The sequence below is a fragment of the Artemia sp. Qi Xiang Cuo genome, chromosome 18 (assembly GCF_049724085.1).
Source record: "Artemia sp. Qi Xiang Cuo chromosome 18, ASM4972408v1, whole genome shotgun sequence".
Taxonomy (NCBI): domain Eukaryota; kingdom Metazoa; phylum Arthropoda; class Branchiopoda; order Anostraca; family Artemiidae; genus Artemia; species Artemia sp. Qi Xiang Cuo.
This window is the reverse complement of record NC_142811.1, coordinates 9,362,238-9,434,326: the sequence shown is the minus strand read 5'-3', so window position 1 is coordinate 9,434,326 and position 72,089 is coordinate 9,362,238. Positions and strand designations below refer to the sequence as shown.

The 72,089-nt window shown below is 34.6% G+C and overlaps 1 protein-coding gene across 3 annotated transcripts; it reads right to left on the bottom strand.

The window, feature by feature from the left end:
- Positions 1-37,132: 37,132 nt before the first annotated feature.
- On the bottom strand, positions 37,133-71,741 carry LOC148941183 (uncharacterized). 3 transcript variants are annotated; one of them, XM_089103953.1, is made up of 4 exons: positions 71,648-71,741; positions 53,950-54,120; positions 48,324-48,482; positions 37,133-38,466 (listed from the first exon to the last, which is right to left on the bottom strand). In XM_089103953.1, the coding sequence occupies exons 3-4, from the start codon at positions 48,355-48,357 to the stop codon at positions 37,940-37,942; spliced, it is 561 nt and encodes a 186-aa protein (XP_088960079.1). In that variant the 5' UTR covers positions 48,358-48,482; positions 53,950-54,120; positions 71,648-71,741; the 3' UTR covers positions 37,133-37,939. The 3 variants fall into 3 exon arrangements, with proteins under 3 accessions (XP_088960079.1, XP_088960080.1, XP_088960082.1); XM_089103954.1 differs by having other exon boundaries at positions 53,950-54,117; positions 71,648-71,721; XM_089103956.1 differs by lacking the exons at positions 48,324-48,482; positions 53,950-54,120; positions 71,648-71,741 and adding an exon at positions 44,606-44,769.
- Between the last annotated feature and the right edge of the window lie 348 nt (positions 71,742-72,089).

Genomic DNA, 72,089 nt, shown 5'->3' with positions numbered 1-72,089 from the left:
GTGGTTTACCTTGTCACAGTTACATTCTCTTGATTTTTCAAAGTTCATTTGAATTTCTTACATTGTAATGCAAGAGTTGGATTATTTCAGTAGTGTTTTGTTGTGCTTTACCTTGTCACATTTACATTCTCTTAATTTTTCAAAGTTCATTTTGAATTTCTTTCCTTGAAATGCGAGAGCTGGAATATTTCAGTAGTGTTTTGTCGTGGTTTACCTTCTCACAGTTACATTCTCTTGATTTTTCAAAGTTCATTTTGAATTTCTTTTATTGAAATGCAAGAATTGGAATATTTCAGTAGTGTTTTGTCGTGGTTTACCATGTCACAGTTATATTCTCTTGATTTTTCAAAGTTCATTTGGGATTTCTTTCCTTGAAATGCAAGAGTTAGAATATTTCAGTTGTGTTTTGTTTTGTTTTTTACTTTAACACATTTACATTCTCTTAATTTTTCAAAGTTCATTTTTAATTTCTATCGTTGAAATGCAAGAGTTGGAGTATTTCAGTAGTGTTTTGTCGTGGTTTACCTTGTCACAGTTACATTTTCTTGATTTTTCAAAGTTCATTTTGAATTTTTTTCGGTGAAATGCAATAGTTGGAATATTTCAGTAGTGTTTTGATATGGTTTACCTTGTCACAGTTACATTCTCTTGATTTTTCAAAGTTCATTTTGAATTTCTTTCATTGAAATGCAAGAGGTGGAATATTTCACTAGTGTTTTGTAATGGTTTACCATGTCACAGTTACATTCTCTTGATTTTTCAAATTTCTTTTTGAATTTCTTTCGTTGAAATGCAAGAGTTAGAATATTTCAGTAGTGTTTTGTTGCGGTTTACCATGTCACAGTTACATTCTCTTAAATTTTCAAAGTTCATTTTGAATTTCTATCATTGAAATGCAAGAGTTGGAATATTTCAGCAATGTTTTGTCGTGATTTACCTTTTCACAGTTACATTCTCTTAATTTTTCAAAGTTCATTTTGAATTTCTTTCGATGAAATGAAAGAGTTGGAATATTTCAAAAGTGTTTTGTCATGGTTTACCTTGTCACACTTACATTCTCTTAATTTTTCAAGTTCATTTTGGTTTTATTTCGGTGAAATGCAAGAGTTGGAATATTTCAGTAGTGTTTTGATGTGGTTTACCTTGTCACAGTTACATTCTCTTGATTTTTCAAAGTTCATTTTGGTTTTATTTCAGGGAAATGCAAGAGTTGGAATATTTCAGTAGTGTTTTGTCGTGGTTTACCTTGTCACAGTTACATTCTCTTAATTTTTCAAAGTTCATTTTGAATTTCTTTCGATGAAATGAAAGAGTTGGAATATTACAATAGTGTTTTGTCATGGTTTACCTTGTCACACTTACATTCTCTTGATTTTTCAAAGTTCATTTTGGTTTTATTTCGGTAAAATGCAAGAATTGGAATATTTCAGTAGTGTTTTGATGTGGTTTACCTTGTCACAATTACATTCTATTTATTTTTAAAAGTTCAGTTTTGTTTTATTTCGGTAAAATGCAAGAGTTGGAATATTTCAGTAGTGTTTTGTTGTGGTTCACCATGTCACACTTACATTCTCTTTATTTTTCAAAGTTCATTTTGGATTTCTTTCGATGAAATGCAAGAGTTGGAATATTTCAATAGTGTTTTGTCGTGGTTTACCTAGTCACAGTTACATTCTCTTAATTTTTCAAAGTTCATTTTCGATTATTTTCGTTGAAATACAAGAGTTGGAATATTTCAGTAGTGTTCTGTTGTGGTTCACCTTATCACTGTTACATTTTCTTGATTTTTCAAAGTTCATTTTGAATTTCTTTCGTTGAAATGTAAGAGTTGGAATATTTCAGTAGTGTTTTGTCATGGATTACCTTGTCACAGTTACATTTTCTTGATTTTTCAAAGTTCATTTTGAAATTCTTTCGTTGAAATGCAATATTTTGAATATTTCAGTAGTTTTTTGTTTTGGTTTACCTTTTAACAGTTACATTCTCTTAATTTTTCAAAGTTAATTTTGGATTTCTTTCATTTAAATGCAAGAGTTGGAATATTTCATTAATGTTTTGTCATGGTTTACCTTGTCACAGTTACATTCTCTTAGTTTTTCAAAGTTCATTTTGAATTTGTTTTCGTTGAAATGCAAGAGTTGGAATATTTCAGTAGTGTTTTGTCGTGGTTTACCTTGTTATAGTTACATTCTCTTGATTTTCCAAAGTTCATTTTGGATTTCTTTCGTTAGAATGCAAGAGTTGGAATATTTCAAAAGTGTTTTGTCATGGTTTACCTTGTCACACTTACATTCTCTTAATTTTTCAAAGTTCATTTTTGTTTTATTTCGGTGAAATGCAAGAGTTGGAACATTTCTGTAGTGTTTTGATGTGGTTTACCTTGTCAGAGTTACATTCTCTTGATTTTTCAAAGTTCATTTTGGTTTTATTTCGATGAAATGCAAGAGTTGGAATATTTCAGTAGTGTTTTGTCGTGGTTTACCTTGTCACAGTTACATTCTCTTAATTTTTCAAAGTTCATTTTGAATTTCTTTCGATGAAATGAAAGAGTTGGAATATTTTAATAGTGTTTTGTCATGGTATACCTTGTCACACTTACATTCTCTTAATTTTTCAAAGTTCATTTTGGTTTTATTTCGGTGAAATGCAAGAGTTGAAATATTTCAGTAGTGTTTTGATGTGGTTTACCTTGTCACAGTTACATTGGATTTCTTTCGATGAAATGCAAGAGTTGGAATATTTCAATAGTGTTTTGTCGTGGTTTACCTAGTCACAGTTACATTCTCTTAATTTTTCAAAGTTCATTTTGGATTTCTTTCGTTGAAATGCAAGAGTTAGAATATTTCAGTTGTTTTGTCATGGTTTACCTTGTCACAGATACATTCTCTTGATTTTTCAAAGTTCATTTCGAATTTCTTTCATTGAAATGCAAGAGTTGGAATATGTCAGTAGTGTTTTGTCATGGTTTACCTTGTCACATTTACATTCTGTTGATTTTTCAAAGTTCATTTGAATTTCTTACATTTTAATGCAAGAGTTGGATTATTTCAGTAGTGTTTTGTTATTGTTTACCTTGTCGCAGTTACATTCTCTTGATTTTTCAAAGTTCATTTCGAATCTCTGTCCTTTAAATGCGAGAGTTGGAATATTTCAATAGTGTTTTGTCGTGTTTTACCCTCTCACAGTTACATTCTCTTGATTTTTCAAAGTTCATTTTGAATTTCTTTTATTGAAATGCAAGAATTGGAATATTTCAGTAGTGTTTTGTCGTGGTTTACCATGTCACAGTTATATTCTCTTGATTTTTCAAAGTTCATTTCGGATTTCTTTCCTTGAAATGCAAGAGTTGGAATATTTCAGTAGTGTTTTGTTTTGGTTTTTACTTTAACACAGTTACATTCTCTTAATTTTTCAAAGTTCATTTTGAAATTCTATCGTTGAAATGCAAGAGTTGGAGTATTTCAGTAGTGTTTTGTTGTGGTTTACCTTGTCAAAGTTACATTTTCTTGATTTTTCAAAGTTCATTTTGAATTTCTTTCGGTGAAATGCAAGAGTTGGAATATTTCAGTAGTGTTTTGACATGGTTTACCTTGTCACAGTTACATTCTCTTGATTTTTCAAAGTTCATTTTGAATTTCTTTCATTGAAATGCAAGAGGTGGAATATTTCACTAGTGTTTTGTAATGGTTTACCATGTCACAGTTACATTCTCTTGATTTTTCAAATTTCTTTTTGAATTTCTTTCGTTGAAATGCAAGAGTTAGAATATTTCAGTAGTGTTTTGTTGCGGTTTACCATGTCACAGTTACATTCTCTTAAATTTTCAAAGTTCATTTTGAATTTCTATCATTGAAATGCAAGAGTTGGAATATTTCATCAGTGTTTTGTCGTGATTTACCTTGTCACAGTTACATTCTCTTAATTTTTCAAAGTTCATTTTGAATTTCTTTCGATGAAATGAAAGAGTTGGAATATTTCAAAAGTGTTTTGTCATGGTTTACCTTGTCACACTTACATTCGCTTAATTTTTCAAGTTCAATTTGGTTTTATTTCAGTGAAATGCAAGAGTTGGAATATTTCAGTAGTGTTTTGATGTGGTTTACCTTGTCACAGTTACATTCTCTTGATTTTTCAAAGTTCATTTTGGTTTTATTTGAGGGAAATGCAAGAGTTGGAATATTTCAGTAGTGTTTTGTCGTGGTTTACCTTGTCACAGTTACATTCTCTTAATTTTTCAAAGTTCATTTTGAATTTCTTTCGATGAAATGAAAGAGTTGGAATATTTCAATAGTGTTTTGTCATGGTTTACCTTGTCAGACTTACATTCTCGTAACTTTTCAAAATTCATTTTGGTTTTATTTTGGTGAAATGCAAGAGTTGGAATATTTCAGTAGTGTTTTGATGTGGTTTACCTTGTCACAATTACATTCTCTTGATTTTTCAAAGTTCATTTTGGTTTTATTTCGGTAAAATGCAAGAGTTGGAATATTTCAGTAGTGTTTTGTTGTGGTTCACCTTGTCACACTTACATTCTCTTTATTTTTCAAAGTTCATTTTGGATTTCTTTCGATGAAATGCAAGAGTTGGAATATTTCAATAGTGTTTTGTCGTGGTTTACCTAGTCACAGTTACATTCTCTTAATTTTTCAAAGTTCATTTTCGATTATTTTCGTTGAAATACAAGAGTTGGAATATTTCAGTAGTGTTCTGTTGTGGTTCACCTTATCACTGTTACAGTTTGTTGATTTTTCAAAGTTCATTTCGAATTTCTTTCGTTGAAATGTAAGAGTTGGAATATTTCAGTAGTGTTTTGTAATGGATTACCTTGTCACAGTTAAATTCTCTTGATTTTTCAAAGTTCATTTTGAATTTCTCTCATTGAAATGCAAGAGTTGGAATATTTCAGTAGTGTTTTGTTGTGGTTTACCTTGTAACAGTTACATTCTCTTAATTTTTCAAAGTTCATTTTGGATTTCTTTCATTGAAATGCAAGAGTTGGAATATTTCATTAGTGTTTTGTCATGGTTTACCGTGTCACAGCGACATTCTCTTAGTTTTTCAAAGTTCAGTTTGAATTTGTTTTCGTTGAAATGCCAGAGTTGGAATATTTCAGTAGTGTTTTGTCATGGTTTACCTTGTAACAGTTGCATTCTATTGATTTTTAAAAGTTTATTTTGGTTTTATTTTGGTGAAATGAAAGAATTGGAATATTTCATAAGTGTTTTCTCATGGTTTACTTTGTCACACTTATATTCTCTTAATTTTTCAAAGTTCATTTTGGTTTGATTTCGGTGAAATACAAGAGTTGGATAATTTCTGTAGTGTTTTGATGTGGTTTACCTTGTCAGAGTTACATTCTCTTGATTTTTCAAAGTTCATTTTGGTTTTATTTCGATGAAATGCAAGAGTTGGAATATTTCAGTAGTGCTTTGTCGTGGTTTCCCTTGTCAAAGTTACATTCTCTTAATTTTTCAAAGTTCATTTTGAATTTCTTTCGATGAAATGAAAGAGTTGGAATATTTTAATAGTGCTTTGTCATGGTTTACCTTGTCACACTTACATTCTATAAATTTTTCAAAGTTCATTTTGGTTTTATTTCGGTGAAATGCAAGAGTTTAAATATTTCAGTAGTGTTTTGATGTGGTTTACCTTGTCACAGTTACATTAGATTTCTTTCGATGAAATGCAAGAGTTGAAATATTTCAATAGTGTTTTGTCGTGGTTTACCTAGTCACAGTTACATTCTCTTGATTTTTCCAAGTTCATTTTGGATATCTTTCGTTGAAATGCAAGAGTTGGAATATTTCAGTAGTGTTCTGTTGCGGTTTACCTTGTCACAGTTAAATTCTCTTAATTTTTCAAAGTTCATTTTGGATTTCTATCATTGAAATGCAAGAGTTGGAATATTTCAGTAGTGTTTTGTCGTGGTTTACCTTCTCACAGTTACATTCTCTTGATTTTTCAAAGTTAATTTTGAATTTCTTTCATTGAAATTCAAGAGTTGGATTATTTCAGTAGTGTTTTGTCTTGGTTTACCATGTCACAGTTACATTCTCTTGATTTTTCAAAGTTCATTTCGGATTTCTTTCGTTGAAATGCAAGAGTTGGAATATTTAAGTAGTGTTTTGATATGGTTTAACTTGTCACAGTTACATTCTCTTGATTTTCAAAGTTCTTTTTGAATTTTTTTCATTGAAATGCAAGAGTTGGAATATTTCACTAGTGTTTTGTCATGGTTTACCATGTCACAGTTACATTCTCTTGATTTTTCAAAGTTCATTTTGAATTTCTATCATTGAAATGCAAGAGTTGGAATATTTCAGTAGTGTTTTGTTGCGGTTTACCTTGTCACAGTTACATTTTCTTAATTTTTCAAAGCTCATTTTGAATTTCTATCATTGAAATGCAAGAGTTGGAATATTTCTGTAGTGTTTTGTCGTGGTTTACCTTGTCACAGTTAAATTCTTTTAATTTTTCAAAGTACATTTTGAATTTATATCTATTAAATGCAAGAATTGGAATATTTCAGAAGTGTTTTCTCATGTTTTACATTGTCACACTTGCGTTCTCTAGAATTTTAAAAGTTCATTTTGGATTTCTATAGTTGAAATACAAAACTTGGAACATTTCATTAGTATTTTGACGTGGTTTAACTTTTCCCAATTACATTCTTTTGATTTTTAAAAGTTCATTTTGGTTTTATTTCGGTGAAATTCAAGAGTTGGAATATTTCAGTAGTTTTTTGTCGTTGTTTACCTTGTCACAGTTACATTCTTTTAGTTTTTAAAGGTTCATTATGAATTTCATTTGGCTAAATGAAAGAGTTGAAATATTTGACAAGTGCATTGTCATGGTTTACCTTTTCAGACTTAAATTCTCTTAATTTTTCAAATTCTATATTGGATTTATTTTGGTGAATTTAAAGAGTTGGAACATTTCAGTAGTGTTTTGATATGGTTTACCTTGTCACAGTTACATTCTCTTGATTTTTCAAAGTTCTTTTTGGTTTTATTTCGATGAAATGCAAGAGTTGGAATATTTCAGTAGTGTTTTGTTGTGGTTCACCATGTCACACTTACATTCTCTTTATTTTTCAAAGTTCATTTTGGATTTCTTTCGATGAAATGCAATAGTTGGAATATTTCAAAAGTGTTTTGTCATGGTTTACCTTGTCACAATTACATTCTATAAATTTTTCAAAGTTCATTTTGAATTTCTTTCGTTGAAATGCAATAGTTGGAATATTTCAGTAGTGTTCTGTTGTGGTTCACCTTATCACAGTTACATTTTCTTGATTTGTCAATGGTCATTTTGAATTTCTTTCGTTGAAATGTAAGAGTTGGAATATTTCAGTAGTGTTTTGTCATGGATTACCTTGTCACAGTTAAATTCTCTTGATTTTTCAAAGTTCATTTTGAATTTCTTTCATTGAAATGCGAGAGTTGGAATATTTACGTAGTGTTTTGTTCTGGTTTACCTTATCACAGTTACATTCTCTTGATTTTTCAAAGTTCATTTGAATTTCTTTCATTGAAATGGAAGAGTAGGATTATCTCAGTAGTGTTTTGTTGTGGTTTACCTTGTCACAGTTTCATTCTCTTAATTTTTCAAAGTTTATTTTGTGTATCTTTCGTTGAATTGTAAGAGTTGGAATATGTCAGTAGGGTTTTGGCATGATTTACCTTCTCACAGTTACATTCTCTTGATTTGTCAAAGTTCTTTTTGAATTTCTATCATTGAATTGCAAGAGTTGGATTATTTCATTAGTGTCTTGTCGTGGTTTACCTCGTCAGAGTTAAATTATCTTATTTTTTCAGATTTCATTCTGAATTTCTTTTGTTGATATATAGGATTTAGATTGTGTCAGTAGTGTTTTGTCTTAAATTATATTGTCAAAGTTACATTCTCTTGATTTTTCAAAGTTCATTTCAAATTTAGTTCATTTAAATAAAATGGATTGATTAAGTCACCTGTGTTTTATCATTATTTAGATAGTCACGGTTAAATTTTGTTAATGTTTCAAAGTTCATTTTAATTTCTTTCAGTTTAATGCAAGAGTTGGATTATTTCAGTAGCGTTTTGTTGTTCTTAACCTTGTCACAGTTACATTCTCTTAATTTTTCAAAGTTAATTTCGAATTTCTTTCGTTGAAATGCGAGAGATGGAATATTTCAGTAGTGTTTTGTCGTGGTTTACCTTGTCACAGTTACATTCTCTTGTTTTTTCAAAGTTCATTTTGAATTTCTTTCATTGAAATGCAAGAGTTGGATTATTTCAGTACTGTTTTGTCGTGGTTTACCATGTCACAGTTATATTCTCTTGATTTTTCAAAGTTCACTTCGGATTTCTTTCCTTGAAATGCAAGAGTTAGAATATTTCAGTAGTGTTTTGTTTTGTTTTTTACTTTAACACAGTTACATTCACTTAATTTTTCAAAGTTCATTTTGAATTTATTTCGTTGAAATGCAAGATTTAGAATATTTCAGTAGTGTTTTGTTGCGGTTTACCTTGTCACAGTTACATTCTCTTAATTTTTCAAAGTTCATTTTGAATTTCTATCATTGAAATGCAAGAGTTGGAATATTTCATTAGTGTTTTGTCGTGGTTTACCTTGTCACAGTTACATTCTCTTAATTTTTCAAAGTTCATTTTGAATTTCTTTCGATGAAATGAAAGAGTTGGAATATTTCAATAGTGTTTTGTCATGGTTTACCTTGTCACACTTACATTCTCTTAATTTTTCAAGTTCATTTTGGTTTTATTTCGGTGAAATGCAAGAGTTGGAATATTTCAGTAGTGTTTTGATGTGGTTTACCTTGTCCCAGTTACATTCTCTTGATTTTTCAAAGTTCATTTTGGTTTTATTTTGGGGAAATGCAAGAGTTGGAATATTTCAGTAGTGCTTTGTTATGGTTTACCATGTCACACTTACATTCTCTTTATTTTTCAAAGTTCATTTTAGATTTCTTTCGATGAAATGCAAGAGTTGGAATATTTCAATAGTGTTTTGTCGTGGTTTACCTAGTCACAGTTACATTCTCTTAATTTTTCAAAGTTCATTTTCGATTTCTTTCGTTGAAATACAAGAGTTGGAATATTTCAGTAGTGTTCTGTTGTGGTTCACCTTATCACAGTTGCATTTTCTTGATTTTTCAAAGTTCATTTCGAATTTCTTTCGTTGAAATGTAAGAGTTGGAATATTTCAGTAGTGTTTTGTAATGGATTACCTTGTCACAGTTAAATTCTCTTGATTTTTCAAAGTTCATTTTGAATTTCTCTCATTGAAATGCAAGAGTTGGAATATTTCAGTAGTGTTTTGTTGTGGTTTACCTTGTAACAGTTACATTCTCTTAATTTTTCAAAGTTCATTTTGGATTTCTTTCATTGAAATGCAAGAGTTGGAATATTTGAGTAGTGTTTTGTCATGGTTTACCTTGTCACAGTTACATTCTCTTAGTTTTTCAAAGTTCATTTTGAATTTGTTTTCGTTGAAATGCAAGAGTTTGAATATTTCAGTAGTGTTTTGTCGTGGTTTACCTTGTCAGAGTTGCATTCTCTTGATTTTTCAAAGTTCATTTTGGATTTCTTTCGTTGAAATGCAAGAGTTGGAATATTTCAGTAGTGTTTTGTCGTGGTTTACCTTAACACAGTTACATTCTCTTAATTTTTCAAAGTTCATTTTGAATTTTTATCGTTGAAATGCAAGAGTTGGAATATTTCAGTAGTGTTTTGTTGTGGTTTACCTTGTCACAGTTACATTTTCTTGATTTTTCAAAGTTCATTTTGAATTTCTTTCGGTGAAATGCAAGAGTTGGAATATTTCAGTAGTTTTTTGTTGCGGTTTACCTTGTCACAATTACATTCTCTTAATTTTTCAAAGTTCATTTTGAATTTCTATCATTGAAATGCAAGAGTTGGAATATTTCACTAGTGTTTTGTCATGATTTACAATGTCACAGTTACATTCTCTTGATTTTTCGAAGTTTATTTTGAATTTCTGTCGTTGAAATGAAAGAGTTGGAATGTTTCAGTAGTGTTTTGTTGTGGTTTACCTTATCACAGTTACATTCTCTTAATTTTACAAAGTTCATTTTGCATTTTCATCATTGAAATGCAAGTTGGAATATTTCAGTAGTTTTGTCGTGGTTTACCTTGTCACAGTTACATTCTCTTAATTTTTCAAAGTTCATTTTGAATTTCTTTCGATGAAATAAAAGAGTTGGAATATTTCAATAGTGTTTTATCATGGTTTACCTTGTCACAATTACATTCTCTTAATTTTTCAAAGTTTATTTTGGTTTTATTTCGGTGAAATGCAAGAGTTGGAATGTTTCAGTAGTGTTTTGATGTGGTTTACCTTGTCACAGTTACATTCTCTTGATTTTTCAAAGTTCATTTTGGTTTTATTTCGGTGAAAAGCAAGAGTTGGAATATTTCAGTAGTGTTTTGTAGTTGTTTACCTTGTCACAGTTACATTCTCTTAATTTTTCAAAGTTCATTTTGAATTTCTTTCGATGAAATGAAAGAGTTGGAATATTTCAATAGTGTTTTGTCATGGTATACCTTGTCAAACTTACATTCACTTAATTTTTCAAAGTTCATTTTGGTTTTATTTCGGTGAAATGCAAGAGTTGGAATATTTCAGTAGTGTTTTGATGTGGTTTACCTTGTCACAGTTACATTGGATTTCTTTCGATGAAATGCAAGAGTTGGAATATTTCAATAGTGTTTTGTCGTGGTTTACCTAGTCATAGTTACATTCTTTTAATTTTTCAAAGTTTATTTTGGATATCTTTCGTTGAAATGCAAACGTTGGAATATTTCAGTAGTGTTCTGTTGTGGTTTACCTTATCACAGTTACATTTTCTGGATTTTTCAAAGTTCATTTTGAATTTCTTTCGTTGAAATGTAAGAGTTGGAATATTTCAGTAGTGTGTTGTAATGGATTACCTTGTCACAGTTACATTTCCTTAATTTTTCAAAGTTAATTTCGAATTTATCTCATTGAATTTAAATAGTTGGAATATTTAAGTAGTGTTTTGTCTTGGTTTACCTTGTAACAGTTACATTCTCTTAATTTTTCAAAGTTCATTTTGGATTTCTTTCATTGAAATGCAAGAGTTGGAATATTTCAGTAGTGTTTTGTGTTGGTTTACCTTGTCACACTTACATTCTCTTAGATTTTCAAAGTTCATTTGGAATTTGTTTTCGTTGAAATACAAGCGTTGGAATATTTCAGTAGTGTTTTGTCATGGTTTACCTTGTCACAGATACATTCTCTTGATTTTTCAAAGTTCATTTTGAATTTCATTCATTGAAATGCAAGAGTTGGAATATTTCACTAGTGTTTTGTCGTGGTTTACCTTGTCAGAGTTACATTCTCTTAGGTTTCGGATTTCTTTCGTGAAATGCAAGAGTTGGAATATTTCAGTAGTGTTTTGCCGTGGTTTACTTTGTCAAAGTTACATTCTCTTAGGTTAGGTTAAGTTAGGTTAGGTTAGCCTACGTACGCGCACGTACGTAGGCTAACCTAACCTAACCTCACTTAATCTAACTTAACCTAATTTGATCTAGCCTAACCTAACCTAACCTAACAAAAATCAAGAAAATGTAACTGTGTCAAGGTAAAGCACAACAAAACATATTTCAACGAAAGAAATCCACCAAATTTTTCAAACTCTTGCATTTCAACGAAAGAAATCCAAAATGAACTTTGAAAAATCAAGAGAATGTAGCTGTGACAAAGTTAACCACAACAAAACACTAATGAAATATTCCAACTCTTGCATTTCAACGAAAGAAATTCAAAATGAATTATGAAAAATCAAGGGAATGTAAGTTTGACAAGGTAAACCACGACAAAACACTACTGAAATATTCCAACTCTTGCATTTCAAAGAATGAAATTCAAAATGAACTTTGGAAAATCAAGAAAATATAACTGCGTCAAGGTAACCCACGACAAAAAACTATTGAAAAATTCCAACTCTTGTAATTCATCGAATGAAATTCAAAATGAAATTTGAAAAATCAAGAGAATGTATCTGTGACAAGGCAAATCACGACAAAACAGTCCTGAAATAATCCAACTCTTGCATTTCAACGAAAACAAATTCCAAATGAACTTTGAAAAACTAAGAGAATGTAAAAGTGACACGGTAAACCATGACAAAACACTACTGAAATATTCCAACTCTTGTATTTCAATGAAAGAAATCCAAAATGAACTTTGAAAAATTAAGAGAATGTAACTGTTACGAGGTAAACCACAACAAAACATAACTGAAATATTCCAACTCTTGCATTTCAATGAAAGAAATTCAAAATTTTTTACTTTGAAAAATCAAGAGAATGTAACTGTGACAAGGTATCCACGACAAAACACTACTGAAATATTCCAACTCTTGCATTTCAACGAAAGAAATTCAAAATGAACTTTGAAAAATCAAGAAAATGTAACTGTGATAAGGTGAACCACAACAGAACACTACTGAAACATTCCAAATCTTAGATTTCAACGAAAGATATCCAAAATGAACTTTGAAAAATTAAGAGAATGTAACTGTGACTAGTTAAACCACGACAAAACACTACTGAAATCTTCCAACTCTTGAATTGCACCGAAATAAATCCAAAATTAACTTTGAAAAATCAAGAGAATGTAACTCTGACAAGGTAAACCACAACAAAACACTACTGAAATATTCCAACTCTTGTATTTCAAAGAATGAAATTCAAAATGAACTTTGAAAAATCAAGAGAATGTATCTGTGACAAGGTAAACCATGACAAAACACTACTGAAATATTCCAACTCTTGTATTTCAACGAAAACAAATTCCAAATGAACTTTGAAAAACTAAGAGAATGTAAAAGTGACATGGTAAACCATGAAAAAACACTACTGAAATATTCCAACTCTTGTATTTCAATGAAAGAAATCCAAAATGAACTTTGAAAAATTAAGAGAATGTAACTGTTACGAGGTAAACCACAACAAAACATAACTGAAATATTCCAACTCTTGCATTTCAATGAAAGAAATTCAAAATTTTTTACTTTGAAAAATCAAGAGAATGTAACTGTGACAAGGTATCCACGACAAAACACTACTGAAATACTCTTACATTTCAACTCTTACATTTCAACGAAAGAGATTCAAAATGAACTTTGAAAAATCAAGAAAATGTAACTGTGATAAGGTGAACCACAACAGAACACTACTGAAATATTCCAACTCTTGCATTTCAACGAAAGAAATCCCAAATGAACTTTGAAAATTAAGAGAATGTAACTGTGACTAGGTAAACCACAACAAAACACTATTGAAATATTCCAACTCTTGCATTTCATCGAAAGAAATCCAAAATGAACTTTGAAAATTCAAGAGAATGTAACTGTGACAAGGTAAACCATATCAAAACACTACTGAAATATCCCAACTCTTGCATTTCACCGAAATAAAACCAAAATGAACTTTGAAAAATTAAGAGAATGTAAGTGTGACAAGGTAAACCATGACAAAACATTTTTGAAATATTCCAACTCTTGCATTTCAATGAAAGAAATTCAAAAGAACTTTGAAAAATTAAGAGAATGTAAGTGTGACAAGGTAAACCATGACAAAACACTATTAAAATATTCCAACTGTTTCATTTCATCGAAAGAAATTCAAAATGAACTTTGAAAAATTAAGAGAATGTAACTCTGACAAGGTAAACCACGACAAAACACGACTGAAATATTCTAACTCTTGCATTTCATCGAAATAAAACCAAAATGAACTTTGAAAAATCAAGAGAATGTAACTGTGAAAAGGTAAACCACATCAAAACACTACTGAAATATTCCAAATCTTGCATTTCATCGAAATAAAACCAAAATGAACTTTGAAAAATCAAGAGAATGTAACTCTGAAAAGGTAAACCACATCAAAACACTACTGAAATATTCCAACTCTTGCATTTCAATGATAGAAATTCAAAATGAACTTTGAAAAATTAAGAGAATGTAACTTTGACAAGGTAAACCGCAACAAAACACTACTGAAATATTCCAACTGTTGCATTTCAACGAAAAAAATTCAAAATGAACTTTGAAAAATCAAGATAATGTAACTGTGACATGGTAAACCATGACAAAACACTAGTGAAATATTCCAACTCTTGCATTTCAATGAAAGAAATTCAAAATGAACTTTGAAAAATCAATAGAATGTAACTGTGACAAGGTAAACCATATCAAAACACTACTGAAAAATTCCAACTCTTGCATTTCACCGAAAGAAATTCAAACTGAAGTTTGAAAAATCAAAAAAATGTATCTGTGACAAGGTAAACCACAGCAATACACTACTGAAACATTCTAACTCTTGCATTTCAACGATAGAAAATCAAAATGAACTTTGAAAAATTACGAGAATGTAACTGTGTTAAGCTAAACCACAAAAAAACACTACTGACATATTCCCACTCTTGCATTTCAACGAAAGAAATCCGAAATCATATTTGAAAAATTAAGAAAACATAACTGTGGCATGGTAAACCATGACAAAACCCTACTGATATATTCTAACTCCTGCATTTCAATGTAAGAATTCCAAAGATAAACTTGAAAAATCAAGCGAATGTAACTGTGACAAGGTAAACCACGACAAAACATTACTGAAATATTCCAACTCTCGCATTTCAACGAAAGAAATTCAAAATGAACTTTGAAAAATTAAGAGAATGTAACTGTGACAAGGTAAAGCACAACAAAACACTACTGAAATAATCCAACTCTTGCATTACGATGTAAGAAATTAAAATGAACTTTGAAAAATCAAGAGAATGTAACTGTGACAAGGTAAACCACGAGAAAACACTACTGACATATTCCAACTCTTGCATTTCAATGAAAGAAATTCGAAATGAACTTTGAAAAATCAAGAGAATGTATCTGTGACAAGGTAAACCATGACAAAACACTACTGAAATATTCCAACTCTTGCATTTCAACGAAAGAAATTAAAAATGTACTTTGAAAAACTAAGAGAATGTAACAGTGACAAGGTAAACCACGACAAAACACTACTGAAATATTCCAGCTCTTGCATTTCAATGAAAGAAATTCAAAATGAACTTCGAAAAATCAAGAGAATGTAACTGTGACAAGGTAAACCACGACAAAACACTACTGAAATATTACAACTCTTGCATTTCAAAGAAAGAAATTAAAAATGAACTTTGAAAAATCAAGAGAATGTAACTGTGACAAGGTAAACCACAACATAACACTACTGAAATATTCCAACTCTTGCATTTCAATGAAAGAAATTCAAATGAACTTTGAAAAATCAAGAGAATGTAACTGTGACAAGGTAAACCACGACAAAACACTACTGAAATAATCCAACTCTTGCATTTCAATGAAAGAAATTCGAAAAGAACTTTGAAAAATCAATAGAATGTATATGTGACAAGGTAAACCATGACAAAACTCTAGTAAAATATTCAAACTCCTGCATTTCAACGAAAGAAATCCAAAATGAACTTTGAAAAATCAAGAGAATGTAGCTGTGACAAGGTAAACCATGACAAAACACTACTGAAATATTCCATCTCTTGCATTTCAATGAAAGAAATTCAAATGAACTTTGAAAAATCAAGAGAAAGTAACTATGACAAGGTAAACCACGACAAAAAACTACTGAAATATTCCAACTCTTGCATTTCAATGAAAGAAATTCAAAATGAACTTTGAAAAACAATAGAATGTATCTGTGACAAGGTAAACCATGACAAAACACTACTGAAATATTCCAACTCTTGCATTTCAATGAAAGAAATTCAAAATGAACATTGAAAAATTAAGAAAATGTAACTGTGACTAGGTAAACCACAACAAAACACTACTGAAATATTACAACTCCTGCATTTCAACGAAAGAAAACCAAAATGAACTTTGAAAAATCAAGAGAACGTAACAGTGACAAGGTAAACCACATCAAAACACTACTGAAATATTCCAACTCTTGCATTTCAACGAAAGAAACCCAAAATGATCTTTGAAAAATCAAGAGAATGTAACTGTGACAAGGTAAGCCACGACAAAACACTTCTGAAATCTTCCAACTCTTGCATTTACATGATAAAAATTAAAAATGAACTTTGAAAAATTAAGAGAATGTAGCTGTGACAATGTAAACCGCGACAAAACACTACTGAAATGTTCCAACCCTTGCATTTCAACGTAAAAAAACCAAAATGATCTTTAAAAAAGCAAGAAAACGTAAGTGTGAAAAGGTAAACAGCGACAGAACACTACTGAAATATTCCAACTCTCGCTTTTCAACGAAAGAAATCCAAAATGAACTTTGAAAAATCAAAAGAATGCATCTGGGACAAGGTAAACCATGACAAAACACTACTGAAATAATCCAACTCTTGCATTTAAAAGAAAGAAATTAAAAATGAAATTTGAAAAATTAATAGAATGTAAATGTTACAAGGTAAACCACAACAAAACACAACTGAAATATTCCAACTCTAGCATTTAAAAGAAATAAATTAAAAATGAACTTTTAAAAATCAATAGAATGTAACTGTGACATGGTAACCCATGACAAAACACTACTGAAATAAACCAACTCTTTCTTTTCAATGAAAGAATTTCAAATGAACTTCGAAAAATCAAGAGAATGTAACTGTGACAAGGTAAATCACGACAGAACACTACTGAAATATTCCAACTCTTGCATTTCAATGAAAGAAATTCGAAATGAACTTTGAAAACTCAAGAGAATGTAAGTGTGACAAGGTAAACCACAACAAAACACTACTGAAATATTCCAACTCTTGCATTTCAACGAAAGAAACTCGAAATGAACTTTGAAAAATCAAGAAAGTGTAACTGTGACAAGGTAAGCCACAACAAAAAACTACTGAAATATTTCAACCCTTGCATTTCAACGAAAAAAAACCAAAATGATCTTTGAAAAATCAAGAGAATGTAACTTTGACAAGGTAAACCATGACAAAACACTACTTAAATATTCCAGCTCTTTCATTTCAATTAAAGAAATTCAAAAATGAACATTGAAACATCAAGGTAATGTAACTGCGACATTTTAAGCCATGAAAATAACTACTGATATATTCCAAATCTTGCATTTTAATGAAAAAAATTCAAAATGAACTTTGAAAAAAAAATCAAGAGACTGCAAGTTTGACATGGTAAACCACGAAGAAGCACTATTGAAATAATCCAACTCTTGCATTTCAATGAAAGAAATTCAAAACGAGCTTTGAAAAATCAAAGACAATGTAACTGTGGCAAGGTAAACCATGACAAAACACAGCTGAAATATTCCAACTCTTGTATTTCAAAGAAAGAAATTCAAAATGAACTTTGAAAACTCAAGAGAATGTAAGTGTGACAAGGTAAACCACAACAAAACACTACTGAAATATTCCAACTCTTGCATTTCAACTAAAGAAATTCAAAATGAACTTTTAAAAATCAAGAAAGTGTAACTGTGACAAGGTAAACCACAACGAAAAACTACTGAAATATTTCAACTCTTGCATTTCAACGAAAAAAAACCAAAATGATCTTTGAAAAATTAGGAGAATGTAACTGTGACAAGGTAAACCATGACAAAACACTACTGAAATATTCCAACTCTTTCATTTCAATGAAAGAAATTCAAAATGAACTTTGAAAAATCAAGAGAATGTAACTGTGACAAGGTAAACCACAACAAAACACTACTGAAATATTCCAACTCTTGTATTTCAACGAAAGAAATCAAAAATGAACTTTGAAAAATAAAGAGAATGTAACTGTGACATGGTAAACCACGAAGAAACACTAGGGAAATAATCCAACTCGTGCATTTCAATGAAAGAAATTCAAAATGAACTTTGAAAAATCAAAGACAATGTAACTGTGACAAGGTAAACCACGACAAAACACTACTGAAATATTCCAACTCTTGCATTTAAAAGAAAGATATTCAAAATGAACTTTGAAAAATTAAGAGAATGTAACTGTGACAAGGTAAAGCACAACAAAACACTACTTAAATAATCAAACTCTTGCATTTCAATGAAAGAAATTCAAAATGAACTTTGAAAAATCAAGAAAATGTAACTGTGACAAGGTAAACCCCAACAAAACACTACTGAAATATTCCAACTCTTGCATTTCAACGAAATAAATTCAAATGAACTTTGAAATAACATGAAAATATAACTTTGACAAGCTAAACTACAACAAAACACTATTGAAATATTCCAACTCATGCATTTCAACGAAATAAAATCAAAATGAACTTTGAAAAATCAAGAGAATGTATCTGTGACATGGTAAACTATGGTAAAACACTACTGAAATATTCCAACTCCTGCATTTCAACGAAAGAAATCCAAAATGAACTTTGAAAAATCAAGAGAATGTAACTGTGACATGGTAAACCATGACAAAACACTACTGAAATAATCCAACTCTTGCATTTCAATGAAACAAATTCAAAATGAACTTTGAAAAATCGAGAGAATGTAACTGTGACAAGGTAAACCACAACAAAAAAAGGATGGGTACTTCAATTTGTAAAATGGGTTTAGGACGGTCACTAAGAAAAGAACTTGTTCTGAAATGCCTTTTGAAAAGTATTGCTTGATCTTGGGGTGTGCAAAAAGTCGTAAAGTAAAGTTGTGGGTTAGAAGGATGGGTACTTCAACTTGTAAAATGGGTTTAGGATGGACATTAAGAAAATAGCTTGTTCTGAAAAGATATAATAAAGCCTTAAAAAAGTATTAAAAAATAGGGAGGGGACTCTTTGGGGGCCCGGGAGGGGCTTTTGGGGGTCCGGGGGGCCCTTGGGAGGCTGGGTGGTCCTTTGAGAGCCCGGGGGACCTTTGGGGACCGGGGGCTTCCTTCGGGGTTGGGGTAGGGGGATCGGAGCTCTTTGGGGTTGGGTTAGGGGGATCGGAGCCCTTGGGGGCTGGGGTAGAGGACCTCACAACACTGTTCAAATACAACTTGTGTATTATAACGACCACAGAGTTTCACCCTTCCTCTTCCTCTTCTCCTCTTAGCAGTCCGCGGCCAACCGTCTAGGGCTAAATGGAAAGCAGGTCGTCCTCGTCTTTGGTGGGAGCACGTCATAAGAAAGATTTAAAAGAAATGGGAACTTCCTTTAAGGGTGTAAAAAGGGAGGTTTTGATAGATTGGGATGGAGGAAGAGCACTCATAGCTATGTTGGCCTCAGGTGGCTTTGTGCTGCGGTGAGTTGTTAGCAATAGTAGTAGTCCCTACAGTAGCAGCTCTTCTAGCATAGCATCCCCAATCATGTTCTGTTTTGGGGTAAATATTCCTAAGCCAGCCAAAAACAGTCACTCCAAAGGTGCAGACAAAGGAATTATGCAGCTAAAATTTCTGAAGACTTTTGTTACTCTAAGGTAGTCAATCAGCATGATTAGTTCTTTTTACCTATCAGCCACACATGAAAGAACCACGATTCCTTGAATTGTTTGCAGTAGTTTTTTTGTCACCACTGTGAAAGTGTTTACAACCAAAAAGTAGCCAGCTCTGTCAGATTTGTTAGACTTGTTAATAGCTTTGGGAGTGTAGCGATAAAAAATTTAGATTGGATTTAATTGTGGTAATAAAGATTGACCGCGTCGAATGTAATATTGTACCTTAAGGCTGCGACCTTACACCTTATAAGTTCTTCGATAGCGCCGCTTATAGCGCTAAAGATTGTGCCACTGAGGCCTGCGCCACAGCAACGGCGAGTAATGTTAATGGTTGACCGCGCCACCCGCTGAAAGCGAGAAAATAAAATATGCAGCTATATAAATGTAACCTCTTTTCCTTGAGTTATCTGGAAATCAATTACCTTTAATGTTATGTAGAAATCAGATACCTGGGAATGTACCTTGGAAACATACGAGCTAATTACCCGTCGTGCGACTAGATGCAGACATATAAAATAAAATAAACAGGAATAGAAAAGCAATAGATTTATTGTGACTTACAAGTAGAAAGGGGGGTACCAGCACAAACGGGACTCCATATATGGGCATAGACTCCCTAGGGAGAACACCTGTACTGTCAGTCATGATGGGGGCACCATATATGGGCATGGAATCCCTAGGGAGAACACGTTTTCGAGAAATTGATTGCGTAACCTAGCCTAACCTCATGAGCTCGTGACGGGGCACCATATATGGACATAGAGTCCCTAGGGAGATGGTTTTTGTCAGTGAGAATGAAAAAACAGGATTTTTCTCACTTTGATGTATTTCCAAGGAGAGAATTGTTTCCGGGCAAAGTTTATTAATGTCTGACAAGTGATGTGAAGGTTGATCAAATTGTTTCCGGGCGAAGTTTATTAATGTCTGACAGGTGATGTCAGTCAAGGTTGATTGATTTGTCACGAAAGGGGAATTGTTTTTGGGCGAATGTTTTGATCTTAGAGATGAAGAGATTAACGCGGGAAAGGGTTTCCTATTAATTTCAAATGTGACAGCGCAGGGATGCCAAAAACAAAAGGAACTCGCTGAAATTACGTTTAGGGATTATTTGGGCGAAACTGTTTTAGACACTATGGAATTATTTCGGCGAAACAGTTAGAGACATTTTAAAAGATGATTTTAGAAGAGGATTTAGAAGAGGATTTCTAAATCCTCTTCTAAATGTTGTTCAGACTGCGTGGAACAAAATGGCTATCTCAAAACCTTTATTGGATGTGCTGGGGAAAATGGTGGGCGTGCAAGGGGTGTTAGTTGCTTTACAATCACTTTTGACTATTAAAAAGGCCATTACTAACCATTTCAATTTCAAATCGAATGAGCCCTTTTTGGAATTTTTACGACAACGTGTTCTATAAAAACCTTATATGCCCCCAGGACATAATTTACAATCCTTTCCCTGAGGGCTGTGGGGAGGGGTTGGCATCCTCGAAGACCTAATTTCCAGAAATTAAAACTACGTTGAATAAAATGGCTATCTCAAAGTTTTGATTAGATGTGTTTGGGGAAAAGGTGGGCATAAGAGGCGGGTTAGTTGCCCTCTAATCACTTTTGACTATTAAAAAGGGCACTAGCCCTTTGAATTTACGATCGAATGAGCCTTCTTTGAAGTTTTTACGACAACGCCTTCTATAAAAAAACCTTTTATACCCCCAGGGCATAACTTACAATCCTTGCCCTAAGGACTCTGGGAGACTGTTCTCCACAAAAACATAATTTATATCTAGAAATCAACTACGCTGAACAAATTGACTATCTCAAAATTTTAATTGGATGCGTATCGGGAAATGGTAGGCGTGGAAGGGGTATTAGTCGCCTTCCAATCACTTTCGACTATTAAAAAGGGCACAAGCCACTAGAATTTCCAATTGAGTGAGCCCTTTTCGAAGTTTGTACGACAACTTCTTCGATACGAAGTGTCTTGCTTTAAAGGAAAAAATCAATAAATAATACATTATGCCAACATCGTTCTTATATGCCCCCAGGGCATAGCTTAAAACCCTTGCCCTGAGGGTTGTGGGAGAGTATCCTCCTCAAAAACATATTTTGTATCTGGAAATCAACTACGCTGAACAAAATGGCTATCTCAAAATTTTGATTGGATGTGAAACGGTAAATGGTGGGCGTGGAAGGGGTGTTAGTTGCCTTATATAAAGAAAGAAAAACGAGCAAAAATGGAGTTTTTATAGGTCAAATGAAAATACTGAAAAAACAAAGCGAATATTTCGAGAGGACAAACACCTCTCTTCTTCAGCGCGAAACGAAACGCATTGAAACGAAGTGCAAGAAATGCATTAATTAAAATCCGAAATCAAATGACATAGTTCTCCAACTTATTTAATTGCTGGTTCGTTTTGTTTTTTGAGTGAATGAATTGGTTCCTTTTTTTTGTCAGTTGTTCACTAGTATCCGTCGATGGCAGTTCATATTTTTTTGGATTTTGTGCAAATCGCGGATATTGGCGAATAACTCGCTTTTATGGTTGTTAGGTATTTGGGTTTAATTCTTATAATTTTCGCCTTTTATTAAATTTTATTCATGTTTTAAGTTTTTGGTTTTTTCTTTGGTTTTTTGGTTCTTTTCACATTGACTTTCCGCGTTTGTTTTTTGTTGTTTTTTCTTCTTTTTTTTCTTTTTAGCACTTTCCTTTGATACATCGTTTCGTTTCGCGCTGAAGAAGAGAGGCGTTTGTACTCTCGAAATATTAGCTTTGTTTTTTCAGTATCTTAATTTTGCCTATAAACAACCCAGTTTTTCTCGTTTTTCTTTCCTTATGTTATGTCAGGCCATTGTGGTTTAAGAAATTATCTTCGTCATGCTTATGCGGAGCATTCAACCAATGTTATCACTACATTCATATCTCTTGTAAGAAAAAAAGCTAATTTGATTAATCAACAGTATTTTCTTCATAATTGTAAAATGAACCGTATTTTACCCAAGTCAATGCGACCTTCACTTCACTTAAACACCCGTAACGAACGGCAATTTACAGAACGTATAGAGTTTGGTATTTTAAATCATGTTATTAGCGACTGCAAAAGCAAGCGCTACCGGTTAAATCAGGATATTTTCAGGCTAGAGCGAGAAATAATGATAAATGGTAAGATATCAATAAGGATAGATGGTATCCCAGCTTAGGTAAATTTGGTGTAGGAAAAGAAAACAGTAATGGATACAGACTTTTGCAATTTTGTAGGTATAACAATCTAGTTATAACCAATACGGTGCTTGGTCATAAAATGGCTCATAAGTTAACTTGGTATTCATGTGATGATAAGACTGCAAACCTTGTTTATTATTCTATAGTAAACCGAAGACTGGCAGGATCAATACAAGATACTAGGGTATATAGGAGTGCTGTTATTGATGTTAAAAGTAAAGATCACCATCTAGTAGTGTCAAGGGTTAATTTAAAGCTGAAATATCGGAAGGGTAATTACCTCCCGGGAAGTTATGATGTTAATAGACCCCAGGATGAGAACTTGAGAGAAACTTTCCAGGAACAGTTGAATACTAAACTTGAGAGTTTAAAATTTGATGATGTGGAAGATGGTTGGAATAATTTTAGAAAAATAATTTGTGAAGTTCCTGAAGGTGTATTAGGGAAGAAAGCTAGAACAGCAGCTAAGAATATTATGGGAAAAGCTTTAAGTTTAACATAAAGGAGAAACGACTTGTACAAGAATTAATTGAGTGATAGATCGCATGAAAACAAAAGAAATGTAAAGAAAGTGGAGAAAGCATTGAAATTTGAACTAAGGAGGTGTGAAGTGGAGGCCATGGATAAAATTGCCGAGGATTTAGAAGATGCAGCTAGACGGCATAACAGTAAAATATTGTACTGGCACGTTAACAAATTGAGAGGTAGTAGTCAATCCGGACTTGTCCCAGTGAAAGATAGGAATGGGGTGGCAATTAGCGATAAGGAAAAAGCTAAAGTGAGATGGGCCGAACATTTTGAGAACTTGCTTAACCGAGATAGAGTTGCAGGAAAAAATATAGAGGAAAATGAAAAAGTTTGTGATACCTTGGATGTGAAGGAAGATTTGTTTTGTGAGGAGGAATTAGCAACAGTACTAAAAGAATTAAAGAATAATAAGGCTCCAGGTGCTGATAGGGTAGTAAATGAGTTTCTTAAATATGGTGGCTCTGAGGTTGGAAATAAGTTATTGAAGATTATGAATATGAATTTTGAAAAAGGGGAAGTACCTAACGATTTTAGGAAAACCTTAACTAAGCCACTTTATAAGAAAGGTGATAAAAGTGAGTGTGGTAATTATCGAGGCATTAGTCTGGTCTCTGTAGGTAGCAAATTGCATAGTAATATGATACTTTTTAGACTGAGAGATGCCGTAGACAAAGTTTTAAGAGAAGAGCAGTGCGGTTTTAGAAAAGGTAGAGGATGTGTTGACCAAATTTTCACTCTTAGGTTAATAATTGAGAAGTGCCTAAGTTTTCAAACACCTTTGGACCTCAGTTTTATAGATTATGAGCAAGCGTTCGATTCTGTTGATAGAGGAGCTTTAGTAAAAGTTTTATCCTTGTATGGTATACCAGACAAATACATTAAAGTGGTGAGTGCTATACACTAGAACACCACTGCTGCGGCTAAAGTAGGGAATGAGGTTAGCAGTTGGTTTTGTATTAAATCATGAGTTAAGCAGGGTTGTGTTCTATCCCCCTTTATATGGATTATTTTGATAGACTTTGTTTTAAGGAGCACAGAAAAGACAATGGGAGACCACGGAATCAAATGGGGAGGAAAAAGTCTCCTAGACTTGGATTATGCTGATGATTTAAGCATCCTAGATGAAAGTGTGAGCAAAATGAATGGACTTTTAGAGGGTTTCTGAGTTTAGGGTGCTAGCATTGGTTTGAAAATTAATGTTAGGAAGACTAAGTCACTAAGGCTAGGAATAAGTGAAGATGAAAAGGTGACGTTGGGTAATGAAAAGATTGATCAGGTGGGCAGCTTCACTTACCTTGGTAGTATGATTAGTAAAGATGGTGGGAGCAGTGAAGATGTTAAAAATAGAATAGCCAAGGCTCAGGGTGTTTTTCCACAGTTAAAAAAAGTCTGGAAGAAAAGGAAGATAAGTCTGCAAACCAACATTAGAATATTAGAAGTGATGACAGTGGTCAAATATGGCTCTGAAGCATGGAGACTCCGAAAAGCGGATGAAGATTTGCTAGATGTGTTCCAGAGAAATTGCTTAAGGATTGTTCTGGGTATGCGGCTGACCGACCATATTTCAAACATTAGGCTATACGAAAAATGTGGTTCAATACCGCTTTCTAGGTCTATAATGAAAGAAAGGTTGAGGTGGTTAGGGCACGTTGTGCGGATGAAGGATGACAGATTGCCGAAGATTGTTCTTTTCGGCCAATCATCTAGGGCTAAACGAAAAGCAGGTCGTCCCCGTCTAGGCTGGGAGGACGTCATAAAGAAAGATTTAAAGTAAATGAGAATTTCGTGGGTGGGTGTGAAAAGGGAGGCTTTGAATAGATCGGAATGGAGGGGCATCGTACGTGGCTGTGTTGGCCTCGGGCGGCTTGGTGCTGCGATGAGTTGTTAGTAGTAGTAGTAGTAGTAGAGCGAGAAATATTATGTACGCTTTCTTATGCTGATTTTCATCAAATTAAGGCTATTGCTGAAAATTCTTTTTAGCATGATTTTAGGATTTCTAGACAAAGACTTTCTGAGAAATTAAACCGTTTAAAGTTGGAAAAACTCTCCAATAATCCACCTTTTGTCCCAAATGCGTATCCTGGTCCTGCTGTCATAAATCTCAGCTCCACGCCCCTTACAACAGAGCAAAATCAGGTTCTGTCGAAAGGATTGAAATTTTCTATAACCCCTTCGAAAATACCTTATAGTGAAATTATCGCGAACACAGAGGGGGCTTTTCATGACTCTCTTGCGGATTTTGGAGAGATTGCTGAGGTTAGAGCACAATTTGTTGAAACTTTGTTGGATTCGCCTTCTGTTAATAATCGAAATTTAAAAAATTTTATTAAAAATGAACACTTGGTCTTACATGCACTACATAAAGATCATTCCAGGATTATTACTACAGCCTATAAAGGCAATATTGTTGTTGTATTAGATTAAGAAGATTACGACAAAAAACTCAGAGAAATTTTTAATAATTCTAACACAAATGACCAATTAGCAACCGATCCCACAGAAAAATTTGTCCAGGAAGTCCGAAAAGAGCTTTCTTATCTAAAAGGAAAAGGTGAAATTACAGGTCAGCAGTACAAAAGGTTTTACCCCTCTAGATGTACGTCCCTTCGCATTAAAGGTCTTTCTAAAATTCATAAGCCCGGTTTTATACTTCGACCCATTATTTCTTCTTTTAATTATACTACAACACTAACAAGGAAATCCTTATCAGTTATATTTCGCCCACTAATTCAGGCTAAAAAATCCTATATTAAAAATTCCGCTGATTTTGTTTCCAAGGTAAAGCAAAGGTAAAGTTTCGGTTAAACCAAATACAAAAATTGGCAGTTTTGATGCAGATTCAATGTAAACCAATTGTGATGCTCAAAAGGCCGAACTGATTTTGGAGCAAAAACTTAATTCTAACCCATCTATATCAGAAAAATCTACTCTTTCGAATCAAACACTTCTATTACTTACAGCCCTTTGTAGCAGAATTTCTGTTTACTTCAATTATAAAGATATTTTTTATCGAAATAAATATGGCTTTGTGATGGGTGCCCCCCTTTCTAACATACAGGCTGATATCGTCATGAAAGACCTTGAAGAAAGGGCTATTTTGTAAAGTTCTTGTAAACCTGAATTTTGGGTTCTTTTTAAAGATGATATTTTTTATTTATGGGAGCATGGTGACGAGTCTTTGGGTTCTTTTCTTCACTTACTCAACTCCTTTGATCCAAAACTGAAATTTACTCAAGAATCAGAGACAGAGAGGCGTCTTCCTTTCTTAGATGTTCTGGTGCACCGAAATGATTCATGTTTCGAGTTTAGTGTCTATAGGAAACCCACAAATAATGACCGTTACTTAAGTTATTCCTCCAATTATTCTCCTGCTGTGAAAAGAGGAGTTGTCATTTCTCTAATTGATAGAGCGTTGAAAGTTTGTTCAACACGTTTCTTGGATTTAGAGCTCAACCACCTTAGAGATATTTTATTTGGGAATGGTTATCCAATTAGTTTAATAAATTCTGTGATTGCAAAACGCATTAAAAGATTATTAGATAGTTCCACAGAAAGCACAAATCAAAGGGAAAATTCAGTTTATCTTGGTCTCCCATACGTTAAAGGGGTTTCAGACCACATTTCAAAAAATCTAAGGAAAAATAACATTTACACTTATTATAGACCCAGAAAACTATCAGGTCCCAAATTTATCAAGGTAGAGACCCTATCCTGATAGGTGAGAACTCCGGTGTCTACAGAATTCCTTGTTCGTGTGGTCTTTGGTATATCGGAAGAGCTGATCAGCGTCTAACGGACAGATTAACTCAGCACTCTATTTCATTTAATAATACACTTAAAAAACGGAAAACCAGAAAATTTTGACTCTGCCCTTGCAGAGCACATTTTTGAAAAACCAGACCATACTATTTTTTTTAATCAAGCTAGTCTTATTTTGCATGACAAAGGTATTGTCCAGCACTACAGAGAAGCTGTTGAAATTTATAAATACCAACATTTAGGTCTAGCTTTAAACAGAGATTCGGGTGATTTAAGAATAAACGAGTTATATTTCGGTTTTCTCAAAAGAGAAGCCGATACTTTAGTAATCCTTGAAATAAACCTTGAACCACTTTCCCAGTCATCTAATCAAACACGTGAACAACCCCTTAGGTCTCAAAGGGTGTCTGCAAGAAATGCATTAATTAAATCCGAAATCAAATGACATAGTTCTCCAACTTATTTAATTGCTGGTTCGTTTTGTTTTTTGAGTGAATGAATTGGTTCTTTTTCTTTGTCAGTTGTTCGCTAGTATCCGTCGATGGCAGTTCAGATTTTTTTTGGATTTTGTGCAAATAACGGATATTGGAGAATAACTCGCTTTTATGGTTGTTAGGTATTTGGTTTTAGTTCTTATAATTTTTGGCTTGAATTGAATTTTATTCATATTTCAAGTTTTTGTTTTTTTCTTTGGTTTTTTTGTTCTTTTCACATTGACTTTCCGCGTTTGTTTTTTTTTCTTATTTTTTTCTCTTAGGAACTTTTCTTTGATACATCGTTCTGTTTCGCGCTGAAGAAGAGAGGCGTTTGTCCTCTCGAAATATTCGCTTTGTTTTTTCAGTATTTTCATTTGGCCTGTAAAAACCCCATTTTTGCTCGTTTTTCTTTATTTATGTGATGTCAGGCCAATGTGGTTTAAGAAATTATTTTAGTTGCCTTCCAATCACTTTCGACTATTAAAAAGGGCACAAGCCACTCCAATTTCCAATTGAATGAGCCCTTTTCGAAGTTTCTACGACAACTTCTTCGACACGAAGTGCCCTGCTCTAAAGGAATAAAAAAATAAATAACACATTGTGCCAACATCATGCCCTCAGGGCGTAACTTAAAACCCTTGCCCCGAGGGTTATGGGGGAGTGTCCTCCTCAAAAACATATTTTCTATTTGGAAATCAACTACGCTGAATAAAATGGCTATCTCAAAATTTTGATTGGAGGTGATTTGGGGGAATGATGGGCGTAGGGGGGGGGGGCTGTTTGCCCTCCAATCACTTTCGACTATTAAAAAGGGCATTAGCCACTCCAATTTTCAACCGAATGAGCCCTTTTCGAAGTTTCTATGACAATTCCTTCGATACGAAGTACCCGGGTATGGAGAAAAAACAACAATAATAATATATTGTGCCAACATCGTTCTTTACTTAGGCAGCGCTATTGCGCTGCCTATGATTAACCGAAATCCTAGTTACCATTCGTGCATCAGCTACAAATGGTAATTTCATCTCTCAAGACTGTTTAAAAAACACATTTTAAAACTTTTGGTTATACTATGGGCCGTGGTTTGCTTTCTACTAGATTACAGTATTATTATATATGGTATCACTGCAACCCTGAACAAATAGACAAGATAACATGTAATAATTGATTTTTTTTTTAATTCGATTTCAGCCCGAAACAAGTTCCCATTCAGAATAAGTGAACTAACTATTTGACAGCAGTGGAAATATAATTAATGTTTGGGGGGGGGGGCAAATAAAATTGCCTCCCCTATGGAAATTTTCATCCCTTCGACCCAGTGATTAGTGCAGCTTCTAACCTTCTGAGAGGGGGGGGTAAGTGCCCCTAAAACCCCCTGTTGCTCGGCACCTATGAATTGTGTGTCAGAGGCAGCGAAGCCTTTAAAATATAACTATTTTTAGACAAAAAAGAACTTCTTCTCATTCTTCTTATCTTTACCCCTTTCTTGAAAACTTATCTAGACTTCCAGTCCCAACAAGGCCTCATGAGCATGGATTTTTTTTTTCAGAATTCCAACGAGTCCAACTACAAATTATACGTATACTTTTCACTAGTTTAAAAATTTACCTTTTGCGTTTCCATAAGAAGTATCAAACAAATATCTCGTTATTCATCAAGAGAAGTAGAAATCTCGTAGAAACGAAATGGCTGTGGCGTTTCAGAACCCTTGCATAATACGAGTAGTCGAAGTATCTTTTAGCTATGTATTCTTAACATAAATAATGATCAAAGTTAGTATTTTTTTTATCGAGAATTACTGCATACAAAACTTCAAATACCGTATCACAAAATTCGTCAGTTATCTGGGCAAAAAATTTGAATATAACTTTGAACTTAGAAGCCTAATTTTTTCATAATACTCTTTGCCTATATCTGTTTTGTCACCTTTAAAACAGTTGAAACAGGTGACTTTGATATTGATTGTTTTTTTGCTCTTTTGAATTCCTAAAAAGCCTTCTTGTATTAAAAACTGGTTTTTAATAACACTAAAAAAAAAAAAAAAAAAAAAAAAAAAAAAAAAATGCATTTTAAAGTTTATTAGGCTTCTTTATAGAATATATGTCATGTAGGCTAAGGCTGAACTGATGCGTTTTTATTGTTTTTGGCTGCTCTTTTGGGTATTATTCATTTTTTCTTTGGGGGATTCATTCCAAATTATAAACTCATAAATACCTGATATCAGTCAGAATTATAAACTGCATCTAAAAGGAGTAAATTTATCAAATTGAAAAATACATGATGAACACTTCACATGAGAACACTTCAATTACAATGAAATAAAAAACACTATGAAAATAAAAACACTTCGGTATGAAGAAAAATGAAGTGCCAGCTATTTTCTTAGGTAAAAAATGAAAAGCTCATCCGTTATAAATGTAATTAAATGAAATAATATGCAGACTGAAGTAGCTCCAGGAAGATGTTGAGATCTTCTTCCTAGTTTGTCACTTTTAATCCATGCAAAATGTTAGGACACTTTGTATCAGTTATTGGGTTTAAGCTTTGATTTCCAAATGCTCACAAAAATTACCAAATTTAGGAAAGCCGCAACAATAAGTCACCTGTGGTCAAAATACTCAAAGACTCCTCTTTGATCTCCACCCAGGCTCAAAGCTTCTGCTATGGTCGTGTCCATGGAAATCTCCAAAGAGTTTCTTTTTAAAATAGCTTTCAAGCGTAGCTAGAGGTATTTAGCCTTTTTTGCTTTTCTTCAAAGCTTTGAAAAAAGTGTTATAATATTCCAAATGTTACATTTGTTATATTTGTGCATATTTTTGGTAATCATTTCTGGGATGATCGAATTTATTAAACCACTGTAGATACGTAAGAACGTTGCGACATTTAGTACCCTGAGGTCATAAGACTGTCAAAGACTCCTCCTTGAACCTCCCAAATTGAAAGCTTTTATTAAGACCTGGCCTTTTAATTTAACTTCGGTACTGGAACAAGGGCGCCATTGTCAGTCGAGCGCAACGTTAGGTGGGGATGTCGATATCGCTTTCGTCACACCAATTCGTTTTAGTGTGAATCTGCCTTGTACTTAGTAATGAATGTTTTCAAAGTAAACCCGTTTCATCGATAAGAAAAAAACGGGTTGGACGCACATGTCCCTTTCCCTTTGGACGATAAATATACAAGTGCTGTATGAAGTATAACTCACGAAAATCTTGTTAATTTCTGTCAACTTTTCAACTTTTTGGCATCTCTGCATTCAAAAAAAAATCAAGGTACTATCACTTAAATATAATAACTCCCTATCCCCCCTCTCTGGATACCATCTTGATAGGATACCATCTCAGCTTTACATTAAAAAAATAATTTACTTAATAATTAACTAGGTCACTATATGGTTCAAACAAACACGTAAAATAACGTTAAACAGCTTAATGTTCCTTAAAAAACAATTGAGGGTATGAGTAAAGGGGTACAAAGACAACAACTAAAATATTGAAATTATTCAGACATACCTCAAATTATTGGAAAACTGAGTCAAAGATTCGCCGTGGCATTCAATAAGATCCAAAGAATCTAATTAAAAGAGAGCATAGACAAAGACCAAATTAGGCCGGTAGCCTATGAGAAATCGCAAAATACCAAAGACAATGAACAAGTCCAAATGGGGGACCCGGGGTCTATCAAAATATTTCAATGGTTTCCCAGGGAATTTGATATCATTTTCTTCCGTCTCCACTTTAAATGAAAAAAATATTTATCCTTTTGGCATCCCTGCTTTCAGTAAAAAAATATAAGGTCTTATCACTCAAAAATGATAGCCCCCTATCCCCCCCCCCTATAGGCAATAATTTACAATTTATTTATGAGTCATATTTTTGGGGTAGCTTCCGTTTCAATCTTTATTTCCCCAACCTTGTACATAGCTTAATCTATAGCTAAATTCTGTCTAAATAGAAGGTTTTTTTTGGGGGGGGGGGGGAGAAATGTTTCAGAAAGAAGATTGTATTTTCTATACGCATTAAACGATTTAGAATTAAACATTAAGAAAATTTTACTTGAAAACAGCCAAAAAAATATGCAAACTTACAATTCAGCTGTAGAAACAATCTGTCGGCTGTCAATTTCAAGATCCAACTGAAGGCTGAAACTGCATAGTAGTAAATGCGTTCTATAATTCTATTCAACTTGAAAATAAAATTCTTGACTACGACTGGTGTAAGAAATAGCGATTGGGAAACTGCATTCGAAACTGCAGTCGAAAATAATCAATTATATAAAATTTATCGAAGTAGGTTGAATACAATTTTAAGAAATGAAAAAAAGAAATATTGTGAGAAAAAGTTTAAGGAGGACGAAGAATACATTAAGAAAACCTGTTGGCTAACAGAATATGTGATTGGATTAAAAATAAATAGTGTTCCTGATGAATTAGTTAGTGTAATGGGAAAGACTTCGAATTCTGAAAAGGACATATGCAATGAATTTCAGAGTTATTTTCCGAATATTGGTCTGAATTTAGCTATGTCAGTTGTGCCTGATAGTGGGGACCCAACGCCCGAGTCCTTACTGAGGGACCCCATTGATGTGTCTCTTCTCCTTAGACTTCCAACAGTTGATGAAATTAAAAAAAATATTTATGGGTTGCGTAGTAATTCATCTGGTAGCGATCATATTACTCTAAAAACACTTAAATGTATTTTTCCTATTATAGCTGAAGTTTTATGTGGGTTAATTAATGAGTGTTTTCGTCAAGGAAAATTCCCAGATTGTTTTAAAGTTGCCCGTATAACCCCAATTCATAAGGGTGGTATTCAAAATGACCCAGGAAACTATAGACCGATATCTGTTTAACCATTATTTCCCGTGTTTTAGAGAAGTGTTTTAGTATTAGAATGATGAGTTTTTTGGAGGATCATAAGTTACTGGTAGAGACACAATTTGGGTTCCGCAGAAAAAGGACAACGGAACAGGAGATGATTTATTTGACAAATATTATTAATGATGTATTAGATAAAGGTTTCAAAATAGATGCTATATTTTTAGATCTGATGAAAGCTTTCTATACTGTGGATCATGAACTTCTACTTAAGAAGTGTGAGGTGTATGGTTTGATGGGTAAATCATTAAATTTTTTAAGAAGTTTTTTAAGTAATCGTTATCAGTATGTCCAACTAAATGATACTTCTTCTGAAAAAAAGCGTATTGAAATAGGTCTTCCGCAAGGATCAGTTCTCCGTCCTATATTATTCTTGATATATATTAATGATTTACCAAATTGTCTAAATAATTTTTGCTATGGAATAAATGAACTAAAGATAAACCCGACTAATGAAATAGTTTCACCTTTTTCTGATGACACAACAGCCATTAGCACAGCTAAGACAGCGGAGCTGCTGCAGATTTCCATGAAGGAATCAGTTAATAGAATTACAGCATGGCTGAGGGTAAATAAATTAAGGATTAATATGGCTAAGTCTAACTTTATTATTTTCTCGCGATCATCAAACTTTTACCCATGGATCAAGGAATTAGATATGCCCAATGGCGTTATAAAACGGACTGCGTCTTTTAAATACCTTGGGATTGTAATCCCAATCTTTTAAGGAACATGTTACTTTAACTATCAAAATTCTGGCAAGAAATCTTGGTATAATGAAGAAACTCCAACATTGTTTTCCCAAGTCTGTCCTTCGCCATCTTTATTTTTCTTTAATACACCCGTATATACTTTATTGTTCAAGTATTTGGCTCTCTACTTTTTCTTCTACCTTAAAACCAATAAGAGTTCTACAAAATCATGCAGTAAGAATTTTAGCCGGTATATCTCCGCGTATGTCTGTTAGAGAAATTTACCCAACTTTAAAAATTTTGCCGGCTGCAGGCCTTCGTGAGTTCTATATATTGTGGTTTATTTTTGGACTGTAGCAGGATGTTCAGTCTCGTTGTTTTGGTGATTGATTGTCCATTAGGTCTACTGTTCATTCTCATGATACAAGGGGTAGCGCGGACCTTTGTGTACCTTGAGGTATATCTTTCCGTTCATGTCTGTTTTTTATAGAGGTACGCGGAAATGGAATAGTTTGAATAGTCATATTAAGACTATTGGTGACCCCAATATTTTTAAAAAAATCATTAAGGAACTGCTTTTTGCTGAATATGAGTTTTGACTGATTAATTGATTTATTTATTGTGGGGGTTTTGTTGATATGATGTTCCCAGAGGAAGTATAATATATTATATTATTTTGTATTTGTTGTTTAGTGTGATGGTATTAGTGGTGTCGGTGGCCAAGTATTCTTTGTTTTATGGATTTTGTTTTCTCTACCTCCCCCACGGACAAGCTTTGCTTTTTAGGGGAGGCAGCAATAATTTTTTGTTGATATGTTTTTTTTTTCAATAAATCCTTCTCTCTCTCATTTAAATTTTTCATAAAGACGATACTGTTTTGTCAACATATGAAGAACTGTGTACATTGCAATATTTGTATTTGCATATTGCATCTTTCTGGTTTTTATGCAAAGAAACAAAAGAAACGAAAATTAACGAACAAGAGAGTAGTGAGGAATTATGATATGCAAAGTAATATTTGGCAGGGAAAGTCACTGGTGATAAATCCTTAGGGGTGGCACCGTGATTGCGTGATTTTCGGGGAACCAAATTTTTTTTCGGGGTGACGCATAGATTTTCGGGGAAATACCCGGAAATTCGGGAATAGTGCAAGCCCTGCTTGTTTTCTAATCAGGAAAATCGAAATACTAAACCACACGAGAAGGAAAAGCTGTTGACGCAATAAAGAATTGCCTCTGCTGGCGGTGGCGCGCCGGCAGCGTTGCGACACTTCGGCAACGGTCGACCGGGCCTCTCGTCGACGGCGGTCGACCGGGCCTCTCGTCGGCGGCCGAGTGGAGAGGAAGCGGAAGTTAAAAAGAGAAATATAAAAGAACAAACTTTTTTCAAGTGGAAGAAAGGAACAGCATTAAATCTTAAAAGCACAGAAATTGTTCCATATGCGAGGGAAGAGGCTGCCCCTTCCTCATCTCTTGATTTTCACCCTAAAGTTTAATTTTTGTCCTAATTCCTTAAAAATGGCTCCTGGAACTCAATGGTCGTTGAACCTGAATAAGACACAATTTAAAAAAAAAGTAAGTTATTATGTTGCTCCTTACTTTCAGTTGAAAACACTTGATTGTTTTTATTTAATCAAACCAAGCTGTAAACTGAAATTTTCTGTGAAGAAAAAGGTGACAAGGAGATTTGCAATAATCTTTTCCCATAAATACATACCACAGACTATTCTAATTCATGTTTTGTTGTCAAAATCCATTTGCATTCCTAATTCTACAAAATTTTACTTTCTGTTTCATGAGAGTTTAAGAAACTTTAAGGAAGCAGTTACAAAAAAAGTCTTTGGATCTAAAAAAAAGGGTTTAAGATATAACTTTAATTAAAACTTGTAAACAACTGTGTAAAAGATCAGATTTACAGATTACAAAAAGGCAATTTCTCCAAAATAGAGAAAAAAAACAACATACATATAGCATCCTATTTTATATATATATATATATATATATATATATATATATATATATATATATATATATATATATATATATATATATATATATATATATATATATACAAACATTATAAAATACTTAAATTCAGTTTCTTTTAATTAAAATTTTAATGCCAAGAAGTAGGCCAAAAAAGTCTATTACAAATAATAACAAAAGTTCTAAAATCATTTCAAATGCTTGTTAATAGATAGATCCAATAAAAGATAACAATTTGCATATTCACAAACTAAACTATACAAAACATATAAAATAACTAAAGTTATTCCTAGTTGACAATAATTTCTTGCATACGAAAATGTAGTTTTTGTAAGAAATTGTATTTAATTTTTAACACTATGTTTCGTTGATCAAAAAATCACGTATATGTAACGATTTCCTTTAAATTGAGCCCTTAAACAGCTCTCGAATGTTTCAGTGCACTGATAGCAGTGACAAATAAAAGATAGCAAACGATATGGATAAATAGATGACTAAAACGAACAGGTACGATAACAAATAATCTCGAACTAGGCTTAAGTGAACATAAATTACCACAAAAAAAGCTATGTAATTGGAAGCAATAATTATAATAGCAAATATTATATTCTGAAGAATATTGAATGAGAAATAAGATGTTGTTATATTTTTTGACACTGCATGTGGTCTAGAATGGAAATAAATTTACAAGATTACCAAAACAAGTTTAAAGATAAGTTTCATTCAGTTTCCCATTCGTGTTTACAATACAATTTCTTAAATTTTATATTGTCAAGTTTGAAATTTCTTTTTAGTGGTAAAAAAAAAAAAAAAAAAAAATCGATTTTGTATTCTTTGTTTCAGCAGTAGATTGTTGTGTTTACACACAAGACACTGTTATATATATATATATATATATATATATATATATATATATATATATATATATTTTTTTTATATATATATATATATATATATATATATATATATATATTTTTTTTTTTTTTTTTTATATATATATATATATATATATATATATATATATATATATATATATATATATATATATATTTTTAGAGACAAAGATTTATTAAAAAATTGAGTCCTTTCTACTTTCAAAGCAGTTAAACCTGAACAACAAAATTTATCAGCACACAGCACCGATATCAAACTCAATTGTCAGAGGAACGAAATATAATCACTTGATTACCGTGATTTGCCAGCTTATTTCAATTAATTGAACCTCTTGTTCAATTAATTGAATTCAAGAGAGTTCAATTAATTTAATCAGTTGATCACCACGATTCATCAGGTCAGTTCAATTAATCGTATGAATAAGCTCATTTAGACTACTCAGAAAAGTATTTCAAAAGCCAAAAATAAAACGTAGGATTTTGCGGTTTTTAATCTAACCATTTAACATAAGTGTGAAACCTACTAAAAGGTAGAATATCCCTAGCCTACTCATTTTACCCTGAAAATCTTTGCTGACTAGATTTTCCACTAATGTCTAATTCATATAAATAGTCAAAATACTATTTCTAGCGAAACAATAATTGAAAATTTGAGACTGACAAGGGTTTCTACCATTGTGTGATCTGATATTAAGAGTCAAATGAAGCTTTTAAGAAGACTTTTTAATACCTTAATTTTGTATTGTTGTTCACCATTTTTGAATCTCTTTTGAATTGTTAAGTGAAATCTCAATAAGATCAGTATCGTCAGCATCTCTCATACTTTGCATTATTGTCTCTTGTTTCCGTTACGCGATGGATTTGACTTTTCATATGATTAGTCAAAATACGCATTTGGAAAAACTTTTTACAGCACACTATGCAGTCAAAAGGCTTTTCATCAGAATGTGAGGTCATGTGACGAGTCAAATGGTGCTTTAGAGTAAACTTTTTACTGCATACTTGACACCCATAAGATTTTTCACCAGAATGAGACCTCAAGTGATCTATCAAATGTGGCTTTTGAGTAAATTTTTTACAGCATATTTTACATTCATACGGTGTTTCACCAGAGTGTAACCTCATATGAGTAGTCAAATAGCTACTCTGAGAAAAAAATTCACTGCAAACCTTACATTCGAATGGTCGTTCCCCACGATGTGATCGCATGTGAATATTCAAATTACTACTGTATGAAAAGTTTTTATTGTAAATTTTACATTGATAAGGCTTTTCACCACTATGCACCCTCTTGTGTAGAACTAAATTATTCCTCCTGAGAAATCTTTTATCGCATACCTGACATGCGTATGGTCGTTCACTACTGTGTGATATCATATGATGAGTCAAATAATTATTATGCGTGAAGTTTTTTTGCATTTCTTGCATTCGAATGGCTTTTCAGTACTATGTATCTTCTCGTGAGTAGTTAAACCACTCTTGCTTGAGAATGTTTTTAGTGCATATTTTACTTTCATATGGTTTTTTACCAGTGTGCAGCCGCAGGTGATCAGCCAAACTCTGCTGAAAAAGAAAATTTTTTCCTGCATACTTTACAGTCATAAGGTTTTCACCAGAATGTGACCTCATGTGAGAGACCAAATGAGCCTTTTGAGTAAAACTTTTATTACATACTTTACACAAATAGCGTTTTTTACCCGAGTGTACCCTTTTGTAAATAATCAAATAACTACTTGTTGAAAATTTGTTATTGCATATTTTGCATTGATATGGTTTATCAATATTGTCTAACTTTGATTGTCTATTAATTGTCGACTGGTTTAGAAAAAATCTATTTGAAGTTTTAATTTTGTGAATCATCTTACTTCTTTTTCTGCGTAACAAAGAAATTGAACATTGTTTTTCTATATTTCTAGATGCAAAACTACCATCTATGGGACTTGAATCACAGCTTCCATGTGAACTAACAGCAGTGGTAAACTAACGAATGAAGAGTTTGAAATATACTCAAACTGAGGCGCATTTTGTGCAAAATGACCCCCCGAAATCAAATGCTATTTGGTATCACGAATTTTTTCGTTTAAACATATAGGGCACTTCCTAGTCTCTTTAATGCGATGTTCCACAAAATGTGAAACAAAGTCAGCATAATCTTTAACTACTGCCGGGCAACTGTCATATTCAATTGGCGATAGTTTCTCACACCCAGTGCTTTGACGGAGGTCTAACATCAAGTAGCAATTTTCGATTTTTGCGCAAAGATTACACCGCCAAATACCAGCAGTCGCTTCGTCAATAAGTCTTGTACATAGCTTCTGTAACGAAATCATTCGCTTTGCCTTTACCAGCGGCCTCGGCTGAATATTATTTACATGATTTATTATAGGAACTGCATTCATTTTGAAGTCTTGAAAACTTGCATATTTCTCATCAACAAATAAATGCACTGGGTGAGGCACCAGGACGTTAAAAACGGGGCTAACTTCTTGCTCCGTACTTATACTGGGAGAGTCAGTAGAATAAGAAACACTGTTTTCATTTGTGGATTTGTCATTGTAGAAGCCGAAATCTGCTTTCAAATCTAAAATAAAAAATGTAATTAAATTCAGCTTCTTAAAGTATACAGAAACATTTTAAAGGCCGTTTTTAGGATGGGAGTTAATTAAAAATATTGGGGGGGGGGGGGGTGGAAGTTACACAAAAAAAACAAAAACGTATACAAAATTTGTTTATGTCCATTTTTGTTACGTTTTTACGAGTCAGACAAGAATTTCGGAGGGGGGGGGGTCAAACTCCTATCGCCCTTCCGGATACGGCCTTGAGCTACATAAATTACCTACAAGGTCTATTGTTCTTTTTAAAGTAAAAAGAGGCTTGAGGGCCACAAGCCCCCTCCCTTACCCTTTTTATATACCCGCCAACCCTCAGCCCCGAAGATATATGATCAAAATCTTGAGAAAATCATTTCAGTCATAATATAGGAAAGGTCCGATAATTTTGACTCCAGGAATGACAGTTCCTATGGCAGTCCCCCCCCTAAAAAAAGAAAGTTCCTATGGCAAGGGTAGTATATTATGCAGATTCCCCTGTTGATTGCGGATAAGGTCTACAATTGAGAAGAGAGGTATGCTTGATCTTAGGTGTTCAAAAAGGCTAGGGATACTAAATTAAAACTTTCAGGGAATGTTGAGGAGGACATTGAACTTAATCTAAAAACACTATGTGCGTCAAGATTGTCAAAAGGGCTAATCTACAATATCTCAAGAAAAGCTAACCGTATCTAAGGGTATTAAGTTGAAACTGTCAGAGTATTTTGAGGGGATGTTGAACCAAATTGAAAGTCGGTATATACATCCAGGCTGGATGCAAAAACTAAAATTAACAGTTACCTCTAAACTCCACTGTGGTTATTCCACGGAGGCCAGCAAATCATAAAAACAGAAATGATCAATTAATTATTAAACTAACCTACGCTTGCGACAAGATGTTTTCCAACATAGCCAAAGTATAGATCGACACATGTGCATAATTCAAATATTCATAAATATTTTTATTTGCTTCACGTATGTGAATTTAACGGGAAACAGCAAATCGATATAATAAAGGTTTGATGTCATGCACAGATAAAATCGAATTGGATATTCCTTTGGAAGTAATACTACCGTCCTACTTTCGATACCACATGTGTCTAGACAGTGTAAATAATAGATAATTGCATTTCTAATCTTTAGGTAGCTGAGTAAAATTATTTCCATTGATTTCGACTGAAAAATAGCCTTAATGGCCGATTCCCCTTATTCAATTTGAGGAAAACCTAAAGAAACACTCCTAGTTCAGTTAATATTGAAAAGAATATGTCAGGAAAACAATATAATTATTTGACCTTTTCCATCCACTTCCCCGGTAATCCCTCATGACATCCAATAAAAATTCTTGATAGACAGCCAACAATAGAAAGGTCCAAAAAATATGTGTCCGGAGACCATGACTCCTAGAACCCGTGAGTAGAGGCGTAAATAATACGAGTTGCCACTTTGTGCTGTTTCATCAAACAGTTTGTGTTAATCTAGGCTTGTGCCAAGACTAGAGTTACTAATAACATTTTTTTTTATCGACAATTACGTTTTGTCGACGACAGTTTTGTCTGTTACTATGTATTTTCATTTCATTTGAATAATTAACGTAAAAACAACCTTGTCAAAGAAACGATATCTCTCTTTACTCAACCAGTTTCATCGCTATTTTGCCGCAAAATTAGTTTCAAATCATGGCTGCAGCAAGAACTGCAACCTAGTAAAGAGCGAATGACGCCCATAGTGACCCAAAGTGAAAAAATTGCGTAGAAAAAAAAATGCTTAGTGAGAAAATTACCTTCTGTAGCTGATTCACGAGTGGTAACAATTATTTCGCTTAATCCTAAAAGTAAAATGTTATTCTGAAAACAAAATCAACACGAATCTTAAAAAAGAGCCAACAACCTCTCAAAAATGGCTTGGAATCCAAATGAAAAGGACACTACTGGAAAAGTCATTGCCTAAAGCCAAATACAGCAAATTTACAGCCCACCAACAACAAAGAAAATTAAGTTTAATAGATATTGGACTTAATAAATCATCTACTGAATAACAGAGCTAAAAGGCTACTGCAATGTCATAGAGAACTGTTTAAGATCTTACTTAATTTTATATTTAAGTGCTTTTTATAGATGTCTTGATAACGCCGTCATAAAGTGCTATATGGCACCACAAATGACAATTCTTGATTTTCTTAAGTAAAAAATGCAAGGGAGCATGAAAAGGGTACTCATAATCTCCATGATCGAAAACCTTAAACTGAATTTTTACCATCCACCCTCTCGTTCATTTTCCCTAGCATCTTCCTAGTAGGTTTCATAAGTCATGGGCTGACTAGCAGAAGTAGCAGGCTGCTAAAATATCGTGGACCTATGTTTGATGGCTAATTTGAAGAAATTGACTACTACTTGCTCTTTGTAAATTCTCCCTTATAATTCCATCATGAAGTGCCATATGACACCAAAAATGGGAGCGAGGAATTTTACCAGCTGGTCATTTATACCGATTTTTTTCTTTTACCAATAATTAGCATAATTTCCGTTTCAAATACGAAACTTGAGATCAGCCCAAAGAATTGTACAGCCTGAAGCAGAATAGCTCCGTAGTTAATTTTCAGGTTAGAAGCATGCGTATAACTAGTTGATAATCTACTGAAGGAAGGAGTAATACAACAGGAAAAAACCAATAATATAATTTTTATAAAAGCAGAATTCAGATGTGAGACATTGACAATTTCAATTAATATATATACGGATTAAAAAAAAAAAGGACAAGGAACTAGACCCTTAAAGTCCAAACCGGTGGTGCTCATCTTCGTTTCAAGGCCCTTCAACCCGGAAGTGCAATGGGGTTGGGGACCAGCCACTCTGTACTTTCGCACACCCTTCGTGCTCATCTTCCCCAGACTTCTCCAGGTACCCATTTAGAGCTGGGTAAACTCTGGCTGGCTTACAGAGTCACGCCACTAACCCCGTCCCAAACAAAATAACCGGTCACATCAGGAATTCAACCCCATCCTTCGGACAAAGAAGTCCAGATCTAGTGCACCAACCACTCGGATAAGACGGCCTTAAAAACAGAATGAAGAAAATACAAATACAAAGCTTCAGTTTAAAAGTCAAACGTCTTGGTTCGGCAGTCTCAAAGCACATCAATACGGGGTGATCGAAACAGTCATCGCCCATCGTTGTACGTAAACGAGTCATGACCAGTTTCAGCTTGCTGAAACTTCTCTTTACCATGACCAAGGTTGGTGATGCTGTCACAATCCACTGGTAAACTGGCCAGAGAATCAGGAATATCGATTTAACTCCATAAATTTTACAGAATAGGGTTCAAAGATGGTGCGATCAATGACTTTATAGCTGTCGACCCAATTCCAGACCAAAAGCAATGACCTGAGTTCCATGGGATCTAGGTTTTCCCCCAAGAGCATATTCGTGCCTTCGGAAAGGCTATAGAAGCTGATGTTTATTTTGCCCAGTAGACTTCAGTATCTTGGTTTCATAAAAAAGGAGTTACCACGGATTGCATAATCAAAGCTGTTCACTAGGGCTCTGAAGACGCTGAAGAGTTCCTTATCATAGAACAATTTCCTGTCATCCAGTAAGTGGGCTCTTGGATTAGAAATTGCCTCTGAATAACGAGCAGATGGATGCCTAGGATGTTGTTCAAATTGGAACTTGCCTTTGGCTAGAAACCGAATTTGTTTCCACATCTGCTTTTGATGCCTCGATCTCCCTCTCTATAGGATCAGTCTCGGACGAGAGCATATAATATGAAACATGTCACTCTGAGTTTTGTGTTTGCAATCACCAGTTCAGGCTGCTCAGTCTGAAGCTTTTCTATGAGAACCGTCGTCTTAAATAGGACTTGCCATATCATCATAAATACCAGAATAAAATTAAAGCAGGTTATGTGGAGATGCAGAAGTTGGAATTTCTCTTGTATTATCTTATCCTTCATCTGTTCTATTAACTCTTTGAGAACTTCAACAATAGCGTCAAAGCTGGTCCACAACGCTGTCAAACACTCTGACCTGGACGTCTATCTTGTCATTTACAGGTTCTTAAGAATCAGTGTCTATTCAGCACTCTCAACAGCTCGTTTGTAAGCAATGACTAGTAAAGAACAGACATACTGTTCCTGTAAGATTTCAAACACTTTTTTGACTATGTAGGGGTTGCTGCAGGCAGATTCCACAATGAGATTCTCTCTATGAGCCATGAATCAAATTTAGGGTACTTGCCTTCCCAGTTCGGCCCATATTTGTGACCTGGACACCCTGTCGAATACCAGACAAATTGCTAACATAATCATAGCTTTAAAACATAAACACCTCTCTACTTGTACCTTCCTTTTCTAGAATTTTTCAGCATTACCAATTTGATTCTCTTGGTCTCTTATGTGGCAAACGGGTCACAAACACTCAGCTCGGAAGCTACAATCCATTTAGGCTCCTTATTTTGGTGAAAAATGACTTTGTATTTTTGCACCACAACACTAGCTCGATTCGTTCTTAAATTCGATATATCTAATTCTTTCCATTAATCTACCCCTTTGCAATTAAGATCTATCATCCAACTCACGTAATTTGGAAAATTTTAAAACTAACATATAAGTCCCTTGGATGGGCGTCACTCTCTTTGCCACCCATAGTTTATAATCTACTAACCACTTAACCTGTTATACAAAGTGACTACGACCTTATCACCTTAAAAGTAACTGGTACTAGTTGCCACCGAATGAGGCTTTCGCCCATTCTTTCCAGTCAGTAAAACCAATTAATATCAGTATTTTCACGTTTTTCATTTAAATGAATGAAAAATTGCGGCACCATTCGTAAAATCAGAGCATGCGTTGGTAAAACTACTGCATTTGCCAACCACGATTAAGATTATGGTATTATGTCATTATTTTCATGGTCTTTATTTAACTGAATGGAAAATTGTGGTGCTGTCCTTAAAATTACTGCACAAGTTGGTACAGCCACTACATTTACCAATATAGATTATGGTACACACCATGTCGGTATTTTCATGTTCTTTATTTAACCAAATTAAAAGTTTTGGCACCATCCGTAAAGTCACAGAACGAGTCGGTAAGACCGCTGCATTTACCGACCTAAACTGAGATTTCGGTAAATTTTATGTCATTATTTTATGTTCTTTATTTAATATAATGAAAAATTGTAGTACAGTCCGTAAAATCACTGCACAGGCCGGTACAGCCACTACATCTACCGACCGATATGATGCTGAGCATCATGTCAATATTTTCATGTTCTTTATTTAGCTGAATGAAATAATTTTGACAACATCCATAAAGTCATGGCACGAATCGGTAAAACTGATGCATTTACCGACCTCCATTAAGAATTCATTGGGTGTCATATCCGTATTTTCATGTTCTTTATTTCAACAAATGGAAAATTATGGCAGCCTCCGTAAATTAACTGCAAGAGTGGATAAAACCACTGCGTTTACAAACTGAAATTGAAATTTCGGCATAGGATTATGTCAGCATTTGCATGCGCTTTACTTAACCGAAAGGAAAGTTGTGGCACTATCCGTAAAATCACGGAACGAGTCCGTAAAACTGCTAAGTTTGCCAGCCAAGATTGATGTTTCGGTAGATGTCATGTCAGCATTTGTGTGGTCTTTAATTAAGCGAAAACAAATTTTTGGCAACGTCGGAAAAATCCAGACACTTCGCGCCACGATTTTACCAACTCATTTTTTTTACCAAGTGGCTCAAAACATTAGGGGGCGGGGTTGAGTCCCCTCCCCCAGGCATGACAGCTCTGCGTGGAGGACAAAACCAAATTCATTGTTGTTTTTATTTCCAGCCTTCTTTCTATAATCTGCATTGTAATCCTTAAGATAACTTTAATCAGTTATCTTGTGTAATCTATACTGTCATGGAATAGACTCCTCAATCAACTCTCAGATTAATGAACTAAATACCAAACAATCCCAACGCTTTTGGCAATAAGTTGGTGCCAACTCCACCGGCAAACTGAAAATACCCTGAAATAATATTGAAAGAAAAAACTAGACATTAGTATCCCTCCATTGGACAGGGATATGGATCTTCATCCCTTATATCGTACATTTACAAGGACAGTGCTGATATTTCAAAACATACCTTTATCATCGAAAGTAGCCAGCTCAACTGTCATTAGGTAGAAATCATGTTCTGCCGTTGTCAGCGATTTGGAAGAAATAGTTGTAAGACTGTTTTCCTGTTCAGGTGACAAAAAAAGTTCTGTTCCCTCAGAAAACTTCGCAATCACTTGGGATTTTGTCTTCCACTTTTGAAAAAAAAATCAGTTCAGAATCCACAAACTCTATATTCAGTTCAGAATTTCACTGAACATAATCGGTTGGCTACTCCTCTAAAAGCGCAATCTTTACAAAAAAAGAAAAAAAAAATGTATATAGATGAAATTGCTTCCAAAAGAAACATTCAATATCAGAATAGTCATAGGTAGCGAGACAGTATAACTTAAGCAAAACGCCATATGGCTTCAATGTAATATTCTTTTTACCAGGCCACTTCATATGGAAGGAGCTGTCGTCGAAACTTTTGAGGTGGCTCATTAGATTGGAAACTGAAACATTTAGGTTCTTTTTAAGAGTAAATAATGATTGGAGGAGAAGCAGGGCCCCCACACCCAGTTTAGCCTCCTAAAAGACAATAGATCAGAATCTGAAATAGCCATTTTATTCAAAACAGTTAAAAAGTCCGATAATTATGCCTAAAGGGGTGACATAACCCCCACAGCCCCTCGAGTAAGCGCTCTAAGTTATGCAAGTTGTCCAATGTTTACATGTAACGTTCGCTATAAGCAAAGTTAGGCATGCTGGATTCTGGGTCTTTGAAAAGGTTATTGGTAAGAAGCTGAAGCTTTCAGGGAATGTTAAACTAAACAGAAACACACTATTTTCATGCAGGTTGTCAAAAAGGTGTATAAGCGATATCTTAGAAACGGCTGAGGGTAAGAATTTAAAAATTTCCGGACTACTACTACTACAACTACAACAGCTGCCAATAATAGTACTACTGCTGCGAAAAATTACGTCTTTAGTTGTGACTACTTACGACTTTGACTACTACTGCTTATAACTTTGACTTCTTGCGACTGGAACTACTTACGACAGTGAAAGCGACACCTTGCAGCTGCAACTACGTGTGACTGTAACTACTTGCGACAACGACTGCATCTACTACTATTCATATTGCTATTGTTGCTACTTCTACCGCTACAGCTACTATAGCTACTACTATAGAACTAAATCAAAAGAGTTCAACTGCACTCAGGGTGTCAAAACGACTTAAATGCAATATCCCAGAAACAGAATTCAGCATCAGGTTAAAACTTTCCAGTGAAGTGTAGGGGAGTGTAAAACTAAATGAAAAGACACAATTTGCATCCAGATTTATAAAAGATGGTCTGTGCAATACCCCAAGACCAGCTAAGGGTATTACGTTAGGATTTTCAGGGCATTTTGTTAGGAAGATTAAAGTAACTGTTGATGTTGAACAAAGGCATTATGTGCATCAAAAGTCTTCAAAAGGGATTATTTTCAATACCTCTGGAATGGCTAAGGGTATTAGTTTTAAAGTTTGAGGGTTTGTTGAGTGGATATTGAACCAAGCCAAAATAAAAAATGTGTATCCAGGTTGTCATAAGAGCACGTTTCCAATATCTCTGGACTGACTAAAGATATTAAGGTGAAAATTTCAGGGCACAATGGAGGGGGGGGGGTGTTGAACTAAATAAAGGCACACAATGTCCCTGCCTGTTTCTAACAGGACGCATAATTAGAACCTTAGAAACGGTCAAAGATGTTAAATTTAAGCTTCCAGGGCTGCTATTACTATTTCTTGTAATAATGCGATTTGCGACTACTACTACAATTGCGAATGGAACTGCTATCTCTACTGCCCCTTTTGAACTAAATCAAAAGAGTTTAAGTACATCGAGGTTGTAAAAAGGTATAGACGAAATATATCTGAAACGGAATAGGGTATTAATCCAGAAAAATTTGAGCTGGGGTGTAAGACAACCAAAACACTACTTGTATCAAGTCTATGCAATATACGAGAAATGCTAAGGGTTTTATGTTGGAACTTTTGGGGCATATTATTGGGGATGTTTAACTAAGTCAAAACACATTATCTGCATCCAAGGCTGTCAAAAGGGCATACCTACGATACATCATGAAGTGATAAGAGTATTACGTTGAAATTATAAGGGCACATTGACAGGGCAGTTGAATTAAACAATGACTTAGGGATTGAGGAGCGGGGGGGGGGCTTTGTACCTTTCTAAGTTGGATATGCATGTATAGAAGGAAGTTTCCACTTACAAATTCAGTTGATAGTCTATTGTCACCTCTCCAGGAGCGTCGTTTGGGGGTGGCAGTTGCCCCCCCCCCAAATAATGTGGAGAAAAAATATTATACATCCCATGCCCTTTGACTATCCACATATGGAGCCCTGTTGCCCCCCAATAAAAATGCTGGAGATTCACCCCTGCCCCTCTCTCTCCCATTCCACCTCTATTGTTCAGTCACGAATACTCCAACGTATGCTTGCATATTTGATGAGAATGCTTAACCTTCGACACAAGGGCTGAAAATCCCAAAAAATTTCGATCAATTTAATAAAAAAAAAGAAAAAATATTCACAACTATGTTATTTCATTCTCGAATCAAACTTAGTTTCGAATTCATTCAAGCTAATCTTCTACCATTCGTTATTTTTTAAAAGGCATTCATTCTCTTTAATCGCTTGTTACTATAGAAAAGAATTAAAACGCCCGTTTAATTTTGCTAATCTCAGGTATTGAAATACCAAGGACATCAAAAATGAAATATAATTCTTTAAATTGGTTAACTGGAAACTTGCACAATCATATTCGCTGTAAAAAATTTGAAAAAACACGTAAATAAATTTTTAACAAAAAAGACTTCAATTTTTCATTTACACAAGCGCCCGCCTTTTAAAAATAAAGAGCGTGTGTTAAAAATTATCAGAAAATTACCAAAAAAATATAACATCATGGAGCTCTAGAAAGTGTAGCTTTCCCAATTGCAGTAGCAGAAGGAAAACACAGCCATTATTTGGCAGTAAACTGGGTAAAAATATCATCTTGCTAACAAATAGAAATCGGAAAAAGTGTATTAACTTGCTTATTACTAAAATTAATCAACGCTTCAAATTATTACTTTTTGACTATAAGAGCATTTTTTTGGAAAGACTAATTATCTTATTTTTCCATATTTATCCCTTCCAATTATCTATTCCAAAAGCACCCCTTTTAATTTTACTTGTATCACATAAAGTACAAATAGTAAATTTATTGTTTCATTTCAGAAACCAACGAAAGAAATAAAGACATGACAAATTCAAGGGTAACAAATACCAACAGATATCACCCTTTAGATAGTTTAATGGAGTATAAATATAAATTTTGCATTATGCAAAACTCAATACATGTCCTTAAATGATATATTTGTAAGTTTCTGCAACATCTCTGAATTTTTAAGTGCGAAGAAGTATTGCCAAATTCAGGGACTTAGTTTCCGCACATTGTTTTTCACAGTTCGGTTAGGAAACACTGGTGAAACTCTTTTCCACACGAATTCTGACCTTAAACATTTTATAATAAACAAAAGAAAAATCATAGAAAATCATGGTTTTCAGGTATGGATAGACCTAAGATGAAACCAAGTGGCAAAAAATGTTTTCATATTGATGTTCTTAGTACGTATACAATTTAACAGCAAGCAGTTGGGGTAGGGCAGAGAAGTATATAAATTTGATTATAAAAGACTCTAAATTATTGAAAACATACCTTTGTTGCCACTAATAGCTGCCTCAAGCTTCATTAGGATGGAATCGTGCTCTATCTTTAGAGATATAGCTGCAAAATCTTTTTCCTGTTTAGGTGACAAACTAGGATTTGCACCTTCAAAAAGTTGCTCGCTATCAATTGGGATTTTTCCTTGAGCTTCTGAAAGTAAATTACAGTTAAATTCATATTCAAATCCAGAATCCATGGCACTTTGGATTTAATTGAGAGTTTGATGAAATTACTAACGACGAATTAATTGATGACGGGCAAATGTTTGCACGCCAAAGTGTAATTTTAGGTCAGTTGAATCCAAGGTTGTACCTAGAGGGGGGTCATGGGGGTTTGAACCCCCCCCCCCCCCCGAAATGTTTTTTGACTCGTAAACAAGTAACAAAAATGGCTATAAAAAAATTTTGTATGTGTTTTTTGAGTTTTTTTCTGTGTAACTGAAAAAAAAAATCGTTGAGTAAAACCGCCTCCGAAAAAAAATCCTGGGGGACGACCTTTGTCAAATCATAAACAGAGAAGGAGCAACATAAAAAAAAACTACGCCCTAAATCAGAACCGAATTCAACCTAATGCCCCTTTCTTCTTCCATTTTCATTGCAGTTTAGTGTCATAGTCACAAACCTTCTGCAGCCCATATATTTTCATATTACTCGAATCAAAAATGGAAAGGCAAGGTCACAAAAGAGCCTATGCAAACAATGCAAAGATAGTAAGATAATATATTTATTAATAAAAAAAAAACACTATCGCAAGCCCACAAAGGGCCAAATTCGGACTTCGGAGTCGACAAATCATATGAAAACACGAAAACCGGCAGGAATGCAAAAACAACAAAACAACAAATATTCTACAATATCATAGTCACGAATACTTCCGCAGCTCATATATTCATAATATTCAAATGAAAAATGGAAAGGCAGAATCACAACAGAGTCTATGCCCACTGTTATATCTGTGCCCATTTTAATATTTATTTGTCTTATCATTTCGCATTATTCCATTACCGTCTTAAGTGTTGTATTTATAATGAATTAATGGCGTGCATTCAGTGTTGAACTTAAGCCAGTCAATATTGGCCATTGAAAAGCATCAGTTTGTCGTAGTATCTCATAGCAGCCTGTGATTCTTTTTATGCGGATATTTATGAATTAACCGGTATGAGGATTTTGAATATTATTTAGCAGAGATTTTGGATTAGAAAAGGTATTTGAATTGAATAGAGTGTTATTAAATTAGTATGTTAAAAAGTTTGAAATAATGTTAGTTAGTCCATAAGAAAATAATTTTGAAAAATTAAAGTATAATCTTAGCAAGGTATCAAGGATTGGAATTAATTGTGAAATGATTGTGATAAGAATGCAACGAGAGTGAAATGAATAGTATTGTGGAATGTTAAGTGTTGGTTCTTTTTCAGGGTTTTTATTTCTGTTTTGTTCTGCTGTTTTAAGAATTAGAGATATCAAATTAAAAGCTGTCAAGGTAATCTGAAGTTTCCTTTAGTGAGAGAAATAGATAGTCAACCATTTTTATAATACACACACAGCAAAGTAATTTATTACACTGCTAAACTGATTTGCTTCACGTTTCATAAAATTATAAAGAGTGATGTGTAATTGCACATCAGCTATTGTGAAGGAGGAACGAAGGGCCAATTTGTGCGTGAGGGGCAGATGCCTTAAAGAGTGTATTTTAATGCCTAAACATCCTAACTCTCTTTGAACCTTCGGATAAAAGATGTTTCAAGGAGGGGAGGGATGGCAAGCACTATAAGGAGTTTTGTTTTCAGTGATTTTCAATGGTAATATTTCAATTCGTATTTTTGAACAATGTTTCAGTGTAGTTAAACCTTGGTACACAGTGCATTTGAACATCAGAGAACCCCGTTATAGAGGTCGCGATGCCTGTAGGCGTGTAGAGTATCATAAGTCACGCAGAATTTTCATCTGTACGAATAATAAAGATTCAAGATTCATTTAATAAAAATAGCTGTCGTAGTTACAGCTGAAGCCACAACTAAATTACGCTACCCTTTACAACAATATATATATATATATATATATATATATATATATATATATATATATATATATATATATATATATATATATATATATATATATATATATATATATATATATATATATATATATATATATATATATATATACACTAAGTAAGATTAATAACACTAGTAAAAAAAAGAACGAATGAATTGCTGAAACGATTTGTCCTGCAGCGTACTGATGCCAGCTTATTCATGCGGCGTGTTTCTGTTGACTGTGGCGGCGGGGGGTAGTAGGGATCGGTGTTTATCACTCGAATGAACGGAGTGCCCAAAGTTGTACATCAGCTTACACCTTTGTTCTTGATGTGTTGGGATTGGTAGAGCCGTGAGGCCTGAATCATAAGTAACATATTTGATTCCTAGAATGATTTTTAGGGCTCGTTTTTGCACTGTCTCAAGTTTATCATTAAAGTGGTCGATGTTATGCATTTGAGGCTCCCAAATTGGGCACGCATATTCAAGCAGAGGGCGTGTACGCGGGCAGTAATTGCTTTATAGAAAACCCTAATCGACGCAGTGAGGTTAGGGATCGCAGCGCATAGTTGCCCTTTGTCCCAAGAATCGTGACGTGTGGTCCAAACAAACAATCATCGCTGGATGTCACACCAAGGGCAACTGCAGTCGACGTGGTAGGGTACCAGGGGTCGGGGCGAGCAACATCTCTTTTCAGAGGATTGAAGCGCATCACTGTTGTCTTCTTCACATTAACCTGGAGCCCGTTTGAAATAACAATACACCTTTCCGTCCGCCCGGAATTCTGTAGTAAAAGTATCAAAAACTTGTCCAACAAAACTACTCTTCATCGAAAATTTTTGACTAAATATCAAAATTTTGTCCAAAATTTTAATGACAATTGAACGTTTTAATTCTTCAGTAGAAAAATTGAAATGTGGGACGCTACCAATCAATTTATGATTATTGACATATATATAATTCATCAGCCAGTAATCAGGGGTCTATGGGGCCGGTACCCCACATCATATTTTCGCTAGATCTGGGGTTGTTTCGAAAAACGATGAAAAATTAAATAAAAAAAAAGTCGACATTCCTTGGTACCCACTTCTAATGCGTAATGTGCAGGTAAAAGTTCTAAGTTTGTATATGATGTATTTATAATTTAGTTATTATTTATTGTTTATGCTTGCATAGTGTGCGATTATTTGATATTAAGTTTTTATATTGCTTCGTTTTTCTCCGCTGTTTGCAGTGTTATTTCTGTATAATGTATTTTTCAATCAATAATAATAATGCCTCCACCCCATTCAACAACATCCCTCTCCGCACCATCAATTCATTATTGGAGCATACTCCAATTTAATTTGATTTAAGAAAGGTTGCAGGGGCTGTGGCTTAAAACAAAGAATACAAGGTCCTAAAACAAAGAATATCATCAATCCAATTTGCTCAAGAGATAAGATCCCAAAAAGGAATCAATGATCCCAAAGTGGCAACAGTTTTTGAAGAAAAAGAAGAACGGGAAAGATGAAGAATAAACAGCAGATAACAGATACAACTTTAAATGAAAAACAAACAGTTAGGAGCATAACTACTCGTCTGATAGCAAGTAAATATTACAGGTCGAAATTTGCAACGTCATGGAAATAAGCCTTTCTCAGCCTTTAGGGAAACATGTCTATCGGCAGAGCTTTTATAAGACAACCAAGCATTAGTTGTTGATCATTTTGGTCTTAATTATGTTTATTTAATGACTGACTCAATTATTCATTTTAATCTCTGTTCATTTTTAGTTTCACCTATCCATCCATATTAGTATCAGGAATTTTTATGTTTGAGTTGAATAGTCATTTCAAAGTTGAGGCTTCAGTTATTCAATCATACCAATTTTTGGTTATAGTAAGTTTTATTTGCCATATAACTTGATTCCTGCTCACTAAAATTTTTTATATGGCTCTTTACTTTTAACTGAATATCAGAAAATAATTTTTTCTTTTTTGAGTAGCGTGTTTTCTGTGTGCTAACATAATCAATAAAACGACAGTAAAATCAAATCACAAGACTAACCAAGTTTTAAAATGAGAGTATAACTACCCTCGGGTGTTCTAGAAAACTTGAGCGTCAGTTTGCACTTTGCTGAAAAACATATACGTTTTGAACGGTTTGTTTTTTTATTGTCCAACCATTAGCCATTAAAAGAGAATCATAACCATGATGGAATACTACAGCAAAGAATTTTTTTTAGAATAATGCTTTTAATTTAACATTAGTAATTCGAAAGGTTTTTTTATTACAAATCTTCCTTTTGATTCTAATTCATGCAAACAAATAAAAATAATAATATCAAATGAAACTTTTAAGAGAAGCACTGGTGTACTCCGAATGTTTTGGGATTCATCCTTCAGAGAATCTCTTATCTTTATATTTCATGCAATTATTCATTTCAATGTCTGTTCAATAATTCTGTTCATCAATTTTTTTCATTAATGTCTGTTCATTCCTTGAGAACATCTCTTATTTTTATATTTCATGCAATTTTTCATTTTAACGTCTGTTTATCAATGTCTCTTCATCAATTCTGTTCGCTAATGTCTGTTCATTCCTTGAGAGCATCTCCCATTTCTTCATCAATTCATTAATGTCTGTCCAATCTTTGAGAGCTTCTCCTATCTGTATATTTCATGCAATTATTCATTTTAATTTATGTTCATCTGTTCATTTCAGGTTTCAATTAATGAATTCACTTTCAACCTTTTGCTCCTTTTAGGTTTGACTTATTATATGGCTTTATTTTCACTGACTTTCGGTGTTAGTGACTGGCGCTTACGTTTATTTAAAAACCTTGTTTCTTTTAATGAAAAATAATTGTTGAAAATGACGAAAATTTTGGTAGAGGACTTCAACTGTCCCACAAAGTTACAAATACAATTTTCAAGCCGATTAAAGACAAAGTTTATGTCGCCATATTACCACCAAACATATAAAAGAATTAGAGGTAAAACAGCAGTATCTCCCTTTGCTCGCCTGTTCTAAACCAAAATTTAAAGTTAAATAGGCCTCTTCAATACTGCCTAAGAATTTCAAATTCATCCCCAAGGTTGGTCTCAAGGTATTGGAGATAGACTAATTTATAGCGTAGGTGCACATGGTACTTTTATTCAACTTACTACTTAGGCATGAAAAGATTCTAAGTCATCTAGGGTTTTTATTCTTTGTTCTTTTAAGGCGTGTACAATTTTATAACCCACTCTCTCAAGTCAAAATTTCAACTTTTAAAAACAAAACTGATGAATAAGAAGAGATAATGTCTGAGGAATACACGTATATTTTGATAGTTGAAGTTCTGAAAAGACCTCTACTGACCTCCCCCCCCCTCATGCTTCACCTCTATTAGTCAGTCCCAAGTGCTCTTATATACGATTGTTGCATTTTAGATGAAAATGCCAAACCTTCTATGTAACTTGACGAGATAGTTGTGGTGTCTATCTGGACAAGATACTCAAGCCAGATAACTCGCCAAGATAGTCAAGATACACAACTGTATATAAATTGTATATAGATTTACAAATGGAAGGCTTTGTGTATTTGGAAACATACCTTCGTCATTACTAGTAGTTGACTCAAATTTCAACAGGTAGGAGTCCTGTTCAATCTTTCTAGACAATCTTGGAAGAATAGCTGAAAGATTGTTTTCCTGTTCAGGGGAACATCTAAGATCTGTACCCTCACACAGCTCTTTGTTACAATTTGAGATTTTGTCTTCAACTTCTGAAAAACAAATTACAAATAAATTCAGAACGCAGAATTCACAACATTCTGGATTCCATTTACAGTTCCACAGAAAGGATTAAGTCCGACGCCGCTTCAGATGTGCAATCAATAAAAAAGAAAAGAAAAAAGAATCGGACACTGTACAAGAATGAGAACTTTCCAAGAGATAGATTCAAAATCCAAGCAATGCCAAAGAAATGAAAACAGAAAAACAATTTATATGAACTTTACTGAAAATGCAATAAACTATCGTCTGAGTTTTATCTAACCCTCAATTTTCTCCACAATTCAACAAACAGATCGAAGTAATAAAACCAAACTAATTGTTACACATATAAAATACATCCTTAATTATAGTAATTTATGTTCGTTTTAAGTATGCTAATCATTATAAAGTTAATTCGCTTTGGGTCCGATTTCATCACTCACAGTAATCCCTCATTTTTTTTTTATCACTGAATTATCTTGCTTACTTACTTAACTCCCATCCGGCCGAGTTGGCCGATTCGGGGCTTCTCCTCTAATGGAATCATGACAATATTTTCAATATGCCTCCCTGTTTGTTGCAGTCCTCAGCAGTTCTTGGGTGGGGTGGTGAGAAAATTTTTCCCACCAGCGCTTGGGAGGTCGTCCCCTGGGCCGAGAGGCATTTCTTCTTCCCTCGAAGCCTATTTAGGCAGTTGGGCTGGGGACATACGCTGAACGTGTCCTAACCATCGAAGTCGTTGGAGCTTGATCGTCTTCCTAAGGGTTTAAGGATAATCCAACAAGAACAGCAATTGTCCCTCTGATAATTAGTCAAGATAAACAATGCAACTGAGCTTTTAGAGCGATTTAGTTTCAAAGGCCACCAGTCGGTGCTTGCCATTGCTTTGTGGAGTCCATGTCTCTGCTCCCTATGTTGCAGCTGGAACCACCAAGGCACGGCAAATTCAGATCTTCAGTTTTAAGGGGAGGTGTTTATTTTTCCGGATAGAGCGTAGTGACTTGAAGCATGCGGAGGCAAGAGCCAGGCGTCGTCTGATGTTTTTGAGGAGTCGCTTGTGGATGCAGCACATTTCCTAGGTAAATAAATTGGTCGACCCATTCGATTTCCTCAACCCGAATAGTGACTGTGGTCAGGGGGTGGGGGGGGGAGACTAGTCCCCGCATTCCGTGTTACTCTCATCACCTTGGTCTTGCATGCGTTTATCTTCATTCCAAACCGACTAGCTGCTTCGTCGATAGCGTTTGTACTGGCTTGGATTTCCTCAATTTTTCCGTTCAGACACATAATGTCATCAGCATATGCAAGTAGATTAATAAGGTATCCTCCCAGGACTATTCCCGTGTTATCAGGAACAAGTGCGAGCACACTGATTAGGAATAGGCAGAAAAGAGTGGGCGAGAGGAGGCATCCTTGGAGAACACCTGTAGAGGTAGAAAACTCTTCAGTGAGTCCTTCCCTAGTCTGCACCATGCTTCTCATCTTTTCGTACATACTCCTTATAATATCAATAATATCAGAGGAAACTTCGTAGTGAGCCAAGATATACTAAAGACCATATCGCCTGATTAGGTGCAACGCTTGCTTAAAGTCGATGAACAGTTGGTATAATTCATTAGCAAATTCCAAATATCGTTCCACGATTTTTTTTTAGCGACAAATGTTTGTTCTATAGTGGACCTATTCTGACGGAATCCAGCTTGATACTCAGGTATAACATGTCTTGTCATGTTTCTTATGCGGTCTAAGAGTATTTTCGTGAAGATTTTAGCGGGTTAGAAAGTAAATGATATGGGCCCGTAGTTGTCGCAATGGCTTTTGGAGCCTTTCTTATGCAAGGGAACTATGACAGATGTTGACCAGAACTTGGGGTAGTGTTTTGTTTCCCAAACAGCCATTACTTTTCGATGGTACAGTCGATGATAACGTCAGATTCTACTTTGAGCAATTCTGCTTGTATAGCGTCTATCCCGGGTGTTTTATTGGATTTGAGGGATTTCACAGCGGTTTCTTTGTCTGGCCTTAAGGGTGGTAGGGGTGGTTCCTCATTTATTTATGCTGAAAACATCTGAAGGGTTTCAGGATCTGAATCTACTGTGTGATTTAGCTTTTCTTGGAAATGCTCTTTCCAACGATCTCGGATTTCAGCGCGAAAGGTAATTTTGTCGCCATTTTTATCCAAGAGTTCCAGGCACTTTGTATCCTTATGATTTTGCTAGCTCTTTAGCACGTTTGAACATATGGTGTGAATTACCTCTTTGGAAGTCGTCTTCGCACTGCTGACACTGTTTTGTTATCATGTCTTTAAATGCCTGGTTAGTTTTCTTCTCGATTTGGCGTTTCAGTTGCTTGAACCAATCCTTGTTTTCTTGACCTTGTTTGTTTCTGAGAGTTCGTTTCTCGTTGCTCATGCAACAATCCATGGCTTGTCTCTGGCAGATTTACGACCGAGAACGATCTCGGCTGTCTCACATATTGCCCTGCTACTTTGCAACACAAGCTGATCAATGTCAGCTGGACTAAATAGGACAGTTGTTTCTTGCATGATCTTCAAAAGTCATTCGTTTAGCTGCTCTCTATACTCTTGTTTAGTCTTCTGGTCCTTCAGGACTCCCATGCGGAATCTTGGGACTTTTACTTCAATTCGAAAACAGCCTTTAACCTTGGACGAATTGATGACATAAGGAGGCTGCGATCACAGTCAAAATCTCCACCGGAGAGTAACTGTGTCTGTGAACGAGAATTTCCACCGATTCGGTACCAGCATGTAATCAATCATGTTTATCAGTCCTTCTATCGGGGGACCATCAAGTGACTTTCCTCTTTCGCTGGTGTTTGAACATTGTGTTAGTCACAAAAAGATCGTTGTCTCATCAAAATTCAATGAGTCGCTCTCCTCTGCTGTTGATCTGCCCGATTCCAAATTTTCCACTGATATCTTCGTTTCCGCTGTTGTCGTTACCCAAGATGACATTGAAATCTCTAAGGACTGTAACGAAGTCTTTCTTTGGAATGGTGTCGACAAGACTCTGAAGCTGAGAGTAAAAATCTTCAGACTCCTCTTCCGACTTTGACGAATCAGGAGCGTAAACCTGCACTAGAAAGAAGTTGCTGAACTTGCTTTTGAGTCGGATCATCATCAATCTTTCTGAGACACACCACTGATAGAGATTTTCTTCCTGTTTTTGTCAGCTAAAAGCCAACTCCTTGCCTGTGTATTCCATGTGTATGTCAGAGAGTAGGAGGGTCACCTCTCCTATCTGCTCTTCGCTGTTACCTGGTAGATGCGTCTCTAAGAGACCAATGATGTCCCACTTGTATCGCTTTACGTCGCGGAGGAGCATGTCTTCCTTTCCTGGTTTTGCGAGTGTCCGGAGGTTTAATGTTCCGACTCTGGTTGCAAGTCGTGTACCCCAAACTGGTCTATCAAACGTTTGAAACGGACTGGTCAAATATTCTCTAGATTTGTTTCCAACACTGTTGGCCGTCAATACTTCGGTTGCCCCAAATGCGGTAGTTTTCTGTCAGTTTCCTCGAACCTGGTAGGTTGTTCATTGGTTTCCCCGGACGCGGTAATCTTTTCTTAGGTTTCCCCTGACGCAGTAGCCCTAGTTCTTAATCTCATTAAGTGTCCAATCATAATTTATAAAGAGGAGAAGTTTCTTGGCTTACTTTCGAAGCAACGAAAAGCCAATCCTCTTTGCTTCTAGCAGGAATCGTTAACACCCTTATGTGTGCCTTCCACCCTTTCAAAGTTGTTCTCCTAAAGAGGATCCTCCCATGATGTTGTCCTGCAGCACCATGCAATTTAACCCATTGCTGGAAGAAGGTTTGCAGCTGACGGGACGTGTCCACACCCTGGTGGGCCCAGGTCAGTCTGCATCAAAGGGGCCTTCTTCCTCCTGTACCTGTATTTATGTCCCCCAGGTGAGGGTGCCCCAATTTCAATTTATGAACCCCCAGGGTATAGGTCCCCCCTTGGTCAGCACCTCCAATCATTAGGGGTACCCAACATATCTGTAGGGCGTTTCACTTTCCGCCACCTGGGGTCAATTGGATCAACATAATTAAAACTAGATGAAATCATATAATTGCGTCTTGAAATTTTCATTCAGGGAGTGACAATTTCACTGATTTAGTCAAAAGTTTTTCCTGGCCTAGTATATTTTTGCACAGTGGAATTATAAACAGAAGGAAATAATTTTCAAAAACATTACCCCCACATTCAGTACCATCTTCCTTCATTACACCAGTTTCAATGCAATATCGCCACCATCATCTCCATTGTTTTGAATTCCATCTCCATGCTAGCATTTCATCTGACATCAAAGTCATAAGCCACTCCTCCGTCCTTCAACCCCCTATTTTTCCATTTTATCGAGGTAAAAAAAGAATAGGCGTTTCTTCAAAGAATCCTAGCAATTACAATGCCCCCAGATTTAACAATGCCTTCCTTTGTTCTATCAATTTTATTATAATCCCACTGCCATCAGCTCCATCACTGCAGCCTCCATGTCTATAACAGCATCTCTTCCAGCACCATAGACACCAATAGTTACTCAATCCCTCTACATCACCTAAAGACATCCATCATTAAAGTTCTTAACAATTTTTGTCAAATGGCACCTGTTCTGGGGCCTTTATAAAAGGGCAATTAATTAAAGAGCGCCAGCCTCATTATTTAACTTTATTCCGGAATAGCTAGCTTGCCAGTCATGACTTGGCTGATTCTTCTATCTCCCTATTTCAAAAGAACTAAAAGAACTATTGAACTAAATCAAAAGAGTTCAAGTGCACCTAGGGTGTCAAAATGGCATAAATGAAATATCTTAGAAATGCAATTCGACATTACGATGAAACTTTTAGGGAAAGTTTAGGGAAGTGTAAGACTAAATCAAAAGACACAATTTGCATCCAGATTCTCAAAAGAGGGTCTGTGCAATACCCCAAGAGCAGCTGAAACTTTCAAGGCGTTTTGTTAGGAAGATTGATGTAAATGTTGATGTTGAACTAAGACATTATGTGCATCAAAAAACCAAGCGGACTATTTCCTATATATCTGGAATGGCCAAGGGTATGAATTTGAAAGTTTCAGGGCATGTTAAGGGAATTCGTTTAAGGGAAAATTCAGGGATAGTGGAATCCCTGAACAGAAGGCAACTGATGAGTGATGAGCCAAAAGTAATGAAAGAGAGATGATACTGAACTTTGAGCTGCCATTATTGGGAGACATCTGACAGTTTATAAGTGGCCATGAAGTTCCCGTGTTGTTTTAAATTCACTTTTCTAAGAATAGGCAGCGCTGCAGCGTAGTGCATCGGGCACTTCAACAATAAATCATATCAGTGCATTTTTTGTTTAAAAAAAAAACACTCAGTGATAATTTATTATGCCCCATGGCATTGTGCGCCCCTAGGCCCGGGCCTATATGTAAATCCTGGCCTGAACATCTTTAAGATACAAAAACTATTAACTTCATTTACCTACCACCTACACAAAAACAATACAATTAAAATTTAACACCTTATCAGTTAATACTGGAGTTGAGCAGATAATAACTAAATAGAAATAGTTTTGGAGTATTCTACAGCTAATTACTAGGGTGAAAAATTTCTTTTGCTGCCAAGAACTTTGAGGTATCTTAATTTAAAAAATAAACAGGATGTTTTCAAAGAAGAGTAGACGAGCACTAAAAAGACATTCAAGAGACCTTTTATTATTATTAACCAAAAAAACTTTTTGCAAAAAATAAGTTTTTCAGAAAAAAGTAAAGAACTCCATTAAACCAAAAATGCACAAAATAGAATAAAATTATCTACCAAGCATACAACTACCACCAACCAGTATCAATAAATAAATTAAACCCAAAACAAACAGAAATTAAAATAAGTCAAACTCAAAACGAGCAGAAATTAATCTGAGTAGGGTTCTAAACCATATGCTTTCTAAAAACCAGAATATAATTTGTACTTTACTGAAAAAATTCAAAAGAATTTACTGAAAAAAATGTGCATTATCAGTTTAATGTACATATGCTGATATTTATTCCTTAAAATATTAATTAACTTATTCCTTATTAATTAACTAAAATATTAATTTTGCAAAAAGCCTACAGCTGTAGCTATATATTTCTGTAGCTGTAGCTATATATGTAGCTAATGTAAATATATTTCCCCTGGGTGGGAGCTACAGCTGTAGGCTTTTTGCAAAATTGCATCTTTCAATGGGAACACTAACCTTAATGGCTCATTTAAAATATAAGGCTTACATCTGTGTCCTTTTTGGTGCAATTATTGCGTAGAGAATATCAAAAAACTTAAAAACTTACATCACTGAACCACAATTAAAAAATAATTAGAAGAGTGTATCGATTTCTAAATCAGGTTAATTGTTTTACATAAGTGTCTACCAAAATAAAAATTATACAAATTATACTTTGAAAGAACCATTTACTTTCAGAAATTGAAATGTAAGAATACTTTTCAAAGTAAATACTAATAATATAATTATTCTGTACTTACATAGTGGTTATCATAGGCAGCGCGATCGCGCTGCCTAAGTAAAGAACAATGTTGGCACAATGTATAGTTTTTATTTTTTATTTTTATTTTTTTTTAGACCAGGGTACTTCGTATCGAAGGAGTTGTCGTAGAAACTTCGAAAAGGACTCATTCGATTGGAAATTAAAGTAGCTAGTGCCCTTTTTACTAGTCGAAAGTTATTAGAAGGCAACTAACACCCCTTCCACGTTCATCATTTCCCCCAGCACATCCAATCAAAATTTTGAGATAGTCATTTTGTTCAGTGTAGTTGATTTCCAGATATAAATTATGTTTTTGAGGAGGACACTCCCCCACAGCCCTCACGGCAAGGGTTGTAAGTTATACCCTGGGGGCATATAAGATTCTTATAGAAAGTGTTGTCGTAGAAACTTCAAAAAAAGCTCATTTGATTGGAAATTCAAGCGGCTAGTGCCCTTTTTGACAAAAATGGCCCCAGAACAGGTGCCATTTGACAAAAATTGTTAAGAACTTTAATGATGGATGTCTTTAGGTGATGTAGAGGGATTGAGTAACTATTGGTGTCTATGGTGCTGGAAGAGATGCTGTTATAGACATGGAGGCTGCAGTGATGGAGCTGATGGCAGTGGGATTATAATAAAATTGATAGAACAAAGGAAGGCATTGTTAAATCTGGGGGCATTGTAATTGCTAGGATTCTTTGAAGAAACGCCTATTCTTTTTTTACCTCGATAAAATGGAAAAATAGGGGGTTGAAGGACGGAGGAGTGGCTTATGACTTTGATGTCAGATGAAATGCTAGCATGGAGATGGAATTCAAAACAATGGAGATGATGGTGGCGATATTGCATTGAAACTGGTGTAATGAAGGAAGATGGTACTGAATGTGGGGGTAATGTTTTTGAAAATTATTTCCTTCTGTTTATAATTCCACTGTACAAAAATATACTAGACCTGGAAAAACTTTTGACTAAATCAGTGAAATTGTCACTCCCTGAATGAAAATTTCAAGACGCAATTATATGATTTCATCTAGTTTTAATTATGTTGATCCAATTGACCCCAGGTGGCGGAAAGGGAAACGCCCTACAGATATGTTGGGTACCCCTAATGATTGGAGGTGCTGACCAAGGGGGGACCTATACCCTGGGGGTTCATAAATTGAAATTGGGGCACCCTCACCTTGGGGACATAAATACAGGTGGAGGGGGAAGAAGGACCCTCTGATGCAGACTGACCTGGGCCCACCAAGGTGTGGACACGTCCCGTCAGCTGTAAACCTTCCCAAAGCAATGGGTTAAATTGCATGATGCTGCAGGACACCAACATGGGAAGATCCTCTTTAGGAGAACAACTTTGAAAGGGTGGAAGGCACACATAAGGGTGTTAACGATTCCTGCTAGAAGCAAAGAGGATTGGCTTTTCGTTGCTTCGAAAGTAAGCCAAGAAACTTCTTCTCTTTATAAATTATGATTGGACACTCAATGAGATTAAGAACTAGGGCTACCGCGTCAGGGGAAACCGAAGAACAGATTACCGCGTCCGGGGAAACCGACGTACAACCTACCGGGTTCGAGGAAACTGACAGAAAACTACCGCATTTGGGGCAACCGAAGAATTGACGGCCAATAGTGTTGGAAACAAATCTAGAGAATAGTTGACCAGTCCGTTTTAAACGTTTGATAGACCAGTTTGGGGTACACGACTTACAACCAGAATTGGAGCATTAAACCTCCGGACAGTGGCAAAACCAGGAAAGGAAGACATGCTCCTCCACAACGTAAACCGATACAAGTGGGATATCATTGGTGTCTTACAGACACATTTACCAGGTAACAGCGAACAGCAGATAGGAGAGGTGACCCTCCTACTCTCTGACATACACATGGAATACACAGGCAAGGAGTTGGCTTTTAGCTGACAAAAACAGGAAGAAAATCTCTATCAGTGGTGTGTCTCAGAAAGATAGATGATAATCCGACTCAAAAGCAAGTTCAGCAACTTCTTTCTAGTGTAGGTTTACGCTCCTGATTCGTCAAAGTTGGAAGAGGAGTCTGAAGATTTTTACTTTCAGCTTCAGAGTCTCGTCGACACCATTCCAAAGAAAAACTTCGCTACAGTCCTTAGAGATTTCAATGTCATCTTGGGTAACGACAACAGCGGAAACGAAGATATCACGGGAAAATTTGGAATCGGGCAGATCAACAGCAGAGGAGAGCGACTCATTGAATTTTGATGAGACAACAACCTTTTTGTGACAAACACAATGTTCAAACACCGGCAAAAGAGGAAAGTCACTTGGTGGTCCCCCGATAGAAGGACTGCTAAACATGATTGATTACATACTGGTACCGAATCGGTGGAAATTCTCATTCACAGACATAGTGACTCTCCGGTTGAGATTTTGACAGTGATTACAGCCTCCTTATGTCATCTATTAGTCTAAGGTTAAAGGCTGTTTTCGAATTGAAGTAAAAGTCCCAAGATTCCGCGTGGAAGCCCTGAACAACCAGAAGATTAAACAAGAGTATAGAGAGCAGCTAAACGAATGACGTCTGAAGATCATGCAAGAAACAACTGCCCTATTTAGTCCAGCCGACATTGATCAGCTTGTGTTGCAAAGTAGCAGGGCAATATGTGAGGCAGCCGAGATCGTTCTCCGCCGTAAATTTGCCAGAGACAAGCCATGGATTGTTGTTGGAGATTGTTGCATGAGCAACGAGAAACGAACTCTCAGAAACAAACAAGGTCAAGAAAACAAGGATTGGTTCAAGCAACTGAAACGCCAAATCGAGAAGAAAACTAACCAGGCATTTAAAGACATGATAACAAAACAGTGTCAGCAGTGCGAAGACGACTTCCAAAGAGGTAATTCACACCATATGTTCAAGCGTGCTAAAGAGCTAGCAAAATATAAAGATACAAAGTGCCTGGAACCCTTGGATAAAAATGGGCACAAAATTACCTCTCGCGCTGAAATCTGAGATCGTTGGAAAGAGTATTTCCAGGAAAAGCTAAATCTCACAGTAAATCCAGATCCAGAAGTCCTTCAGATGTTTCCAGCACAAACAAATGAGGAGCCACCCCTACCAACCTTAAGGTCAGACAAAGAAACCGCTGTGAAATCCCTCAAATCCAATAAAGCACCCAGGATAGACGGTATACAAGCAGAATTGCTCAAAGTAGAATCTGACGTTATCATCGACTGTACCATCGAAAAGTAATGGCTGTTTGGGAAACAAAATACTACCCTAAGTTCTGTTCAACATCTTTCATAGTTCCCCTGCACAAGAAAGGATCCAAAAGCCATTGCGACAACTACAGACCCATATTATTTACTTTCCAACCCGCTAAAATCTTCACGAAAATACTCTTATCATCTAAACACTGCTTTCTAGGGCTATAATGAAAGAAAGGCTGAGATGGCTAGGGCACATTCTGCAGATTGCCAAAGATCAGGGGTGTTGTTGGGGGGGGGGGGGGGCAGTTGCCCCCAAATAATGTCGAGAGAGAAAATATTATATGTCCCATGCCCTTTGACTATCCAGATATGGACCCCTTTTGCCCCCCCCCCCCCCAAAAAAAAAATGCTGGAGATTTGCCCCTGCCAAAGATTGTCCTTTTTGGCCAGCTGTCTGCAGCTAAATGGAAAGCAGATTGTCTGTGGTTTGGCTGGGAAGATGTTGTATGAAAGATTTGAGGGAAATAAAAACTTCCTGGGATGGTGTAAATAGGGAGGCTTTGAATACTTTTTGTACAACCTTATTTGAAATATGGTCAGTTATTTTGGTACTCAAAACAATTTGCAGGCAATCTCTTTGGAAAACATCTAGCAAATCTTCCTCTGTTTTTTGGAGTGCCCATACTTCAGAACCATATTCAACCACAGTCATCACTGTAGCTTCCAATATTTTAATGTTGATTTGCAGACTTATCTTCCTATTCTTCCAAGCTTTTTGCCAACTCTCAAATTTGAGAGAAAAAAAACTCTGAGCCTTGGCTATTCTACTTTAAAAATCATCATGACTCCCACCATCTTTACTTATAATGCTAACAAGATAAATAAAGCCATCTGCTTGATCAATCTTTTTGTATGCCCAATGTCACCTTTTTATCTTCACTTATTCCTAGCCTTAGTAAATTAGTCTTCTTGACATTCATTTTCAAACATATTCTAGCACCCTGAACTTACAAAACCTCTAAAAGTTCATTCATTTTGCTCACACTTTCATCTAGGATGCTTAAATCATCTGCATAATGTAAATCTGGAAAGTTTTTTTCCCATTTGATTCCATGTTGCCCCATTGTCTTTCTTGTGCTCCTTAAGACAAAGTCCATCAAAATAATCCATATAAATAGGGATAGAACACAGCCCTGTTTAACTTCTGATTTAATGCAAAATCAGCTAAAAACCTCATTTCCTGCCTTAACTCCAGCAGTGTTTTTCTTAGACATAGCACTAATCACTTTAATGAATTTGTCTGGTATACCATACAAGGATAACACCTTTGCTAAGGCTCTTTTATTAGCTGAATTGAAGTCTTGCTCATAATCAATAAAACTGAGGAGTAAAGGTGTTCAATGACTCAGGCACTTGTCCATTATTAACCTAAGACTGAAAATTTGGACACATCACCATATTTAAGAAACTCATATATCACACTGTCAGCACCAGGGGCCTTATTTTTTAATCCATTTAGTACTATCACTAATTCTTCATCACAAAATAAATCTTCATTTGCATCATATCTGTCACAAACTTTGTCATTTTCTCTATATCCTTTGATGTAAATCTATCCTTGTTTAGCAAATTTCCAAATATTCTGCCCACCACTCTTTAACTCTTTCCTGATCCCTAATTGTGGCCCTGTTCCTATCTTTAACTGGGACAAGTCTAGATTGACTACTCACTCTCAATCTATTAACATGCTAGAACAGTATTTCACTATTATGCCATCTAACTGTATCTTCCAGATCCTTGGCTATTTTATCCAAGGCCTCCACTTCACACCTTCTCAGTTCATATTTTAATACTTTTTCCTCTTTTTTTACCTTCCTCTTATTTTTATATGACCTATTGCTCAAATAATTCCTGTGCAACTCCCTCTTCCTCTCTACTAAACGGAAAGCAAATTCACTAATATTCCTAGCTGTGTTCCTAACTTTCTTCCTTATGACACCTTTTACAACTTCACAAACTATTTTCCTAAAACTACTCCATCCATCTTCTATATTGTCAAATTTTAAAGTCTCCAGTTTAGTATTCAGCTGTTCTTGGAAATTTTCTCTTAAATCTTCATCTTGGAGTCTACCAACGTCATGGCTTCCTGGAAAGTTCCAAGATTTCAACTTTAAATTTACCCTAGACACTACTAGATGGAAATCTTTGCTTTTAACATCAATAACAACACTTCTTTAGGCCTAATCAATAAGACTAGGTGTATTACTGTCATGTGAATACTATGTTCACTTGTGGGCTATTGTATGACCAAATATTGTATTTGTTATTGCAAGGTTGTTTTACCCACAAAACTGCAGCAGTCTTTAGCCATTACTGTTTGCTTTTCCTATACCAAATTTACCTTGGCTAGGATATTATCTATCCCTATTTCTACCAACATGGGCATTAGAATCTTCTAATAGAAACACCATATTTCTACTTGGGACCCTGTCTATTTATTCCTGTAACTGTAAGTAAAATTCATCCAAGTCACTACTATCTCCATCAGTTGGTTCTACAGTGGTGTATACTAGTATGATTGATACCCTGAACTTTTTAGTCATAAAATGAACAATTAGTATTCTACTATTAATACCTTCCCAACCTAAACAGGACTTAGCAACTTTCTCATTCATCTTGACACCCACCTACTCCCTGTTTATGTACCCTGTCCTTCCTGTCTGAGTAAATAAATTCTATATTACCTAATTTCATGTTTCCTACCCCTGGAATATGAGATTCTGAAACTCCTAATAAATCCAATTTCAAGCTTCTGAATTCGTCAGTCAAAATGTCAATACGACAGTTATTTTTTAATGTTGTAACATTCCAAGTTGCAATTTTCATATTCTTTAAATCATTGAAATTATTTTGGCCTCAGGAAAAACAATGGTCTTAGAACCAATGTAGGATGGAGACCTACTCAGGCAGTTCTGGGCATCTTCTCAGGCAAATCATAGTTGCACTATGATTTTCAGCACTTGTAATTCCCCTCTGTCAGCACAAGTCAAAATCCTGCACAGACAATCTCAAGCCTATTACCTTCGACTCATTATATATTCATGCCAACCAAGATTATGCTACTACAGGGAGGACATGTTTAACATACCTAGATAGAATGTAAATAAGGCTACTATTTTTTCAGATTTGGGAGATCTCAAATCATCAGGAGGAATTTTCTTGGTCAAAGAAGAGCCTATTCACCATTTTACTTGGTTGCAGGAACTATGGATTCACCTAATCTATCTGAACATGCTGGTGTGAAGCTGGTGATCATATAAAACAATAGTTTGTTTTAAAATGCAGGGAAAAGTTAGGAACTACTAATTTTAACTTTTCCGTCAAAACAAGTAAAAGCTTTCATATAGGATAGGATGATGTATGTTTAAGGGAATCACTTCAGTCATCATTAATCCAAATTGCTTAAACCTATTGACCAATAGTTTTTATTTTGTTTTCTTCTTAATTATCTTCCTAAAACAACTGAAGCAAAAGTGCTAAGGGGTAGAAATGTTTAAAAATCGTGTTCCGTCTGCCAAAATTAGTACTGTAAAATTACCCTTGTCAAGGAAAATGGGTAAGACTTTCAGTATTTCCTTCCACAATTAGAAGAAATTCCTTGGAGCAAACTGGAGCTTTGCTATTTCCAAGGGTCATACATTGCATCATTAAAATAAAATTGTTCAGGATAGTTGTGCTTGGGATGGGATATTTACTGACCTACATCAAGGGAGTCTTAATTTTATTCAAGAAGGACTGTGTGGGATGATGAATTTGTTGTTTCTTGATGAATAGGAATTAAGTAAGTTAGTTTGGTTGCCTTTAGAAAAAACATTTACTCAAATCTCTGATGTTAGATTCTCAAGTTTATATGTAATATTTTGAATATGGGAGTACTGCTTGGCTATCAGCTTTATTATCAAACATCAATTTGAATGAATAACAAGAGAATATTTGCTGTTGCTTTGCAATACTTTTTTTTTTTTTTTTTTTTTTTTTTTTTTTGCTGATAGGTTTTTCAGTACACAATCCCTGAAAATCATGTCAAATCAAAATAACTAGTAGCTAATTGAAATTGCCATAATTGAAAAGCGTCAAATAGAGTCTCCCTCTCCCCCATTCATCTTTCTTGAATAAAGAAATACCACTTTTTTGCATAGATAGCATGCAAGCTTTGTATGTTAATATAAGATGAAAATCTGAAATAATTTGAAAGCAGATACTCAGCATTATCCATCTTTCAAATTAAATTTTAGAAATTTGCTTTGCTTTTTTGTTGATTGGAAAATGTGTTGAAAATATGTGAATTATGCTGTTTTTAACCTAGTTTAGACCATTCTCTAAAAAATAAGTAATAGCCTAGAGTAATAGAATATTTGGAAATTTGCTAAACAAGGATAGATTTACATCAAAAGATATAGAGAAAATGACAAGGTTTGTGACAGATATGATGCAAATGAAGATTTATTTTGTGATGAAGAATTAGTGATAGTACTAAATGGATTAAAAAATAAGGCCCCTGGTGCTGACAGTGTGATATATGAGTTTCTTAAATATGGTGATGTGTCCAAATTTTCAGTCTTAGGTTAATAATGGACAAGTGCCTGAGTCATTGAACACCTTTACTCCTCAGTTTTATTGATTATGAGCAAGACTTCAATTCAGCTAATAAAAGAGCCTTAGCAAAGGTGTTATCCTTGTATGGTATACCAGACAAATTCATTAAAGTGATTAGTGCTATGTCTAAGAAAAACACTGCTGGAGTTAAGGCAGGAAATGAGGTTTTTAGCTGATTTTGCATTAAATCAGAAGTTAAACAGGGCTGTGTTCTATCCCTATTTATATGGATTATTTTGATGGACTTTGTCTTAAGGAGCACAAGAAAGACAATGGGGCAACATGGAATCAAATGGGAAAAAAACTTTCCAGATTTACATTATGCAGATGATTTAAGCATCCTAGATGAAAGTGTGAGCAAAATGAATGAACTTTTAGAGGTTTTGTAAGTTCAGGGTGCTAGAATATGTTTGAAAATGAATGTCAAGAAGACTAATTTACTAAGGCTAGGAATAAGAGAAGATAAAAAGGTGACATTGGGCATACAAAAAGATTGATCAAGCAGATGGCTTTATTTATCTTGTTAGCATTATAAGTAAAGATGGTGGGAGTCATGATGATTTTTAAAGTAGAATAGCCAAGGCTCAGAGTTTTTTTCTCTCAAATTTGAGAGTTGGAAAAAGCTTGGAAGCATAGAAAGATAAGTCTGCAAACCGACATTAGAGTACTGGAAGCCATAGCGCTGACTGTGGTTAAATATGGTTCTGAAGTATGGGCACTCCAAAAAACAGAGGAAGATTTGCTAGATGTTTTCCAAAGAGATTGCCTGCAAATTGTTTTGAGTACCAAAATAACTGACCATATTTCAAATAAGGTTGTACAAAAAGTGTGGTTAAATACTGCTTTCTAGGGCTATAATGAAAGAAAGGCTGAGATGGCTAGGGCACATTCTGAGATGGCTAGGGCCAAAGATCAGGGGTGTTGTTGGGGGGGGGTGCAGTTGCCCCCCCAATAATGTCGAGAGAGAAAATATTATATGTCCCATGCCCTTTGACTATCCAGATATGGACCCCTTTTGCCCCCCCCTCCCCCCCCCCCCAAAAAAAAAATGCTTGAGATTTGCCCCTGCCAAAGATTGTCCTTTTTGGCCAGCTGTCTGCAGCTAAATGGAAAGCAGATTGTCTGTGGTTTGGCTGGGAAGATGTTGTATGAAAGATTTGAGGGAAATAAAAACTTCCTGGGATGGTGTAAATAGGGAGGCTTTGAATAGATTGCAATGGAGGAAGAGGAGCATAGTTAGTTATAAGAAATAGTAATTTACAATAAAGAGATAACATAAAACCTGCATGACTTCTGCTAAAACAGCTTTGGGACCAAGAGGATAGGATTTTTAGGATAAGAAAACTGGATATCTAAGGCTTAGAAAAAATGTGTATCCTATCCCTGTCTTAGCTTATAGAATGAAATTTCAATTAATGTATGTTTGAGACTGTCCCTTCATTCTATAGGCCAGTTCTTTTCCTCATATTTCTGCTAAGATCTTATATCTTTTGACAAAGAATGCTCAAAAAAGAAATTTTAGCACAAAGATCTTATATTTTATGGCATTCTTTTGCAAACGTTGGTAAAATTCTACTTTAGCTACTTTTGGCTATCTTGAAAAGGGGTTAGGTTAAGAAAATGAAATTTCAGAGATGGGTCTATAGGCTAAAGTATGGGTAAATTTTTTGTAGTTCATATTATTGACTTGTAAATAAAGGACTACTCAATCCTTTTTTATGCTCCTTAAAAATATATTAATTACTTCTATCACAAATCAATATTTACCCACCCCCACCCCCCAAATGTGCAAATAAATACCCTGAATTAGAATATATCATGAATTGTTGATGGCAAAGTTTTAAATTGCAAAATTCAGCGCTGTTTTTGTTGACAGTATTTGAAAAACTTGAAATGGTAGGAAAACATTTTATATTTGATTTGCCTAACAAATGAGGTTTGAATAGTTATAAATAAGTATTTTTTGAATAGGCCTATGTTACTCTTGAACAACTTATTTATAAACTAGTTATGTTTTTGGCCACTTTTCAATAACTTAACTAGTGTTGATAACTTCTTTGTGTGGTTACAATTCAGGGTATATATTTGCATATTAGGGAGATAGGGGTGGATAAATTTGAATTTCTGATAGAAGCAATTATTCTATTTGTAAAGAGCATAAAAAAGGCATCAACTGGTATTGTTCACTTTAATCCTAAGTCAATAATATGAACTGCAAAAAAATTACCAAAGTATGTCCCAGGAAGGTATTTTAAAGTATCTACCTCTACTCCTTCTCTCTTAGAGGGTCCTGACCTATGATGACCTTTAAAAATATGTGTGTTATAAAAGTGGAACCTTGCAAAACAGATCTTCTACTTAAATGAAGTACAACCAAATTGTTTTCAACAAAGTCCCAATATATAAGGTTTTTATAGATATGCAAATACATTTCCTAAATTTTGAAAAAAAAAACATTGATATGGCATAAAATTCTACTAAAATAACAGGAATTGCATTTTCATAGCTAAAGCCAGAGAAAAAGAAACCAGAGAAGAGAAATTTCAATAGGTATACCCCTGTCATGTAGTTAAATTTCAGGACCCTCTGGAGGGAGGAGTCAAGGTAGGTATCCTACTTCAAAATACCTTCCTGGGACATGCTTTAGTCTGTAGATCCATCCCTGAAAGTTTCTTTTTCCTAACCTAACCTCTTTCTAAGATAGACAAAAGTAGCTAAAGTAGAATTTTACTGCAAATGTCTTTCATCATTCTGTTTTGTTCAGTGGTCTAAGAACAATGATGAGTAGGCCTATATCATCAAAGTTCTCTCATCACTGTTCTATGTGACAGAAAAATGGCATTCTTTACGCTTTTTGTTAACATCAGGGAGCTGTAAGATTTTAGAATAAAGATGGACAAAAGAATAGAAATCTTTGCAGAAAATGTGAGATCTTAGAGCAAAAGAATGGCCCTTGTATGGGCCTAGCTTATAATAATCTATAGCTATAGCAATCATATAACTTATATATAATTATAATAGTAATCAACAGCTGATTTTATAATTAAAAAACCAATGAAAAAGATTTCTTCTTAAGAGACTGGCTTTCTTGACTGTCAGTGATGGAAATCAATTGCAATAAGCCAACTGAGCTCAATACCATTAATTGCAATGTAAATAAATCTTTAAAATCCACAAAACCTTTGAAACTACTCCAAGAAGTTTCATTTCATATTGGATAAATTGCAGATCATTAAGCTCAAGAGCACAATAAATAGATTAGGCCTAATGTTTTTTACGTACTTTGAAAATGCTGCCTTCTTAAAATTAATCCTGCCATCTGTAAACAGTTTGAAGATTGTGACTGGGTTTTTAAGGCGAACAAAAATACTGGATTAACAAATTTACCTTGTTCACCTTATTGGAATCCTGTAGGATATAGCCTGTATTTAGTTCACCCAGATGTATGAACAATAATTAAATTAAAAGCAGTCAATGTATAAAATTTTTTTTATAAAAACCTTCATAGCAAAGTATTTCTTTTTTCTCTTCTACAATAGTATGTATAATATAATATTTTGCCATGATTTTTCTTTTTTGAAAATTCTCGCTTTATTTGACCAACAAGATTGAAAAACAAAGA

Excerpts from the sequence above, each read along its gene's own strand:
- LOC148941183 (XM_089103953.1), bottom strand. The coding sequence starts at position 48,357 with ATGAAGCTTGAGGCAGCTATTAGTGGCAACAAAG. Across the intron at positions 38,467-48,323 it reads AGCTATTAGTGGCAACAAAG|ATTTGAAAGCAGATTTCGGC; the intron begins GTATGTTTTCAA and ends TTTTTATTTTAG.